The sequence below is a fragment of the Rhineura floridana genome, chromosome 7 (assembly GCF_030035675.1).
Source record: "Rhineura floridana isolate rRhiFlo1 chromosome 7, rRhiFlo1.hap2, whole genome shotgun sequence".
In the NCBI taxonomy this organism is placed as follows: Eukaryota; Metazoa; Chordata; class Lepidosauria; order Squamata; family Rhineuridae; genus Rhineura; species Rhineura floridana.
Genome location: NC_084486.1, coordinates 67,075,143 through 67,147,231, shown reverse-complemented (window position 1 = coordinate 67,147,231; position 72,089 = coordinate 67,075,143). Strand labels below are relative to the sequence as shown.

Below are 72,089 nucleotides of genomic sequence, written 5' to 3'. Positions count from 1 at the left end.
TAAAAATGGATATCTTGGTGAAAATAATATACAAAAGTGCATTATATTAGGAAAAATTGCTTTGTGAAAATATGTATATTAGGCATATATGCATTTTTGGCGTACATTATTGGACACATAATGAGAAGACATGATTCACTAGAAAAGACAATAATGCTGGGGAAAACAGAAGGGAGCAGAAAAAGAGGAAGACCAAACAAGAGATGGATTGATTCCATAAAGGAAGACACATACCTGAACTAAATGTTGTTGTTATGTGCCTTCAAGTCGATCACGACTTGGCGACCCTATGAATCAGCGACCTCCAAGAGCATGTGTCATGTGCCACCTTGTTCAGATCTTGTAAGTTCAGGTCTGTGGGTTCCTTTATGGAATCAATCCATCTCTTGTTTGGCCTTCCTTTTTTTCTACGGTTTTTCTTCTGTTTTTCCCAGCATTTTTGTCTTTTCTAATGAATCATGCATTCTCGTTATGTGTCCAAAGTATGATAACCTCAGTTTCATCATTTTAGCTTCTAGTGATAGTTCTGATTTAATTTGTTCTAACACCCAATTATTTGTCTTTTTTGCAGTCCATGGTATGTGCAAATACTATTGGAGGTCGCTGATTCATAGGGTCGCCATTAGTCGACTTGAAGGCATATACCAACAAAAGGAGAAATTTACACTATAATGTTGATGTATTTTCAAGAGAACTTTTTTAAAAATTGCAAACTGATGCTGAAATGTAGAGAACTAACTTAAGACTAGAAAAATGAGAAACTGAAATTGACAGATTTGCCTATCCCTGGGTGGGAAGTAGGGCCATGCCATCAACTCTGGCTGCCCATTTGCTACCGGGCCAAGTTCAAGGTTCTAGTTTTGGCGTACAAAGCTCTATACAGCTCGGGACCAGGATACCTGAAAGACCGTCTTACCCCTTATATGCCCAGTCGATCACTGCGCTCTGCAGGTGAGGGCTGTGATGTCCTTATATGTTAAAACCTGTAAATATGGTAAGTGCGGGTTTATTAAGAGATACATGGTAAGTGAATTGATTGAGAGGGGGGAGAGCATGGGTTGGAAGGCTAGAGAATGCTGGATGATGATTGGCTGAGTGTTTGAATGGCTGAAGGTATAAATGGGAGGATGACAGTTGAGAAGAGGTCAGTTGGTGAGAGTTGAGAGGAGAGTGATTGGAAAGGAGTTGAAGTGGGAGGCAGTTGGGATTGAGTTGACAGAGTTCTGAGGGAGGTTTGGATTCTATTAGGCTGATATTTGGACAGAATATATATAACTGGAAACATAAGAGTGACACTATATGAAACCATATGCTTGTTAAACATTCCTAAAGTAATCTTGTTATTTCCTAGTGTTATCAAATAAATACTTTTATTGGTTTACCAAAAGCCTGATCCTTGGCTGGGGATATACAGACCAGAAGAGAGGGCAGGGTAATTACCAAGGCTGAAGGGAAACTGTATCTAATGGTGGCAGCGGTGAAGGAAGATATTGTAACATCGTCAAGTATCCAGAGCAACCCAGGATTGTATGCTTTATAGACAAAGATACAGGGGGGTTGTGGACACCAAGGGCACCCAGACACAAAGTAACAAGCCATAGGGAGACTAAGGTGAAGTCTCTAGCAGTATTGTTTACAGGGAGTGTCTGGTGGTGCTGCCTAGCAGTGGGATCTTGAGAGATCTGTGCTAGAGCAGAGTGAGAAAAAATAAAAATGATGATCCTGACAGGTGGTGTCCTGAGGTGGTGCCTAGTGAAAGGCGGTAGCCACAAGCAGGTGGGAACCTGACAGGTGGAGCCAAAGGTGGGATCGTCACAAGGGCCTCCTGCAGATACCATCTTATCAGGAGGTTCATTCAGCACAATATAGGAAACAGACCTTTAGTGTGGCGGTACCTACCCTGTGGAATTCCCTCCCTTTGAATATTAGGCAGGCGCCATCTCTGCTATCTTTTTGGCGCCTTTTGAAGACTTTCCTCTTTCAACAAGCCTTTTAAGTTGAGACCTATCCCAGTCTGCATCTGTGTCAGAATTGTTTAAAATGTTTTTAATAATGTTTTTAACCCTTTTTAAGGTTGTTTTTTAAAAATGTTTTTAATGCTGTTTTGTTTTAATGTATTTTAAGATCTGTTTTTATGATGCTTTAAAGTGTTTTAGTGCTTTGTTTGCCGCCCTGGGCTCTTGCTGGGAGGAAGGGCGGGATACGATAAAACAAACAAACAAACAAATAAATAAACTCTGCTCCTGCCCTAACTCTCTTCATTTGCAACATCCACACATTATGATTTTAAAGGGGTTGGATGGACTTTGGGTACATATTCAACCATTGTAATTCATGTACCTACATCTGTATTGTAGCATGAGTAATGGACTCAAAGCCTGAACTAGTTCATAGAGAATCTCCAACCAAAAGGAACCTGTTTTTTAGGGGTGTTTCCCACACTGCTAATCAGGCCCAGCACCATTGCATGGACAGGTTGGGCCCAACCAAGGCCCCCCTGCAGCCCAGAGGAGCCCCTGAGGGACCCTTCCTTAGGGTGGGAGGGTTGAGCCCACTCCACAATCTGTGGATTGGAGCTCCCAGGCACCCCCCTGATACAGACAACATGGGTTTAAATTGCCTGCCTCGCCTACCTGTCGCATTAGCATGTCAGTGTGCCTGCCCTGTGAGATGAATGTGCGTGACTGCCATCACTCAACTTGGCAATGAGGACATCTATGTAAAGGGTTTACTGGTGCCCAGGAGACCAGTCACGCCTAGCACCAGCCCTGCTTCTAGTTCAATACCATGCTAATGTGACATTTATTACAGCACATTTAATGCACATGGCTTCCCTCAAAGAATCCTGGGAATTGTAGTTTGTTAAGGGTGCTGGGAATTGCAGCTCTGTTAGAGGTAAACTACGGTTCCCAGGATTCTTGGAGGGAAATATGTCAGGGTGATACCTTAAAGTGATAACTCAACAGGGATGGTTATTGGCTAGATAGTCTCCCTGGACCTATTAGGTCATTTACGGTAATTTCTCGCAACAGATTAGCTAGTGGGTTTTAGACTTTTAACTGTAATTTCATTGTAATTGCATTGTTTTATATCTCCACTTTTTAAATGTATTGGTTTTATTGTTCAAATTTTATATGTGATATTTGATATGCGATGGCCTACGGCTAAGCAATAAATCGATGATGATGATGATGCTTAAAGGTATGCTGTGAACATGACCCAATAAGTTTCTTAAAGATGAAAGTGAGTTTCTTAATGAACTTTTTTCACAATTATGAGTCTTTTTGAAGGTGAAATTTCAATCTCACAAAGTAACAATCTTTTAACTTTTAAATTCTTTGACAAACCAGGACTTAATCATTTAAACTGTATTGTACCAGGCAGATTGTGATGTAACAAAATGCTTCCAGATGATATGAAAAATATTTTTCAACTGCTATAGAAAGTTAGATGATTTAATATCCTTCTTAAGGCACAAATGTGATGGTCCAATAAATGTTTTTTAAAAAATCTCTTCAGTGAGTTATTTTTAATTGCTAACATCATAAGCTGCACAGGAGAGGTCTTTTAAATATTTAATCTCAGTATTTTGTGTGCAAAAAGCACCTGGCTCCATGGGGAAAAAATGGGGCTGGGATTGCAGTTCTGTAAAAGGTAATGAAGTATCTGTTCCACTGCAGGTGCCATGCAGCCAGAGAACTTGCACCACTGTCAGCCAGTGGTATTTTTTCCCTGTCTGTCTGTCTTCTGAGAAACAGAATGCAGAAGCTGGACTAATGAAAATCCTTCTGACTATTCAGTTTATGAGTCAGCAGAATGTAAGCCATATGACCATAGAGTTTCTAACTCTTGCATTTGTACAGTACACAACATTCCAGCACCACAAAATCCAGAAGCTTTTATACTCCTCGCCCCTCAGTCTCTCCATCTTCTCTTCAGGCAAGCAAGAGGCATTACCACAGTTCAAGGAGACACGCTAGGCAGGCAGAAGCACTTAAAGATGGCATCAGCGAGGTCTGTGAGGGATGTGGCCTGGGAGAATCCCAAGGGCCCGATAGGGAGGACTGGAAGTCTGCATTTAGCCAGAAGTTGCCCAACCCTACTGTAACATTGTACTTCCCAGTGGCCAAGATAGAAACAGCAGATCATTTGCCCCCCAAGCTAGTTTGTGAAACACACAAGCAGTCAAAAAAGTGTGAATGGTGCAAGAACGGTTGCATTTTCATCATTGTTTTCTAAAGTTAATATGATAGCCTGAACATAATATATTGCATCAAGGTTGTTGTGAAACTGGTGGCTTGAGGGTGATTTGAAGCTGACTTCATAATGTGTGAAAATTCTTCTGAAATTAGAGAAACATGAATGTAAAAGATCTTTTATTCATCTTCATTGAATAAAATGAAGATTTTATTCAAACCCGAATACTGCAGTTCCCATACAAAAAAAAAGCTAAATGTTGTTTTGAAAACATCTGAAACATCACTAAAATGTTTTCTGAAGCCTTAGTGGGACTTCAGAAGGTTCACGTGACATCTGTCCCAATGCAGACACAATTTCTGCAGATGAGTAATGATCAAGCTATGCACTTGTAATTAGGGTTTATCTGGAGAGAATAAGTTATTGATGGGGATAAGGCTTATTTCATTACATTTCCCCATAATCCCTCTGGTATAAATGTAAGGGCTGACTTAAAAAACCAAGGCACAGCAACATAAAATGTTTATTGCTTGGCTAACAATCCTCCCCCCGTCACATAAAAACCATTAATACTTGAGTGGATTTTAAAAGCTTCACATATTTCACCTGATGAAAGAGTGACACTTGATTATACACACATACATGCATACAACAAACGTAATTTTCATGAATGTATGAGCATGCTTTTACAGCCATGGGGGGGGGCTCCTCTTCAACTTGTGTAAATCCATTATCAGGTGTGTTGGGAGCCCTCTAAAATGAACTAGAGAAAGAAAGAAGGGAGGTCACAGGAGAATCTGTGTTGTGCATGGAGGAAAACAAGTGAAGTTCATAATAAAAACAGATTCTTGGATTGAGCCCTCAGAATGTAGCCCTGGGTAACAGCAAAATGGGTTTGGGGCAAGCAGCATGCTATGCATCAAGTGAGCATCTAGTCTGACCCTTAATCCTGACTTAGTTAGATTGGGGACAAAGAGTGAAGGGTACATACAAACACACATACCAGGAAATAATAGACAACTGGTTTGCCTGTTGTGTGTGCAAGAAATGCACATCTCAGCTTTTTACATTTTTGTAGGTTTTGGAAATCTATATATAAAAATACAAGTCAGTACATACACATGAAGAGTCTTAGAAGGAGTCCAGAGCTTGGAAAAGTTACTTTTTTGAACTACAGCTCCCATCAGCCTAATCCAGTGGCCATGTTGCCTAGGGCTGATGGGAGTTGTAGTTCAAAAAAGTAACTTTTCCAAGCTCTGGGGATTATCTGGGGATAATCTTTCTTCTTACTCTCCCATCTTTCAGTGGCTCTGTTCATACCTGGAGTGGCCAATTCCAATTAAAATTGCAGCATTTATATTACAGGTTTCCTCAGGGATCCATTATGACTCTCAGATTGTTCAAAATTTACATGAGCTGCTGAATGAAACTATCAGAGGATTTGGAGTTGGATGACCTCAATAAGCTGATGATACCCAGACCTATCTATCTATCTATCTATCTATCTATCTATCTATCTATCTATCTATCTATCTATCTATCTATCTATCTATCTATCTATCTATCTATCTATCTATCTATCTATCTATCTATCTATCTATCTATCTATCTATCTATCTATCTATCTATCTATCTATCTATCTATCTATCTATCTATCTATCTATCTATCTATCTATCTATCTATCTATCTATCTATCTATCTATCTATCTATCTATCTATCTATCTATCTATCTATCTATCTATCTATCTATCTATCTATCTATCTATCTATCTATCTATCTATCTATCTATCTATCTATCTATCTATCTATCTATCTATCTATCTATCTATCTATCTATCTGAAAGAGTGCTTCCCCTCTGTCTGTCTGTCTGTCTGTCTAAAAGAGTGCCTCCCCACCGTCAACCATCTTGAACCTTACAATTGACAGGTGAGGTTTTGTTGGTGAATGGCTACCTAGCTGGCACTCACCCATGATAGGCCTTTGCAGCGGCTCCCTGTTTGTGGAATGCCCTCCTAAATGAGGTGTGTCTGTCTCCATCACTACTGACTTTCATGAGGAAGTTAAAAATATTCTTGTGGCATTTGATGGCTGAAAGGGACTGTTCCTGGATGGAAGAATGTTTTTAAACTGTAACTGTGTTTAGAATGTTTTTTTAAATGGAACTGTGTTTTAGAATGTTTTTAAACTGGTTTTATAATGTTTTTCTTTTTGTTGCTGTTAAATTGCTTTGTTATGTTTGCCACCCTGGGCTCCTTCAGGGGGAAAGGCAGGATATAAATTTAATAAATGAATAAATCTGTATTTCCCAACCTATTCCAGTAAGATAGAGGAAGTGCTGATCTGGTGCTTGGGAGCAATAATGGGATGGATAAAGGTAAATAAAAAGAAACTCAATCCTTTTTTTTTTTTTTTAATAATTTTTATTCAAATTTTTCCAAAAACAAACAAAACAAAGTCAAAAGGACATAACAATACAACAACAAAAAAATGAAAATAAAATAGTTGACTTCCGATTTGTCGCAGATCAGCTATAAGTATATAATATACATCAAACCTGTCCCTTAATGTATACATACAGAATCCCTTTTCTCCATAAGCTGTCTTAATTAATCGTCAAATCCCAGTATCATCATTTTATTTTGATCTTTCAACAAAAAGTCTAAGAGAGGCTTCCATTCCTTAAGGAATGTATCTGTCGATTTTTCTCTAAGTAAACATGTCAATTTATCCATTTCTACTAAGTCCATTAATTTCAATAGCCATTCTTCCATTGTTGGTGTTGATTCCGTTTTCCACTTTTGTGCATATAATAATCTTGCTGCCGTAATCATATATAATATTATTCTTCCATATTTCTTTTCTATTTGTTTATCCATAAAGAAACTCAATCCTGACAAGATAGAGATGTTCTTGATGGGTCCGTTCCTTAATCAGGGACGTGGTGATCAAACAGTTGTGGAATGAATCACACACTCTTTGTCTATTGTTCATTGTAATTTAATATTTCTGATTGTACGTCGCCCAGAGTGGTTGGATATCCTCCCAGATGGGCGACTAATAAATCCAATAAATAAATAAATAAAGCAGGGATGGGGAAGCTGTAGTCCTCCATACATTGTTGGACTACAACCTGTCTCTTCTATGGCCCATTGGCCATGCTGGCTGGGGCTTATGGGACTTCGAGTCCAACAACATCTGGAGGGCCACAGCCTCCCCACTTCTGCTTTAAAAGATCAGGTGCACAGCCTGGAAGTGCTGTTAGATTAATCTTTATCATATAAAGCTCAAGTAGCTTCAGTACCATGAAAGGCCTTTTATCAGGAGGCAAATACACCAAGTTCTGTAACCCCTCTAGGACAGAGATAGTCTGGCTACAGTTATCCATGCCCTGGTAACTTATAAGTTCAACCTCTGCAATGCATTTTACGTGGGGCTGCCACTGAGAACAGTTCAGAAACTGCAACTACTTCAGAACATACCAGCTAGAATGCTAAGAAGAGGTTTGCTGAAGATATCATCTCTCATCTGTACCAAAATAGCTCCATAGACTCTCAGTATGTTTCCAAGCTCAATTCTGAGAGCTCATCTTAACCTTTGAAGCCTTGCACAGCTCAGGATGCAAAAATCTGTTGAACATATCTCCTACAGCTCTTTGAAATGTGGTGGGTAAAAGGATTGGTCACCCATTCCAGATCTCTCACCTGAATCTTAGCTAAGATTAGGAACTCAGCTGTGCTGTTCTTCTTCTTTGAAATATCTGCAGCCATGATCTTTTTTTCCCAAATCATACACATAAGTCATTATGTTGTACATTTGGCAAGCCTCATAATACCTTATTATGCTAGGTCCCGCCCCGCCCCCCGCCCCGCCCCCATCTCCTTGTTCTGTAGGCTTCTGCATGAACTCCTTACTTAATGGATCTGGCACTGTTGTGCACAAACCTTGTAAACAGTTTTTGCTATAGGGCCAGAATTTTATTAGGTATAACTATATGGCTTAGGTCCAGGCTATCTGTCAGACCGTATCTCCCTATATGAACCTGCCCGGGCCCTGAGATCTTTGGGAGAGACCCTTCTCACAATCCCAACACCTTCACAAGTGCGACTGGTGGGGACACGAGATAGGGCCTTTTCGGTGGCTGCCACTAGGCTCTGGAACTCCCTCCCTAGGGAGGCAAGAATGGCCTCCTCTGTGCAGTCTTTCCGCCGACAGCTAAAGACTTTTTTCTTCCGGCAGGCCTTTGGAACTGAAGGTTTTAAGGGTAGTGACTGAAGAGGATGCTATATGTTATTGTTTTGCCTGTATGCTCCTAAACTGGGTTGCAGTATTTTAAGAGTAATTGATTTTAACATCTTAATCGTTTAATCCTGATTTAATGCTGATTTTATATGTTTATGTGTTTTATATTTTTATAGGTTCTTAATGATGTGTACTTGTTTTTATCTGGAAGCCGCCTTGAGTTCCAGTTTGGAAAAAGGGCGGGGTATAAATAAAGATAATAATAATAATAATAATAACTATGGGCAGGGCTTGAGAGAAGAAAGTTAGTTTAGGTAATAAAACCATCTCTACTACTTTAATATGTACTAATATAGACAAGTGCACTGTTCTCCACCTCCTCATCTTGTCTCTCTCACACACAGTTTTGAATAGCCGGATGCAGGTTCAGTTGTTGTAATTTATTTAAGCTCTTTGAAATCACCACTGCCAAATATTTAAACTGGTTATGAAAAAACATGATCCTTTCACCTGGGCTACATTGCTTGTTTGGAAAAACTGGAAAAATAAATTAATGACGTGTCTTTCTCCATTTCTCTCACTGATTCTACCCCCCTTCTTTTACAGTCATGATAAAATGAATCAGTGCGAGGAGTGGAAAAATCAGGGATTGTATCAGTTGTGGGATTTTTATGAGTATCGTCAACCTTTGTTGGAAGCCTGGATAGAAGATAAGCTCCAGGGTCTGCAGCTTAGTTGGAGAAACATTCATCAGGTACATTACTTTCTTTTAAATGCAACCAATAAAGAGAATGCCATGAGGGAGCTAACATGTTTTGAGAGGATGGCACTAGAATATGAACATACTATGAGGCTTGATTTTTTTAAAAAAATATACTTTATTAATTGAGACAGCAACAATTTCTTGCATTGCTTTGAGGATGGTATGGGAGAGTGAACTTGGTAGGCATATATGTGTGAGTTCCTGGAATGGAATTTGGAATAAACTACCTTTTCATTCTATCTCAGTGTCCATCTGACAAAATTCCTTAAAATAGGTTCATAAATGGTATTTGACACATCTCAGGCTGGCCCATATTACAAGCCCAGGGAATAATAATTGCTGGAGAGGCTAGCAATGTGAGCAGGGATATAAATTCTGGGAGACAATTTTATTTTTAGAAATGAGAAAAATAACAAAACAGGTTATTGCTATGTGTGCAGTGTTGGCATTGTTAATCATTTGGGAGAAAGAAAATGGTGGGGTTTTCAACAGACCTTTTAAAAATAGCACTGGTCTTTGGCTGGGCAGTAGCCTTTAAGACCTGGGTCCACCCTAGCCCCTCTGTTAGCTCTTGTGGGGTTGCCCAAGTTTATGCTCTGTTCTGTGACAGCTTGTATGAGATCAGGAAGTGGAGACCCCCCCGTTGCTGCCTGGGGCTGCATGCCACCCCACAATGGTGTCCATACTTACAAACACAGGGTCAGGATTTGGCTTCACTTTGGCAGCTGCCAGGATGGAGACTGAAGAATTGGAAACATGCCGATCATTTAACAACAGAAAACTGGATCACTCATCTGTGGTGCATTGCAATGGCTAAAAATCTGACGTACAAATTGCGAGTAAGAAGGGGGGGGGAATCTGCATTGGACTTTTCTGTAGATGGGACAAGTTTGTAATTTATTTTAGAGAGCATAGACCCACAACAGGCTCTGGGACAAGGCCTAGAATGGGAGATAGAATTGTAAAAGTGGAAAATCCTCTCACATTTGGTTTGCAGAAATTACTAATGCTGCATATCTTATTTGCACTTGGCTGTATTGATATGTGTAGTGTCATCGTATTGCTTTTTAAAAATATTTTTGAAAAATGCAGGTAAAAAGTGAAAAAAAATGAAATGTGGTAGGAAGCAACTGGAGAGACTTTTCTATAGTGGTTCCTCGCCTTTGCTGGATTAGGTTGAGAGACAGTAACTAGCCAAAGGTCAGCCAGTAAACTCCATGGATGAGTGTAGATTTGAACCCTGGTCTATCAAGTCCAACATAAATTTATATTGAAGGTGCAGGATAGAAATGTTGCAAATAAACCAGTACAGAGGGATGGCAAACATGATTGCTACATAAAGTGCCAATCCTCCCCTTTTAAAAGTTAAAAATTGCATTGCTTACAGGGTGGCTTTCCCTCTGAAGGTCAGCCTAAATTTGCATCTATATATGTAAATTAGTATATTCAAATTGCACACTTGTGTTATGGACTTGTGCCGCAAGTCATTTGACCTAGCAAAGCCCCTGATCTGTGGCTCAACCTTGTGAATTTCTCTGGTGGCTTTCTCAGTCTCTGTTCTTTATTCACACTGAAGCTTCCTTTTTACCACTCCCCTCCAAGGAATGCCTATAGTGTCTAACAGGTTTCTGCAACAGCCACACAGAAAGTAGACTTATAAAGTGATATAACAATGCAAAAAATAATGTTCTCAAAGATCCCAGGAAGAGGAGAAAGCTGAAAGGACAAGGTAGGAAATCCTCAGAGCCCAAGGTTACCTTTTGCATGTTGGTCCTTAACAGCTTTACACACCCAAGCTTTCCTCTGGAACACTCCATGGTAGCCATTCACAATTAAAATCTCCTTCAAAATGTTGTACCCCTTCAAGGTCCCCTATAACCACAATGCCTTACAACCCTGACTGTCCTTCAAGTCCTGGCTCACCACTGGGTTCAAACACCTGGATTCTCCTCATTTCTGCCCTTCCTTATCTTGTGTCCCCTGCTTTATCCTTTCCCTTTATTGAAGAGAGGTACGGTGTTGCTGCTGTTGCTGCTCTCTTTTCACTGGTTGTCCCTCCACTTTAAGCAACTTCTCACCAGTATAGATCTCAAAAGAATGCACTGTGGTCATGTGCTTCCCTAATTAGTCTTTGATAGCGGGTTTTTATCACACTGTTAATAGTTATACTAGAAAATATTTCATCTGAACAGTTCTGATCGTGAAGAAAGTGGCATCAATAAAAATTCTATAAGCACCATGGAAAGGATAAATAGTCACAATTATTCAGTTAAATTGTTTGTGACTTAGCATTAATGAATGATACTTGGCAGGTGTTCAACATCTACATTTGTTATTGATGGCCCCATTTCGTGAACTGCCAGCAACGTTTTTTTCTTGGAATGCTAAAGGACAGACTACGTAGGATCTGCTTAGGAGTTATAAAGCAAATGGCACAGCTCCCCATCAAATTAAAGGAGAGCCCTTCTGTTTATGTCTCCTCAAAATTCACTAGTGATATTTCCATAGGTCAAATGGTATCAGGGATGCAAAACTTGAATTAAGAGCTCTCACGTTAAAGCAGCAATTTAATTTACTAAGCTCAGGACACAGATACTCTTTGATTCCATGGGGTTTGCATGGAAACAGTTGCTGTAAGATTGTACCTTTTTGCTGTACAGTAGTAAATACTACTTGTAATGTGAAAAAAATGCCCAATTACTTGGCTGGATTTACTGTGAACAGATGGTGGCTATCTAAATAGATAGAAATTAATTTTCCAGATCTTTGACCCTCTTGCTACATTCAAAAACATAACGATGGGCAAAACCAATTCTTCATTAATGCTTTTATTGCAACTCAATGTTAGACAGAGGTCATTTTTTAGATCTGTCATTTTGGGTGTTTGCTCTTTCTTCTGAAAACATAAATACATATTACTGCTCATATTTGTATGTTATATCAGCAGTTAGACATGAACAGTATGAGCCCAAGCAAATTAAATAGCGTGGCCACTTACTCACTACCCCAAAAAAGAGGAAGGGCATCAACAAAAAAGAGGGCAAAAAGAGGGTACAGATTAGCCTTAAAATTGCGTATGCTAATTTACATGTTTAGATACAAACTTAGAAATAATTACTGTAACTTAAATAGAAATATAATAATCTCACCATAGTGGCGAAGACTGTGACCAGGTGACCTATGTGCTTGCTCTGTCCGGGTGTTAATGACTGATGCACAACTTTAAGTCTCCTGCTCTCCCTTCTGATGATTCTTTTTCTTTTAACCAAGCTTGGACTGGACAGTTCTTCAAAGAGAGAATACCACCAAATAGAGAGGTATCCTCTGTAAAGTAGGACACGACTGAAATGATGCCTAGGCTAGTCAAAGGATTTGGTTATAAAGCACTGTTTTCCCCTCCCAAGTAACAACGACGAAATGCAATAGCTTTCAAACATAAACTTGTGTTGATTAAAGGGCTTTCCTGCTATGGATGGCACATTATGAAAAGGACTTTATACTGCTGGGTGGTAGGCATCCTAGTAAGAACATGAGGTGCCCTGCCAATGAAACTAAGGTGAAAGGAGAAAAAAAGCAGGAAGTTTAGTTAGACTGTGGTCTGTGAACCACCAGTGGTTTGCGAGCTTCATTCAGGTGGTCTGCAGCATGACTACATTTAAAATATTCATAATGATTTTTTAAACTGTAATATTATTGCTTCTTTCATTTCTTATATCGTATGTTATTGTATTACAATTTGAATTCTACGAGCTAGAGGGAGCCCCAGCTGACGAAGCATCAAGGCCCTAGCTGACAAAGCATCAAGGCGAGTTAAGCAGCAGAAAAGAGGGTAAGTAGCTCCCATTTATTCCATTATTTAATTGAAGTAAAACAGCTCAGAGCAATAAGTAATAAGGGCAGCCCAAGGTCACCCTGAGCTAGGAGCCAAATCCTGAAAGAACCTATATCTTAGGAGACAGATCCTAGGAGAAGGAAGCCTATAGAAAGCTAGTTTTTAACACCACCCTAGCAGGAAAGCTTCAGGGGACACTGTAAACATGGCTAAATTCCAGTCGGAGAGAAGGGGAAAAATGAAACTCCACCGATACATACAGGGAGAGAGTCAGCTCAGTCCTTGCTAAAAAGGGCAGCTTTAGCCTTCCTTAAACACAACCACAAGCTCTGTTTCCCTAGGTTAAAGAAAGGTCAGGCTGTTCTAGGTGGGAAAACAACAAACAAAAAAGACTTGCCTGGAAGTCGCAGCCCCTTGCTTAGATTAAAAGCAGCCAAAAGCTTAAACAGCCCTGCCCCTCGCTCAGGAAGGAAGCCTGCCATCCTGCCTTCAAAGGAAGGAAGCCAGAGATAATCCTAAAGAGTTAAGCCTCAGCTGATAGTTGAGCCATCAGCCTCAAGTAACACATCATTGGCTGGCAGCAGTAGCTGGGAGGAACCAGCCACACATATAAAGTCAGAGCACCCTAGCGAGGGAGCCTGCTCCATGAGGGAGCAAGGCGAAGGCCCCAGCAGACGAAGCGGCAAGGCGAAGGCCCCAGCAGACGAAGCGGCAAGGCGAAGGCCCCAGCAGACGAAGCGGCAAGGCGAAGGCCCCAGCAGACGAAGCGGCAAGGCGAAGGCCCCAGCAGACGAAGCGGCAAGGCGAAGGCCCCAGCAGACGAAGCGGCAAGGCGAGTTAAGCAGCAGACGAAGCGGCAAGGCGAGTTAAGCAGCAGACGAAGCGGCAAGGCGAGTTAAGCAGCAGACGAAGCGGCAAGGCGAGTTAAGCAGCAGACGAAGCGGCAAGGCGAGTTAAGCAGCAGACGAAGCGGCAAGGCGAGTTAAGCAGCAGACGAAGCGGCAAGGCGAGTTAAGCAGCAGACGAAGCGGCAAGGCGAGTTAAGCAGCAGACGAAGCGGCAAGGCGAGTTAAGCAGCAGACGAAGCGGCAAGGCGAGTTAAGCAGCAGACGAAGCGGCAAGGCGAGTTAAGCAGCAGAGCGAGTTCGGCAGCAGAGTGAGGAGGCCAGGGCCCCCCACTCTGCCCGTCTGTTCCCTAACCTCAACTAAACCGCAGTTTCCAACCCTTTGACGTAATAAACCTTAAACAAAACTATGCAGGTAAGAAGCCAGCAGGGGTGTGGGGGCTTTCCAGTGTTTTGCACCGCCTGCAGCATGTACGACTATCTGCCTGTTGGACAGAAGTCGTGGGTGTGCTCTCGGTGCAATGAGCTCCTGGCTCTCCGGGAACGACTTCATTTCCTTGAGGCCAAGGTGGCGGACCTGGAAAAGCTGAGAGAGGCAGAGAGGTGTGTGGAGGAGGCCTTCAGGGACGTTATAGCTGTGTCCCACTCCAACGATGATAGCTCTCCTGCTATCATGGAGAACGATGGTCTCGGGGAAGGAGAGCATCCAGCTGAGGAAGAGGGAAACGATCCCTTAGAAGGGACCCATTCCTTGGGGGATGAGCAGCTATCCTCTAGTGCCGAGGATATATCTCCAGGGGGTGGAGGGATCCTTGTAGTGGGTGATTCGATCATTAGGAACATAGACAGTGGGGTGTGTGATGGGCGTGTAGACCGCAAGGTGTTTTGCCTGCCTGGTGCGAAGGTTGCGGATATCGCCCGTCGTTTAGATAGTTTGGTAGACAGTGCTGGGAAGGAGTCAGTGGTCGTGGTGCACGTTGGCACCAACGACATGGGGAAATGCAGCCGTGAGGTCCTGGAAGCAAAATTTAGGTTGCTAGGTAGGATGCTGAAAGCCAGGACCTCCAAGGTGGCTTTCTCTGAAATGCTACCGGTTCCACGCGCAGGACCAGCCAGACAGGCCCAGCTTCACAGTCTCAATGCGTGGATGAGACGATGGTGTCGGGTGGAAGGGTTCGGATTTGTTAGGCACTGGGGAACATTTTGGGACAAGCCGGAAATTACAGACCAGTTAGCTTAACTTCTGTCCCTGGAAAACTGGTAGAAAGTATTATTAAAGCTAGATTAACTAAGCACATAGAAGAACAAGCCTTGCTGAAGCAGAGCCAGCACGGCTTCTGCAAGGGAAAGTCCTGTCTCAGTAACCTATTAGAATTCTTTGAGAGTGTCAACAAGCATATAGATAGAGGTGATCCAGTGGACATAGTGTACGTAGACTTTCAAAAAGCGTTTGACAAGGTACCTCACCAAAGACTTAGCAGTCATGGAATAAGAGGAGAGGTCCTCTTGTGGATAAGGAATTGGTTAAGAAGCAGAAAGCAGAGAGTAGGAATAAACGGACAGTTCTCCCAATGGAGGGCTGTAGAAAGTGGAGTCCCTCAAGGATCGGTATTGGGACCTGTACTTTTCAACTTGTTCATTAATGACCTAGAATTAGGAGTGAGCAGTGAAGTGGCCAAGTTTGCTGACGACACTAAATTGTTCAGGGTTGTTAAAACAAAAAGGGATTGCGAAGAGCTCCAAAAAGACCTCTCTAAACTGAGTGAATGGGCGGAAAAATGGCAAATGCAATTCAATATAAACAAGTGTAAAATTATGCATATTGAAGCAAAAAATCTTAATTTCACATATACGCTCATGGGGTCTGAACTGGCGGTGACCGACCAGGAGAGAGACCTCGGGGTTGTAGTGGACAGCACGATGAAAATGTCGACCCAGTGTGTGGCAGCTGTGAAAAAGGCAAATGCCATGCTAGGGATAATTAGGAAAGGTATTGAAAATAAAACAGCCGATATCATAATGCCGTTGCATAAATCTATGGTGCGGCCGCATTTGGAATACTGTGTACAGTTCTGGTCACCTCATCTCAAAAAGGATATTATAGAGTTGGAAAAGGTTCAGAAGAGGGCAACCAGAATGATCAAGGGGATGGAGCGACTCCCTTACGAGGAGAGGTTGCAGCATTTGGGGCTTTTTAGTTTAGAGAAAAGGCGGGTCAGAGGAGACATGATAGAAGTGTATAAAATTATGCATGGCATTGAGAAAGTGGATAGAGAAAGGTTTTTCTCCCTCTGTCATAACTAGAACTCATGGACATTCAAAAACACTGAATGTTGGAAGATTCAGGACAGACAAAAGGAAGTACTTCTTTACTCAGCGCATAGTTAAACTATGGAATTTGCTCCCACAAGACACAGTAATGGCCACCAGCTTGGATGGCTTTAAAAGAAGATTAGACAAATTCATGGAGGACAGGGCTATCAATGGCTACTAGCCATGATGGCTGTGCTCTGCCACCCTAGTCAGAGGCAGCATGCTTCTGAAAACCAGTTGCCGGAAGCCTCAGGAGGGGAGAGTGTTCTTGCACTCGGGTCCTGCTTGCGGGCTTCTCCCAGGCACCTGGTTGGCCACTGTGAGAACAGGATGCTGGACTAGATGGGCCACTGGCCTGATCCAGCAGGCTCTTCTTATGTTCTTATGTTCTTATGAAACGCAAATTGTAATACAATAAAACACATTATAAGGAATAAAAGCAATAAAAGTAATAAACTCAGAACAATAATAAGTAAGATTCTGTGGCAAGTGACCCTAATGAGAAAAGGAGTCCAAGATGGGTGGGAATTTAAAAAAAAAAAATTCTAAAAGCACAATGGCAAACAATTCCAACAAGGAAAAAAGATGGAAGCCAGCAGAAGAAGCCAATGTGGCTTCCCAGAAGGCTCAGAGATGACCTGAAAACAAAAAGGACACATACAGGAAGTGGAAATAAGGTCGGGCCACAAAGGAAAAATACAGAGAAATAGCACAGAATTGCAGGGATGGTGTCAGGAAGGCTAAAGCCCTGAGAATGAGCTGAGGTTAGTGTGGGATGCTAAAAGCAACAAAAAAGACTGGTCAACACTCATTTTATTGCCGATGATGTTTGATCGATTTTAAGGTAACTTTGTATCGCTGATTCCGAATATGGCATCAGTTTTGCTAGATTGGCTGTAATTTTTTGAGATAATGGATGCCCCCATTGAAAAACATAAATTCAAAAAATTTAATGGTCAGGCATAGCCTACCCACAAATGACGTAGAAACTGTCTCAAATCATACAAAAGTAAACACATGAAATACCTAATGGCATTGTATTCAGTACAATAACATTAAAACAAAGTAAGCTGATTCAGATAATCACAATAATGCATAGAAAAACGCTGTGTGTACGATTTTCTTTTATGTGGGGCATCAGGACAATCACGTTGGAGGCTCCAGCAGTAGTCTGCCATCATGCGTCTGTCCCATCTGCCTTGATACCTTTCCTCCATCACCTTTATATCCTGATGGAACCTCTCCCCTTGTTCCTCACTAAAATCACCAAGATTATCCGGAAATCTGTCTAAGTGGCTATGGAGATAGTGTACCTTTATGCTCATATTAGTACCCAAATGTTTAAAGTTAGCGATCATGTTTTGCACCAATTCTGCATAATTGTCTGCTTTGTGGTTACCCAAGAAGTTCTTGACAACTGAGACATAACTTCACCAGGCAGAAGCTTCAACATCATTCATAAATTTAGTGAAATTCAAATCATTGATGAGTTTATGAATTTTAGGACCATCAAAGATTCCTGCTTTTAGTTTTTCCATAGTCAGTCCAAGGAACGATCTAGAAATGTATTTGAAGCAATCACCATCTTTGTCCAAGGCCTTAACAAATTGCTTCATCAGTTCAAGCTTGATATGGAGTGGTGGGAGAATGATTTTTTCTCTGTCAACCAATGGCTTGTTAATGATGTTCGCTGCACCTACAGTCACGTGTTCCCTTGAAGGCCATGTCACTTTTTTCCAATGATCTCGCTTTGCCCTACTATCCCACAAGCAGATGAAACAAGGGTACTTCGTGTATCCACTTTGCTGCCCAAGCAAGAAGTTCACCATCTTTAGATCAACACAAATAGACCACTGGTGCTCATGATAGCAGAGCTCCTGCAAGACCATTTTGATATTTTCATATTCGTCTTTAAGTTTTGTTGAGTGAGCAATTGGAAGAGATGGATAGCAGTTACCATTGTGTAATAAAACACATTTCAAGCTTCTGGTGGAGCTGTCTATAAAAAGCTGCCAATCTTCTGGTTGATATTCTGGTAGTCCCATTTGGAGAAGAAGTCCAGGAATGTTATTGCAGTATACAAGTTCTGCATCTTGGCTGAAGTATGGAAGAAGTCCCTCCTCTCTTGTCCGATAAGCTGTTATGTTAGCTTCTGGCTGTAGACAGTTCTTTTCCATTAGCCTGGATGCTAAAAGTTCAGATGCTTGCTTTGACAGACTGAGGTCTCGTATCAGATCATTGAGTTCTTTCTGGGAGAACCGCTCAGGTGTTGAAAAGCTTTCTTCATATCTGCTTCCAGGGCTTCCACCTGTGCTACACTTCACGTCCAGCATTTCTTCAACATCTGACAATGGAAGGTCAGGCAGTGAGGTAAACACTGGTATGGGAACGTCTTCACTGTGTGGCACAGGTTGCCTTGCTGAGTCCAAATCAGGATACTCCCACTTATGTTTCTTGTAGCGATTGAAGCCTTTCACATTCACAACACAAAAATAACAATCAACGTGATGGTTTTGCGGCTCTCTCCACACCATAGGCACACCAAAGTTTAAACATTTCCTTTCTCCATTTTCCCACTGTCGTAGGCACTCTACACAGATTTTGCAGACCTTATGGGGAGCCCAAGACTTATCTTGATCTTCAAGCTTCACTCCAAAATAAGCAAGATATGCTTGTTTTACAAAGTCAGTGATGTTTTTTCTTTGTTTTTGCAGAGTGTATTCGCCACAAATGTAGCAGAATGCATTAGGATTGTTTAAGCAGCCTCTTCGTGACGAACTCATATTCCTCTTCAAAAAAAAAAAAAGTATCAATATGATATTATATGCAATGGATAAACTTGCAAAACAATGTTCAAGAATAAAAAGACAGACCAAACCCTGCTGCATATGTCAGCAGCTACAGGTTATATTGGGGTACAATCGTCATTTGAGGGGTATCCATTATCTCAAAAACTAGAGCCAATTCGGTAAAACTAATGTCATTTTTGGATTTAGCACCCCCAAAATACCCTAAAGTCATTCAAACATCCTTGGCAACTAAAAAAAAATTTTTTTTTGTTGGGCTGTGAATTAAAGACAAAGAAAATAAATGGTGGTACAGCTGCTCAGTGAGGATGGCAAAATGATTACAGATGACAAAGAAAAGGCAGAAGTGCTCAATTCCTACTTTGGCTTAGTCTTCTCCCCAAAGTGGTCTTTGACCCTCCTGGCAAATGTCAAGTTGAAGAGGCAGGACTGCAGCTTGAGACAAATACACAAGGGATACCTAATCACTTTGAACAAGTTCAACTCACCGGGGCCTGATGAACTGCATCCTAGAGTATTGAAGGAACTGGATGAAAAACTTTCGGAACCACTGTCTGTTATCTGTGTGAAACCGTGGAGGATGGTGAAGTGCAAGATGACTGAAGGAGGGCTAATATTGTTCCTATTTTTGAAAACGGCAAAAAGGAGGAATCTGGGAACTACAGACCAGTCGGTCTGATATCAATCCCTGGGAAAGTTCTGGAGCAGATTATAATGCTGTCAATCATTCTGTGCCTTTAAATAATGCAGTTTTACTAGAAGCCTACATGGATTTATCAAGAACAAATCTTCCCAGATTAATCTTATCTCATTTTTTGATCAGGTAACCTCCCTGGTAGACTGTGGGAATGGTGTGGACTTAATATATCTTGACTTCAGCAAAGCTTTTGAGAAAGTGCTTCATGATATTCTGATTAGCAAGCTAGCCAAATGTTGGCTGGATGGAACAACTATAAGGTGGATCCACAGTTGGCTACAATAGTTATTGTGCTTATCAGTAGTTACTTCTCAAACTGGGGGGAGGTAAATGAGCAGGGTACTGTAGGGCTTGGTCCTGGGCCCAGTGTTTTCAACATTTTTATTAATTACTTGGATGAGGAGGCACAGGGAACACTTATCAGATTTTCAAATGATACAAAATTGGAAGGGATAGCTAATATCCTGGAGGACAGAAACAAACTACAAAGTGATCTTGATAGACTGGAGTATTTGGCTGAAAACAACAGAATGAAATTTAACAGGGATAAGTGGAAAATTCTACACCCAGGAAAAAGAAACAAAGTGCACAGTTATAAGATGGGGATACTTGGTTCAGCAACACTACATGCGAGAAGGAGCTTGGAATTGTTGTTGATCACAAACTGAATATGAGCCAACAGTACGATGTGGCTGCAAAAAAAGAAAATGCTATATTAGGCTGCATTAACAGAAGCATAGTTTTCAAATGGTGTGAAGTACTAGTTCCCCTCTATTAAGCACTGGTTAGGCCTCATCTTTACTATGTCCAGTTCTGGACACCACACTATAAGAAAGATGCAGACAAACTGGAATGGGTTCAGAGGACGGCAACAAGAATGATCAGAAGACTGGAAGCAAAGCCCTATGAGGAGAGACTGAAAGAACAGGGCATGTTTAGCCTTGAAAAGAGAACACTGAGGGGAGATACGATAGCACTCTTCAAGTACTTCTAAGGTTGTCATAAAGAGGAGGGCCAGGATCTTTTCTCAATCGTCTCAGAGTGCAGGACATGGAATAATGGGCTGAAGTTACAGGAAGACAGATTTCAACTAAACATCAGGAAAAACTTCCTAACTGGTAGAGAAGCATGACAATAGAACAAATTCCCTAGGGAGGTGGCGGGCTGTGCATTCCTGCATTGAACAGGGAGTTGGACTAGATGGCCTTATAGGCTCCTTTGAACTCTACTATTCTATGGTTCTAATGCATCATCTAGCACAGTAGATTACAATTGCTACAATAGGCAGAAAAAAAAGTATTAAGTGGTCCACCAAAACCTCAACAAATTTCAAGTGGTCTGTGGGCGAAATAGTTTGGGAACCAATGAGTTAGATAATTTTAGAGTCTGGACTTAATGGTCTTACTGCCCCCCCCCATTTAAATGGTAACACATATTACTCATCTTACTTCCAAAGGTGATAGATCAGTCCTGTTGGGTTTGGAGCCCCTAGAAGGCAGCTTGAGAGTGTTGCCCTGACAACATGATAGGAGCATAGAATTTGGTTGTAGGAAATCAAGGTTCAGTTTCCTGCTCGGTAGTGAAACTTATTGGGTAGACCTGGTCAAGCTCTTATCTTTTAGCTTAATGTTTCTCACATTATTGTTGTGAAGGGGAGAGAGAGAGAGAGAGAGAGAGAGTACTACAAGATGGTGGCATATGGCACCTGATTTGTTAAGAGCAACCAAGGTAACGAATGATTGAGAGAGACTTATTACTTTGTAACCACTATCAGATAAAGCTTACACACAAAGTATGTGCATGGACAAAGTTGAGCCCTGCTCAGCCTGAAAACTGGGCTGTCCTTGGAGGAGGAACAGGGGGGTTAGTATACCCCAGCAGACCCCTATACTTGTAGCTTTCAACTTTGGGGAACCTTCAGACTCAGACATTTCAGAGACAGGACCGGAAGTCTCCTCAATCATTGCCTGCATTTTAAAAGAGCATTGATATACTACAGATTTAAAGGGGAAAACTGTGATCTAGCTGCTGATTGTGTGCAACGTCGTGTGATCCAAGCTAATTAAAAGGGGCTGTGAGTAGCACCAGACCCCCACTAAAGCTCTGTGTGAACCAGTCCACTAACTGTCTCCAGCTCCTATACAACCTCTCCACCTAAGCCAAGTCATAGCTGGCAAGAGCTCCACCGAAGCTTCAAGTTCTGGTAGAGAGCTTTCCCTGAACTAGGTAAGAGACAGCTGCATTGTATAGATGAGGCAAGGATAACATTGTGAATAGTTCTACGAGTAGCCAGAAGTTACGTGTTATAAATTATTTAACCAAATTCAGAGGACATTGCTCTGATTGAGCTTGTTTATACTGAAATGAATTGAAAATAGGCTTCAGTTCTTTGCCTCTAGGTGACACACCAGAGGATTTTTTTATATATATTAATGAGAGCTAAATGTTGACTCTGACTGTTATGGTGGCTGACTGTATTTGTGTGTGTGCTTTTACATTAGAACCTACTGTTTACAATTTCTGTGCTCATCTGTAGTGTTGTAAGATTGGGATCTAGACGGGGAAAGTTAATGAGGCCAGAAATATTGTTGGAGATTGCCTTAATGACCCTGACAAAGGTGGAAAAGTACAGGTTAATGGCCCACAATAGCTGGAGACACCTTTAGAAGGTGAGAACTATTTTAGTATAAGGTATGCCCTCCTCTTTCTCCTCCCAGCTAAGGATGATGGGCGAAGTGTTTGCGAAACATACAGGCAGTGTGTGTGTGTGTGTGTGTGTGTGTGTGTGTGTGTGTGTGGAGACTGCAGTTTTCATAGACAGTGTGAGTGAGATGAGTTTGATCTTTGTAAGAATCTTCTTAGGGTGCTGGCTGTCTTCTCTGGGAGATTGCCTATCCGCTGGAGAGTTTAAGCTGTGCCTCCATCTATGCACAACCGATATATTTGTAAGTAGTGGACTCTAGTCCATGAAAGCTTATACTGTAATAACACTGTTCCTTTTTAAGGAGCAACAAACAATTTTGTCATTTTTTCCTTCAAAAAGGTATTGTAAAACGAGTGTATAAGATGGGTCCCAAACAGCATTCTTTGCTGGTGGGAGTTACAGGACAGCATTCTGTGTGGAGAATGCTTAACTCTTTTTTTGTGTCATGCCCACCTGTGATGTACACTGAGTTGAACATCTTGTTGTATAATATCTCTTTTCCATTTTGTGTAATGTCTCTTTTCCATTAACCGTTAGATGTCCCTCCAGTGGGTTCTAGTAGTATCAGTTAGTGAGCAATGCTATGTTGCTGGAGTATATTGTGGTGGACCTTAGAGAAGGTAACATAAGTTCCTAAGGCATTTAAAGTAATGACTCTTTTAAAAGTAATCAACATCCAGATGGAAGGCTAGGGAAATCTGAGAGCAGGAAATTTCCAGCCTACTAACTTTTAGACGGTGCTAATTGTCTGGACATATTGGTGGGCTTGTGACATTGCCAGCTTGGAATGGAATGGCTTGGTGTCTTCTAATTACTTTATGCCAAGATGTTAAAAAAATTATCCCCTCCTGTTCTTGCTGTGCTGCTCATTCAGAAGTCTGCCTTCCCTCATGCTTGGTAAACCCATAAATCAAGGGCAGAACTGATGAAGCAAAGCATTAAACACACACATCCACACCTTGAACCCCCCCCCGCCATTGTGATAGTAATTAAAAGAAAAAAGAGAGTGTTGGAGAAAAATAGTGTTGCAAAATTGGGGGTTGTACAATAGAGGGTTAATGGGCCCCAAAGACTGATGGAAGATAGTTGAATCTTCTGGTCAGGACATCATTTTGTTAGGTAAACTATGATATGTTTCCATGGGAATGAAATGGTTAGACAATTTATATGGGGCCATTTTGGGAATGCATGGACCAGAAAAGATCAATTTGAGAAAGGGGCAAACATTCTCCTACTCCCAGTGATGTAGGTGCTTGTGTATAAGTTGGCAGGTATGAGGCAGAGACTCAAGAGAGGCAGTTCAATTTAGTCTCTGAAAGCTGATAGCATTTGGGGGTGCTGGCTCTCCCTGGAGATTGGATGTGGGAGCAATGGACTTTGACTGCCAGAATGCTTGAGTAGTGCCCCCATCAATACCCAACTTGCATATTTGTAATTAAACACAAATATTACAGAAAACCGGTGACCTCCTTCCAAAGGCAGCCAATCCTGGCTAAGTATTGTGCCCCTAGAGTGCTTGGAGAAGAGGAGCGAGCATAACAACAGCTACACAGAGATAAGAGCTATATATCAGAAATGGCAAGGCCAGAATATTGGTTACCCACCTGTGGTTTCAGGAGCTGCTAAATGCATCGGTTGTCAGGGACATTTTAAAAACTGTATATCTGAAAGAGGCAAGCAGAGTGGAGCTCTAGGGCAGTAAAGCATTTCATACCGTTATCAAATTCCTATCAGAAGTTCTAAGCTTCTTTCTTTGTATTGCTCCCGTAAGAACCAAATACATTAAAAGATCATATCTGGGGTTTTGTTGTTGCTGTTGAAAAACGACAACAGACAAATGACATCTTTTTAATTTTTCCCTTAGAGCCGTAAACAACACGATATTCAACTAGTAAGTTCTAGAATGAGCAGAATTTATCATCAAATATTAATGACTTCATTCAGAATAGGCAGCTAAGAGAGAAAATAATAACTTTCTTCTTTTTTTCTTTAGAACATGCAGGCTCCCCTCTTGGCAGGATGGGCATAAGGTAGATTGGGATCTACTGATAGATCTCTGGGGATTTGCAGTAGATTGGCAAGGGTTTCTGACTTCCAATTGTCTAACAGCAACAACTAAAAATATTTTACCCTTTAAAGTAAGTTGCCGAAAAAGAACTTGTGTTGGGTGGGAGGAGGGAAGAAGATTATTATTTATTATTATTTATATATTAAATTTATGTCCCACCCTGCCTCCCAGTAGGAGCCCAGGACAACAAATAAAAACACTTAAAAACACTCTAAAACATCATAAAAACAGAGTTTAAAAGATATTACAACAAAATCTTTAAAAACATTTTAAAAAAAGCTTTAAAAACATCTTCAAAAGCAATTCCAACACAGACTCAGACTGGGATAAGGTTTCTATTTTTGTGGAATCTTGTGAGCTTGATTCTGATACTTATCACAAATTCTTGGGCTGAGCATGGGATCAGAGGCATGCTGTCCTTAATTTTTGGCATATGCCCATCCTGCTGAGCCACTCTTTGTTGGTGGACCTTGGAGTTCTAGTAAAAAACAAAGTAGATCCCATGAGCCTGAAGTCTGCCCACCTTCACCCTACATAATGGGTTTTTGCACAACCCACCAGTTCCTGTGCTCTAATGTAACTCAGTCTGTTACAAAACCTAAGCATGCACAGCTTAATTAACCACATATTGCTTCCCTGTTGACCCCTGCCCTCACTTCCCTTCTGCTGTTGCACCTATGCCACATTTTAAACTGTAAGCTTCTTGGGGCAGGGACCTGTTTTCTTGTGTTCTGTAAAGTTCCATGCATACTGGTGGCACTATACAAATGAATTACTAAACAAACACCCAAATAAATTATTTTTGTAATTATTATTATATTTATTGCCTGCCCTTCACCAGCAGGTCCCAGAGCAGGTTACAGCAGTCTAAAATTCATTATTAAAAGTAAAACAAATTACATTAACAAGTATAAGATGGGTCCTGAAAACATACATCTCAAGTGACCAGGTCAGGGTAAAAAGGTACATCTTTAGCATTCACTGAAAACTCTACAGCAGTAGCAGTAGATAGCTGATAATTTTAATGGGAGCAGTGTTTTTCTTGACCAAAACAACTGACCATTTTGTGTTTGCAAATGTATAGTCTGTAAAGCGATGTAGGATCTTTAAGTTGTGCATGCATATTTTACAGAGAAGCTCATTGGAAAGAACTGAAAAATATATCCTACTGGGAAATACATACAAAGATACATACAAAAAGCATACAATAATGAATATAATCATGCATATAATTTTAATGCAAACTTTTTATGCGTTCTTTAAAAAAATCCAGACAAATGGGACAAGACGGACTTACAACCAAGTGTCAGTGAAAATGAAATGAGACGCACTTAGGTTGATTCCTACTCATGTAGATGCTACATTTTTTACCAATCCACACAGTGAGTTTGCCACACATACTAGGGGTGTGTATCAGCTCTGGGCATAACAAGGAGAATCGGGGTGATTTGGAGTAGTCTTTTATGTTTCCTAGTTGGATTGCACGATTAACAATGTGTGCCAAGGCAAATCAGGGATTGCTTAAGCTTCCGAGTTGATTTGTGGCTTCAGTTTTTCCATAAACAAACAGTTGTTACCCATCTCTTTCCTTTTCTGAGAAATGAAACCACACTGACTGGGGAAAAGTTTGGAGCTTAAGAGGGGAAGGGAGTGGAGAGGTGGGGGTGATCTTTTGCTTTGACAGATGGGTCTAGATTTTAATCGTAGTGAATTGCTTTCAGAGAGCACTCCAATCACACTGATTTGAAGAAGAAAGAATTGTTCTTCATGTGGGTCACTATTCTCCAAGTTTTAGCTATGAGAGCAGGGTGGAAGTGGCTGAGATAGACTATTGGGGTGGCCTGCCTAATCATTCACCCAAAAAGAAACAATTAAAAAGCATAGCTCTCTTTTTTCTTCATGGAGGGTACTTTCAGGGGTTTGTTGTGTTGAGAAAAAAAGTGACTTTTCTAGATTTTTTTAAAATAATGAAGGCAAAATCAGCTAGCACAATAGCCCCAGGACCTCTCTGTCTGACCTTTGGCAGGTTTCTTACACAGGAACACATCCCTCATGTTCCCAGTTTTCAAAAAGCTACACAGCAGTCTGCCCTTGTGGGACCACCACTGTATCTATCTTTCTGATATGTACCAGCTTCATCCCCTCAGAAGGGTAACCGTGCCTGAAATTTGCTCCAATTCTCTCTCTGTGTTTTTTTTACAAAATTAGAGGTTCCATGTAGAAAAATCCCTGGATGGATCAAATTCATCTCTAGATTTAATATCACTAGCAAAAATAGTGATCCAGGGAGTAAATCCTGGACAGCAGTAATTTTTGACAGCTGGCATGTGGGGATAAAAGCATTACCTCTTCAACAGAGAGGGATTCCTGGGCTGGGCTTAGCATTTCACTCTGTGGAGCATGTACAGATGTGCATTACACACCCCAAAGTAATGCTGCAGTAAACTTGTCTTCATTTCTTGGCTCTTCCCTCACTTATTGTCACCACAGGTATTTTTGCTAGTACAAATAATAACAAATTTCTCTCCTTCCCCAGAAGGTGTACAGCTACATTTGTGACAACCATAAACACCAATTTGGGAAATTCTGTTCTGCCTTAGGTAGCTTGATCCCAGTTTTTCCTGTCTGATGCCTATGAAGGTATTACAATTCAGGCCTGAGTTCTGAAGTTTGTTCTTTATCAATACCATGTTCTAACTGATCTCATTAGTGGACTATGGCAATTCAGCTGCATCTGTGCTTCTTATATTAATGAATCAACCTGTTTGTTTATTGCAGCCTTTCAGGGCTGTTTTCCAGACTAGGCTTGCCATATGATTGCTAGGTTTTCAAATGCATATTTTGTATGCCTACATGCATCAGTGGACCCCCCCCCCCGGAAGTGTTCTCTTTCTCCCATGACAACATATTCAAACACACTAATCTGCATAGTTAGTTATGTAGATCTCTCTCCTATGGTGTGTGCCACATCTTAGCTCACCACAGTCTGGCTCTTTTGACACAAAGACTGGTCACAATGAAATGGGTGGCAATGGAATGTTGCTGTACTAAGCCTGAATGTCAGGAGTGTTGATATGCATAGCCTATCTGAGTGATATTTATTAAAATATGGAGAACCATATATTGAGACAACCCCAAACGTGAATGCTATTTCCCACTGCCAAAAAACCACGTGGAACACTGTGATCTGATCATTCATTCACGGCAGCTACCTAAAGATTACGCAATGTTTTTCTCTGCCGCCAAAAAACTACATGGAATGCTGTCATTTACATAAGTATCTACAAAAACAATTACATAGTTTTTGCAACCCGAAAAAACACACACCTGTGGATCGAATCCTCAAAAAAGTGCACACCAGATTGAATTGGCAAGCGCCAGAGAAAGCAAAAACAAAAAAAGGACGGACCAGTAAAGGAACGACGGACTTTTGAAATGCATGCGGATCACCATCATGCAGTGAACCCCATCCCTAGATTCATCCAAATCTGATGCACATCCCCCCATAATAACAGCTACTATGAAGAGGATATTTGGTGAGAACCATTGAGAGTATACTTAGTTTGGAGTACTTGAGAAGAGAAGATTGAGGGGAGAATGCTAGCACTCTTCAAGTATTTGAAAGGTTGTCACACAGAGGAGGGCCATGATTTCTTGATCATCCCAGAGTGCAGGACACAAAATAATGGGCTCAAGTTACAGGAAGCCAGATTTTGGCTGAACATCAGGAAAAACTTCCTAACTGTTAGAGCTGTATGAAAATGGAACCAATGACCTAGGGAGGTGGTGGGCTCTTCAACACTGGAGGCATTCAAGAGGCAGCTGGACAGCAACCTGTTGGGTATGCTATAACTTGGATCCCTGCATTGAGCATTATAGGCCCATTCCCACTCTACTATTCTATGATTCTACCACAACTTCCTCTGATTCCTTGGAAATGGCATAGTGCTAATTGCTCAGAGCAAAGCCAGAACAAGCACATAAATCCAAGGCACTGCAGAATTGTTTCCAGTTGATTCAAGCTTCTTGTTAACATGCCACCAAGGTTTGAATTGAAGCCCAGGAAGCTGAACTTATATAGGGTTCCCTGTGTACCACGTTCAAATCTTGCACAAAGGGGCAAATGCCTATGGCTTGCTCTTTGTGGGCTAAGGGTCATGGCAGCTGACATGGGCAAGTCTTTTTTTCTAAGGGTCATGCCACACAGCATGTATTAAGCATAGCTGTATAGAGAAATAGTTTAAAGGGAAAGGGATAGGTTTAACTTTTTCAAGTTATCTTCTAAATACATATAATACAGAAGTATTATAAGAAGGTTTAAACAGACATCTTTTTAAGCAATGGAATGTAATTGGAGGTCTCATTTTGAGATTCATTGCTGCTGTGCCTTTGTTTGGAATGTGATTGCACCAGTACAAATCAACCATTTGTACCCAGAATGCTCTCATTTAAAAATCTCCAGGCAGTGTCCTAGAAAAGCAAGTTTATCTGACTATTTTTAAAAGCTATGAACTCCATTTCTAGCAATTACACATAAATTTATTCTGGCTCAGAATCATTGGTGCTCATTGTGAGTTACATTTTCCCTGTCTGCCTCATTATACATTTCTAGACAGCCAAATTTGTTTGTACCTGTTTGTCCTGTCATGGGTGATATTTTCCATTCCCCCAATTCGTATTCCTAGACAGGTGCGCATTCCTAAAACTGGAGTGGTTTTGGAACTAAGAAAATGGGTACACATTTCTTTAGACAGTTCATTAATTTCCATTTCTTCACAGAGAGCTTAAACATCATTAAACACCATGACTGTCAGGAGACTACCCTTTTCTACGTCTATCCATCACTTTACATAACAAACCAAATTAAAATCTTAAACTTGTGGTTCTGCTAGGAAAGGCAAATCCTCTAAGCATAGGGGGAAACTGTGTGCTTCAAAAGGACCACAGTGGCTTAATTGTGTTAGCTTGTGCCAGCTGATGGTTGGGGCTCCTGATGTAATATGCGAATGGCATCAGAAACCAATGTAGGCTGGTCATTGCTGTTTAATCACCCCTGATTAAGAGTGTGGCTTTAAGCCCACCATAATCAAGTAATTAATTAGGGCATCCAAAACCCCACAGAACTCCCCCAAACCCTTGCAGCAGGGACTGGGGTTCTGTTGCTGGAGTACAACTCCCATGATCCCTGATCACTGGCTATGCCGGCTGGGGCTGATCAGAGTTGGAATCCACCTTCTATCTGGAAGACCACAGGTTCCCCATACTTGCCTTATAGTACACAGCAAGATGTGTACAGAACTACAGCAAATCATAATCCTAGGTAGGTGGAGAGATAAAAAAAAATCCTACTTGAGATAGCAGACCTAAAAATCCTAATTGAGATACCAGACCTCTTTTAGTGGAGTTGGCTGTGTGATATATCGTGTATCTTTAAGAGGACACTTTCTTCCTAAATCTCTATAGTCCAATTCAGACATGAAGGTTGAAGCCAGTGGAGCCCAGTGACTCCGATATCAGTGGGGCAGTGAATCCACTCAGGGTTTACTCTGAACTTTCAAGGAGCTGTCCAAGGTGCTGAACATATTTTGGGACTATGTTTCAGCACCTTGGATGGCTCCTTCAAAGTTTGGATTAAAACCTGGAGAGGATTCACTGTCCCACTGATGTTGGAGCCACCAGTCTCCACTGCTTGCAGAGATTCCAATTGTCTGGAAGAGGTGAGCCCGATCTTGCAGGGTTCTAAGGCATGCAGGGAGTCTACATGAGTTCAGCAGGCTCCCAGCTGCAGAGGTTAACTCTTGAATATATGGAAGGCTGCAATGTGGACATGAGGGAGGGGTGGGACCAGTAAGTGCAGTCATGTTTTCCACCCTGACATTTAGAATGATGGGAAACTGAATAAGGTGGATGTCTCTCAGTCATCATGTTCTAGATCAGCAATGGGGAATGTGTGGTCCTCCAGATGTTTTTGGACTAAAACTCCTATCAGCCCCAGCCAGCATGGCCAAATGTTAGGGATGATGGGAGTTGTACTCTAGCAACATCAAAAGGACATAGGTTCTTCATCTCTGGAATAAAAGTTTCTGTTCTATGCCTGATTCCTGACTTTATGGGCTCTGGTCTACATAAATAGATATATGTGTCCCTTGACCCATATATAAATTAGTATACAATATGATATCAGAAGCAATTGAAGGACAGCATTTTTTTTCTCTCACAGGGGAGAGAAGGAAGAGAGTATATGCCTTTCTTTCTAATAATAACCTGCAGGTAGTGAGAATTTGAAATGTAGACTTATGAAGCTTCTTCAGAATATTTGGTTTCATTTCTACAAGCTACAGTAGTTGGATTTTCTTCAGAATGAATACAGTCTACAAGGAATGGATGAAATATTTAAATGCCTAGAGGGCATGGGCTAATGAGCATGGCAGGAAGAAATATCAAAGGCAAATGACTATATGGTACAGACATCAGGAACATTTCTCCTTTCATATTGGACAAAGGAACATATCCGGATAAAAAAGAAGACACCGCCCCCCCACAGTTTTCAAATTAAAGATTGGAATTTTAGCCTGAGAGACAGATGCACTTCCTGAAATATTTAAAGGAAAAGGATTTTAAAATACAATTTTGTCTGAAGGCTGGTGCTTCCAAGATATTTAGGTGCAATGATAGAACATGTATGTTCTAAGGACAAATACAGATGTAGCATTTTAAGAGCAGTCACGGATAAAGGGGGGAAAATCCTTTCCCATTGCCCATGGTGTGAGTCCCCTTTGCAACTTGCACTGCTGATATACAGGTTGTATAATACAGCCCTGCAAATGGAATGCTGGATTAGGCCTGAGTCTTGCCCCTCCCCTTGTGTTTCATGTGGGTGGCCAGCCTTTAATTTTTTAAAAAATGGTTCATCTGTGTTTTCCTTGTATATATGTTCATCCTTTACCAGACTAGTATAAAACAAACAACACAAACATTTAAAGATCAGTTGCAAAATAGTGATGGGTGGAAGAAAGGTATGTTAATGATACCATGGGTACTAGTCAATGGGCTCCCTACATGGCTTGTCTTTCCCCAAGCTCTGTCATTTCAAAAAGCTGCAGAATTACTTGCGGTTTCCCCCAGAAGTGAACGATGTGGCATTCACAGAACAGTAGAGGCAGAGCATGCTTGAGCATCCTTAAAAGCCTTATGATTGGATAGCATGATCTGGTCCTAGAGAAGTATTTAATCATTGACTGCAAATCTACTGCAACAAATGCAGCTGTGGTGGAGACGCAGCTGCCTCCATCTCATCAGTGCTGAGGAAGAGTTCAGGGACTAGACGGTCCGAACATATAAAACCAATTCTGGTCCGCTTGCACTGGCTGCCTTTATGTTTCTGAGCTCGATTCAAGGTGCTGGTTTTGACCTATAGAGCCTTACATGGCTTGGGACCACAATACCTGATGGAACTCCTCTCCCGATACGAACCCACCCATACACTATGTTCAAGATCAAAGTCCCTCCTCCGGGTGCCTACTCCGAGGGAAGCTCGGATAATGGCAACAAGGGAGAGGGCCTTCTCAGTGGTAGCCCCCAAATTATAGAATGATCTGCTGGATGAGGTGCGCCTGGCGCCAACACTGTTATCTTTTCGGCGCCAGGTCAAGACTTTCCTCTTCTCCCAGGCATTTTAGCCTGTGTTTTATATTGTTTTAAATTTTTAAATTGTGTTTTAAATTGTTTTTTAAAAGATGTATCTTAAATTGTATTTGTTTTTAGTTACTGTAAACCGCCCAGAGAGCTTTGGCTATGGGGTGGTATACAAGTATAATAAATAAATAAATAAATAAATAATACTGAAGAGAACCTGTTAAGCTTTGGCTATATGGGGATCCTTGCATGCATAGGAGACTTGCAGAGTGTTTTGATTGTGATCCTACAATTCAAACATTAAGAAATTAAAAGCTCAACAGTAACAAACAGCAGATGTAGGGCTCAAATCCACAATCTTTCGCATGTTTACTCAGAAGTAAATCCTACTTTGTTCAATGGGACTTACTCCCAGGCAAATGTGCATAGGATCACAGTCTTACGATACTGTTTTATACAGTCAGTACAATTAAGATGGCTTCTGTGTAATTGCAGGAACATTAGCTTCCAGATACAACAGGCTGGTGGATATTTATCTTTAAGAGCATCTGGTTCCTTATTGAGACAACTTTTTAATTATTCCATAGCTAGAAGATTTATGTATGTTCACTGCTGCATTGTAAGTGATGAATTCTTAAAGCAGTTTAATTTTAATATTTTAATGAAAAACATTTCATAAATTTCTAAAAAGCCACACACCAGAAGAAGTTGCAACACACAAGATACGTGGATGGCATAGAGCTATCCATATTGTAGAAAATGCCCAAAGGACATTTTTTGAGCTATCCAGTGTTTCTAGATAGCAAAGAATAGCAATGTGGGGAAAAGTGATCTCATTGGAGTATCCTAATGCATTTCAAAATGAACCATTTCTTTCTTAATTATGACAACTAGTTGAATATGTTTATTAGCATAAATACACAATTAAAACACACAGATCTGCAATGATATTTTAAGAGGGGCATTTCATATTCCATGGAAGAGGACGATTGCAGGATGCATAATTAGGATTGATTTGAGTAGTTTTGAGAAATATTGATAATAGATGCCTATATTCAGGCAAGACAAAAAGGCATTTATCTAATTATTCATTATTTGGAACCAGGTGTCACTAGTGCAGGGAACCTGCCAAGGCCAAGAAGGTGACAAAAACTTACAAGAGGAGCATTTATCATATGGAAGGAAAATCAATGCATAAATTAAGGGAACCAAACTGAACTTCCACAGAGTTCTAAAGTATGCTTCAGATTTTTCACTGTTTAGATAAGTTGTGACCTCCCATGTCCAGAATTGGTTCTCCCTTATGAAAAATGACATTGTAGAGGACCAGAAAATGATCAGGTGGCTGGACCACCTTAATGAGAAGAAGCTACAATGTCTTGAGCTTTTTCATTTTAGAAGGCAACTAAGGGGAGACATGATAGGGGTATATAAAATTGTGTATGCAAAACTGGATTTTCTCCCTTTCACATAATAATAGAGCTCAGTCACCCAGAGCGTGTCCAGATGTCGTTTGTATTGCACATTCATGATGCTTTGTGCTCATGATGCTATCAAGATGGTCATATGGAATCCAACTTTCATTTGCATGCTTATTGAGTTCAGTGAGATTTACTCCCGTGCAATCATGCTTAGGATAGATAAAACTGACCATGGGGGAGGAGAAGGGGGAGGGGAGAGTAGATGGAAGGAGGAAGGAAAGGAGGGGATTGGAAGGGGAGGGGGAGGGGGCAAAGGAAGAGGGAGGGAAGGGGCAAAAGAAAGGTGATGGGAGGGAAGAGGAGGGGAGGGCAGATTTGATCATTTGCATGCTTATTGAGTTCAATGGGATTTACTCCCATGCAATCATGCTTAAACATTTTTTAAAAGCTTTAAAAACATCTTTAAAAAGAAAGAAAAGGTTTAAAAACATATTAAAAAGCAATTCCAGCACAGACGCAGACTGGGATAAGGTCTCAACTTAAATGGCTTGTTGAAAAAGGAAGGTCTTCAGTAGGTGCTGAAAAGATAACGGAGATGGCGGCTATCCAATATTTAAGGAGAGGGAATTCCAAAGGGTAGGTGCCACTACATTAAAAGTCCATTTCCTATGTTGTGCTGAATGGACCTCCCGATAAGATGGTATCTGCAGGAGGCCCTCACCTGTGGAGTGCAGTGATTGACTGGGTATATAAGGGATAAAATGGTCTTTCAGATATCCTGGTCTCAAGCTGTATAGGGCTTTGTACACCAAAACTAGAACCTTGAACTTAGTCCGGTAGCTAATAGGTAGCTAGGGCAATTTTTTCAGCAGTGGGGTGACATGTTGGCAATACCCTGCCCCAGTGAGCAATCTCGCAGCCACATTTTTCACCAGCTGCAGCTTCTGGACCAACCTCAAGGGTAGCCCCACATAGAGAGCATTACAGTAATCCAGCCTGGAGGTTACCAGTGCGTGGACAACAGTGGTCAGGCTATCTCAGTCCAGAAACGGCCACAGCTGTCTTACCAGCCGAAGCTGATAAAAGGCACTCCTAGCCATGGAGGTCACTTGGGCTTCTAGCAACAAAGATGAATCAAGGAGCACCCCCAGACTACGGATCTGCTCTTTCAGAAGGAGTACGACCCCATCCAAAGCCGGCAACTGACCAATTATCTGAACTTGGGAACCACCAACCCACAGCGTCTCTGTCTTGCTAGGATTCAGACTCAGTTTATTGGCCCTCATCCAGCCCACCACCGAGTCCAGGCAGCGGTCCAGGGCTTGCACAGTCTCTCCCGATTCAAATGTTACACAGAAATAGAGCTGGGTATTGTCAGCGTACTGCTGACACTTCACCCCAAATCTCCTGATGTCCGCTCGCAAGGGCTACATATAGATGTTAAACAGCATGGGGAACAAGATGGTACCCTGCAGCACCCCACAGCACAACTGCCAATGGGCTGAGAGATAATCACCCAATGCTATTCTCTGAAAACATCCCTGGAGATAGGATTGGAACCACTCTAAAACAGTGCCTCCAATACCCATCTCACCAAGTTGGCCCAGAAGGATACCATGGTCAATGGTATCAAAAGCCGCCGCCAAGAGATCAAGTAAGAATAACAGGGTCACACTCCCCCTGTCCTTCTCCTGATAAAGGTGATCCATCAGGGTGACCAAGGCTGATTCAGTAGCATAACAAGGTCTGAACCCAGTTTTGGAATGGGTCAACATAATCTGTTTCATCCAAGAGTACTCGCAGTTGCTGCAACTCTCTCAATCACCTTCCCTAAAAAGGAAGTAATTGCGACTGGTCAGTAATTGTCACAGACCAATGGGTCCAGGGTGTGCTTTTCAGGAGTGGTCAGATCACCGCCTCTTTCAGGGCAGCTGGAGCCACTCCCTCCAGCAATGATGTGTTGACTACACCCTGGATCCACTTGGTCAACCCCCCTTGGCAAGCTTTAATAAGCCAAGAAAGGCAAGGGTCGAGAGGACACGTTGCTGGCCACATAATCGCAAGCACCTTGTCCATGTCATAAGGCCACATAAACTAAAACCATTCCCAAGATGTTGCAGCAGATGTTGCACTGGATACCTCACTGGGGACTACAGTAGATAAGGATGGCAAGATTGCTATGGAGGCGAGCAACTTTACCCTCAAAGTGCCTTGGAAACAGTTCACAGTGGGCCTCCGAAGGGTCTAAAACTCAATTTCCTCAAGTTGATATCAACAGACCCCCAACAATACAGAAAAGCTCCACTGGACTGCTACTTGAGGATGCGATGGTTGTAGAGAAATGGGCATTTTTCACCGCCCTCACCACCGCGCAGTAGGCATCGTTATAATGTTTTACATGTGCCTGATCAACCTCACAGTACCATGGGGAAGGAGGAGAGGAAGGATGGGATTGGTAGGGAATGGGAAGAGCGAGGGTGGGGCAAAGGAAGGGAGAAGGAAGGTGCAAGAGGGAGGGGTAGGAGGAAGGAGGAGGGAAGGGCAGGTTCAATCATTTGCATGCTTTTTTGAGTATTTACTCCTGTGCTATCATGCTTAGGATAGGTGAAACTGACTTGGGGGAGGGGCAGGAAGGGAAGGAGGGGAGGGAGGGGTGAGGAGATTGGGTGGATGGGCACTGGGCAGAGGGGAAGCCCCTTTCTTTTTCAGAAGGAAAACATTGTGAACAGTATCATTGTTTTTCAGTGTTTCCCCCACCTTTTTATTCTACAGCTGGCACATGTAGCCTCACACCCATATTTAAACCAAAGCTGTCCCTGACCACATCCACACCAGACCTTTATTTTACTTTAGACAGTCATGGCTGCCCCCAAAGAATCCTTGGAAGTGTAGATAGTGAAGGTTGCTGAGAGTTGCTAGGAGGTGCCCTGCTCCCTTCACTGTCTTGCCCAGAGTGTGAGACACGAGACGGAAGCGAGACTGGAATTAATTCCTGTTTTATTAGAGTAACTCTTACATTAAAGGTAGTGCAGTCCATCGACTTAGCTATGCTAACTCACTACAGTCCCTAACTAAGCTACCTAGGCATAGTCTGAAGCATGTGAAGAAAGTTGACTCAGCAACCGAGTCAGGGGGGCGCCGCCTTAAGTAGGGAAGGTCTTCTCCTGTAGAACATAAGAACATAAGAAGAGCCTGCTGGATCAGGCCAGTGGCCCATCTAGTCCAGCATCCTGTTCTCACAGTGGCCAACCAGGTGCCTGGGGGAAGCCCGCAAGCAGGACCCGAGTGCAAGAACACTCTCCCCTCCTGAGGCTTCCGGCAACTGGTTTTCAGAAGCATGCTGCCTCTGACTAGGGTGGCAGAGCACAGCCATCATGGCTAGTAGCCATTGATAGCCCTGTCCTCCATGAATGTGTCTAATCTTCTTTTAAAGCCGTCCAAGCTGGTGGCCATTACTGCATCTTGTGGGAGCAAATTCCATAGTTTGACTATGCGCTGAGTAAAGAAGTACTTCCTTTTGTCTGTCCTGAATCTTCCAACATTCAGCTTCTTTGAATGTCCACGAGTTCTAGTATTATGAGAGAGGGAGAAGAACTTTTCTCTATCCACTTTCTCAATGCCATGCATAATTTTATACACTTCTATCATGTCTCCTCTGACCCGCCTTTTCTCTAAACTAAAAAGCCCCAAATGCTGCAACCTTTCCTCGTAAGGGAGTCGCTCCATCCCCTTGATCATTCTGGTTGCCCTCTTCTGAACCTTTTCCAACTCTATAATATCCTTTTTGAGATGAGGCGACCAGAACTGTACACAGTATTCCAAATGCGGCCGCACCATAGATTTATACAACAGCATTATGATATCGGCTGTTTTATTTTCAATACCTTTCCTAATTATCGCTAGCATGGAATTTGCCTTTTTCACAGCTGCCGCACACTGCGTCGACATTTTCATTGTGCTGTCCACTACAACCCGAGGTCTCTCTCCTGGTTGGTCACCGCCAGTTCAGACCCCATGAGCGTATATGTGAAATTAAGATTTTTTGCTCCAATATGCATAATTTTACACTTGTTTATATTGAATTGCATTTGCCATTTTTCTGCCCATTCACTCAGTATGGAGACGTCTTTTTGGAGCTCTTCGCAATCCCTTTTTGTTTTAACAACCCTGAACAATTTAGTGTCATCAGCAAACTTGGCCACTTCACTGCTCACTCCTAATTCTAGGTCATTAATGAACAAGTTGAAAAGTACAGGTCCCAATACCGATCCTTGAGGGACTCCACTTTCTACAGCCCTCCATTGGGAGAACTGTCCGTTTATTCCTACTCTCTGCTTTCTGCTTCTTAACCAATTTCTTATCCACAAGAGGACCTCTCCTCTTATTCCATGACTGCTAAGCTTCCTCAGAAGCCTTTGGTGAGGTACCTTGTCAAAAGCTTTTTGAAAGTCTACGTACACTATGTCCACTGGATCACCTCTATCTATATGCTTGTTGACACTCTCAAAGAATTCTAATAGGTTACTGAGACAGGACTTTCCCTTGCAGAAGCCGTGCTGGCTCTGCTTCAGCAAGGCTTGTTCTTCTATGTGCTTAGTTAATCTAGCTTTAATAATACTTTCTACCAGTTTTCCAGGGACAGAAGTTAAGCTAACTGGCCTGTAATTTCCGGGATCCCCTCTGGATCCCTTTTTGAAGATTGGCGTTACATTTGCCACTTTCCAGTCCTCAGGCACGGAGGAGGACCCAAGGGACAAGTTACATATTTTAGTTAGCAGATCAGCAATTTCACATGTGAGTTCTTTGAGAACTCTCGGGTGGATGCCATCCAGGCCTGGTGATTTGTCAGTTTTTATAGTGTCTATTAAGCCTAAAACTTCCTCTCTCGTTACCACTATCTCAGTTCCTCAGAATCCCTTCCTGCAAATGTTAGTTCAGGTTCAAGGATCTGCCCTATATCTTCCACTGTGAAGACAGATGCAAAGAATTCATTTAGCTTCTCTGCAATCTCCTTATCGTTCTTTAGTACACCTTTGACTCCCTTATCATCCAAGGGTCCAATTGTCTCCCTAGATGGTCTCCTGCTTTGAATGTATTTATAGAATTTTTTGTTGTTGGTTTTTATGTTCTTAGCAATGTGCTCCTCAAATTCTTTTTTAGCATCCCTTATTGTCTTCTTGCATTTCTTTTGCCAGAGTTTGTGTTCTTTTTTATTTTCTTCATTTGGACAAGACTTCCATTTTTTGAAGGAAGACTTTTTGCCTCTAAGAGCTTCCTTGACTTTGCTCGTTAACCATGCTGGCATCTTCTTGGCCCTGGCGGTACCTTTTCTGATCTGCGGTATGCACTCCAGTTGAGCTTCTAATATAGTGTTTTTAAACAACTTCCAAGCATTTTCGAGTGATGTGACCCTCTGGACTTTGTTTTTCAGCTTTCTTTTTACCAACCCCCTCAGTTTTGTGAAGTTTCCTCCTTTGAAGTCAAATGTGACCGTGTTGGATTTTCTTGGCAATTGGTCATTTACATGTATGTTTAATTTAATAGCACTGTGGTCACTGCTCCCAATTGGTTCAACAACACATCTCGCACCAGGTCCCGGTCCCCACTGAGGATTAAGTCCAGGGTTGCTGTCCCTCTGGTCGGTTCCATGACCAACTGGTCTAGGGAATAGTCATTTAGAATATCTAGAAACTTTGCTTCTTTGTCATGACTGGAACACATATGCAGCCAGTCTATGTCCGGGTAGTTGAAGTCACCCATTACTACCACATTTCCTAGTTTGGATGCTTCCTCAATTTCATATCTCATCTCAAGGTCTCCCTGAGCATTTTGATCAGGGGGACGATAGATCGTTCCCAGTATTAAGTCCCTCCTGGGGCATGGTATCACCACCCACAACGATTCTGTGGAGGAGTCCACCTCTTTTGGGGTTTCGAGCTTGCTGGATTCAATGCCTTCTTTCACGTATAGAGCGACTCCGCCACCAATACATCCTTCCCTGTCCTTCCAATATAGTTTATATCCAGGGATAACCGTATCCCACTGGTTTTCTCCATTCCACCAGGTCTCCGTTATGCTCACTATATCAATGCTCTCCTCTAAGACCAAGCACTCCAGTTCCCCCATCTTGGTTCGGAGGCTCCTAGCATTAGCGTACAGGCACTTGTAAGCAGTGTCTCTCTTCAAGTGTCTTTGGCACTTGTGGTTAGGCCTGTGGTAATTTTGCTCTTCTGAATTGATATCCTGTGCCCCTGCTCTCACAATGCCTACTTCTAGGCCTACCCCTTTTAAAATTTCATCATTTCTTTGGTTTTTATCCCAGGGGGGAGGTTTATTCTGAACCGGACCTTTCTCAGCTCCTGTCGGGTTTCCCCCCTCAGTCAGTTTAAAAGCTGCTCTGCCACCTTTTTAATTTTAAGTGCCAGCAGTCTGGTTCCATTCAGGTTCAAGTGGAGCCCGTCCCTTTTGTACAGGCCCGGCTTGTCCCAAAATGTTCCCCAGTGCCTAACAAATCCAAACCCTTCCACCTGACACCATCGTCTCATCCACGCATTGAGACTGCAAAGCTGGGCCTGTCTGGCTGGTCCTGCGCGTGGAACCGGTAGCATTTCAGAGAAAGCCACCTTGGAGGTCCTGGCTTTCAGCATCCTACCTAGCAACCTAAATTTTGCTTCCAGGACCTCACGGCTGCATTTCCCCATGTCGTTGGTGCCAACGTGCACCACGACCACTGACTCCTTCCCAGCACTGTCTACCAAACTATCTAAACGACGGGCGATATCCGCAACCTTCGCACCAGGCAGGCAAAACACCTTTGCGGTCTACATGCCCATCTCACACCCCACTGTCTATGTTCCTAATGATCGAATCACCCACTGTAATCTCTGATTCCTTTTAAATCCCACCTTCTTGTGGCGTCTCCCGCGGGGCGAAGGGGGGCGAGCCTCCGCCGGCTTATCTGACAGTACAGGCTCAATGGGTGCCAGCTCGGCCACAGGAGGCGGGAAAGTGTTTGAAATGCCAGGAGGGGAATCCTGGGGTGGTGGTGGAGCTGGCACACTCGCCTGGTCATTCCCCATCTCTGTTGGGGCGTCTGTAGGTGGAGTGAGGTCTGCTTCGGCGGGAGAGCTGTCTGTGGGAACTGGCAGACTGTCAACTACTCCCCCTCCCTCATTGTCCTCGAAAGCCTCATCTACCTCTGATTCCTCCCCGTGCTCTATCTGAGGAGGCTGGGGCTCGGCCGACTCCCCTCCCTGATCCTCCTGGGAGAGCTGGGGCTCAACACTCACGGAGCTTTAATCAGAACTGCTGACTATTAAACCACTCTGGCCATTGGAGCTCTGTCAGGGGAATAGGAGTCTCCTCCCAGCATCCTTCACAAACTACACTTCCCAGGATTCTTGGGGGAAGTCCTGATTGTCTAAAGTGAAATTAATGTCTGACATGGGTGTGGCCCCCTGAAATAAATGTCTGGTGTGGGTGTGTCCCCCTGATTAGGCAAGCCCAGCAGGTGTGAGTTTGACTTTTAGAACACTGACAATTGGTTCTTACTGAACATGCCTGGGTTTATCATTGACTCCAATGCTAAATTTCTTAAATTAATTAAAATTCGGCCAGGCATTTTTTACACTGCAGAAGATGAAGGTCAGAGTATGGGGCAAGGTCAGTAATAGGATTAAAGGTACTTTGTGCACATGGCTGATTTTTAATTAATTTCAACAAATTATGAGATCTCTGACAGCAAAAAGTCCAAAAGGAGTCTGGTTTTTTCCTCTGTTTTTACACTTTGAACTCTCAATTCTCTGACTGTTTTGTGTATCACCATGAAAATTTAGAGGGTTGTTAAGCAAGCATTTCTGAGTTCAGGACTATAAGTTTTGTAAGGTTTTGTTTTGAAATGAGCTTATGGGAAGTATCAGAATTGCACGGGGTTATTTTCAATATTGCAAAATGCAAAAAATCCATGTTGGCTATAGTATACATCCACTCTTGTGGCTGTATAATTTGTAGAACATGTTACAGAATATACCCCCAATAAAACATTAGGGTTTTTTTTACAGGGGGGATATGAAACTGCTTGGCAGGCGTGATGTGCGCCAAAGATGACTACTTCCATAACAGCAAAGAGGGCAAAGTACATAGTTCTGATCTTTGGCTAAATACATACAGGTTTGTTTGATAGGAAGGGCAGAAAGAGAGATGCTCTCAGATCTACACCTCCCAAAACATCTTCCTGTGTGATAGGGAAGGTACCTAGTATTGTCAGCCTGCATGCCCATTGGACCTGATGAGCCCCCAAGATCATAGCTGGTTTGACGCTTGGCAATCATCACCCCCCCTGGAACACACCATAAAATGGGCTAGTCCTAACATGGCTTTTGCCTTTGTTTGCCTGGAGTGTTTGTTAGGGGTGTGCATGGCCCCAGGATTCACTTCATATCTGTCGATTTTTCTTCAAAGCCCAATATGTTTCTGAGTTGCTCTCTGCTGTCTTCTTCAATCTGTAATTTGCTTCCTAAGCACTCTAAAAAAAATGAAGCTGTGTTCTGCTGTAATGGCGAATCTAAAAACAGCTATAACTTTTTCCTCCTTTTCACCAAAGTGGATGACATTTACAGGTACAGGAGCTGCTCCAGAATGGATTAAGCCTGCCAAAATCCAGGTAACTAGGTCCAGGGGCTTTTGTGGGGGAAGTAAAAGAAGTCTTTGTCCTCCACAATCTCTTATGAAGGGGATAGATTTTTTTTTTACCTTAAAATAATCAAGAGGTGGCTGAGTGCTGGGTACTGTTGCTTGTACACTTAAAAAAAAAGTTGTAGCTTCACACAGGCCTTGCCTGTGTCCTCTGATAGGCCACAGACCTCTGATATAGACTTTACAATACTGTGATACTGTTTGGAATGCTGTCTGTGAAGTGCTGAAGAGCTCTGAGTTGTGTTTCTGTTAATACAGAGCAATTGGGGGGGTATATCCTTAAATGAAGCTTTTAATTTTTAAAAAATCCTCCTCCCACTGTACTTAACAAAGATCAAGTCAATGCCCCACAAGCAACATTTTGGACAGCCTCACTTCTTGCAAAGCCCAGCCCCAGGACCTAGAAAAAAATGAGATACCCCAAACAAACAGCTATTCTGTACAAAGGACTACAGAGTGACAGAACCCTCTGTGGCTTTTGGGGGCCCTGATCTGACTGAGGGGAGGGATTATTGGCATCATGCTTCAGCTCAGGAGGGGGAATCACATGGATTCATCTCAAATGGGAATAGCAGAATTGGCTGTGGTGAAGAATGGACTTCCTAAGTGTTATTTCCCTACTCTCAGGTTAATTCCTGTTGCTCCTAAATGCCTCTGACATAAGGGAAATAGGAACCTGTGTGTAACAGCAGGAGATTCAGGGCAGACAGTAGAAAACACTTGTTCACACAGTCAATTTAGGGAATCTTCTCCAGGAGATGTGGTCATGACCACTAATGTAACTAGTTTCTAAAGGTGATTAAATAAGTTCGGGGAGGATGCTCTGTCACTAACTATTAGTACATGATGCATTGCAAGGCAGTATTCCTCTGAACACCGGTAGCTGCGGAGTAACAATGGGAAAGAGCTACAATGTCCAAACCCTGCCTGTTTGGTTTAGTTTAGTTTAGTTTAATTTCATTTATAAACCGCCCATAACCAACGGCTCCCTGGGCGGTGTACAACATAAGATAATACAATAAATCAACAAAAATCACAAAATATAAAAATACAGATACATAATAACAATAATGTAATATTAAGAACACTAAACCATTAAAACATTAAAATACTTTAACATGAATTAAAATGCCTGGGAGAATAGAAAGGTTTTAGCCTGGCGCCGAAAGGATAACAACGTAGGCGCCAGGCGTACCTCCTCGGGGAGACTATTCCACAATTCGGGGGCCACCACCGAAAAGGCCCTTGATCTTGTCACTACCCTCCGAGATTCTCGATGAGTCGGTACTCGGAGGAGGGCCTTAGATGTCGAACGAAGTGCATGGGTAGGTTCGTAGCGGGAGAGGCATTCCATCAGGTATTGCGGACCCGCACTGTGTAAGGCTTTATAGGTCAATACCAGCACCTTGAATCTAGCCCGGAAACAAATTGGCAACCAGTGCAAATGGGCCAGAACAGGTGTAATATGTGAGGACCGATTGGTCCTCGTCAACAGTCTGGCTGCTGCGTTTTGCACTAGCTGCAGCTTCCGAACCGTCTTCAAGGGCAGCCCCACGTAGAGTGCATTACAGTAGTCCAATCTAGAGGTCACCAGAGCATAAACAACTGAGGCGAGGTCGTCACTGCCCAGATAGGGGTGTAGTTGGGCTACCAACCGAAGGTGGTAGAACGCATTCCGAGCCACCGAGGCTATCTGAGCCTCCAGTGACAAGGAAGGATCGAAAAGAACCCCCAGACTATGAACCTGTTCCTTCAGGGGGAGTGTAACCCCATCCAGAACGGGATGAACATCCACCATCTGTGCAGAAAAGGCATTCACCAACAGCGTCTCGGTCTTGTCTGGATTGAGTTTCAGTTTATTAGCTCCCATCCAGTCCATTATCACGGCCAGGCAACGGTTCAGCACATCAACAGCCTCACCTGAAGAAGATGAGAAGGAGAAATAGAGCTGTGTGTCATCAGCGTACTGATGGCAACGCACTCCAAAACTCTGGATGACCGCACCCAGAGGCTTCATGTAGATGTTGAAAAGCATGGGGGACAGAACCGATCCCTGAGGGACTCCACAATGGAGAGTCCAGGGTATCGAGCAATGCTCCCCAAGCACTACCTTCTGGAGACAATCCGCCAAGTAAGAGCGGAGCCACTGCCAAGCAGTACCCCCAACTCCCAACTCCACGAGTGTCTCCAGAAGGATACCATGGTCGATGGTATCAAAAGCAGCTGAGAGATCAAGGAGAATCAACAGAGTTACACTCCCCCTGTCCCTCTCCTGACAGAGGTCATCATACAGGGCGACCAAGGCTGTTTCTGTGCCAAAACCAGGCCTAAAACCGGATTGAAACGGATCTAGATAATCGGTTTCATCCAAGAGCGTCTGGAGCTGGGCGGCAACCACCCGTTCCAAGACCTTGCCCAGAAATGGAACATTCGCTACCGGTCGATATTTGTTCAAATTATCTGGGTCCAAGGAGGACCTCTTCAAAAGAGGTCTCACTACAGCCTCCTTGAGACAACGGGGGACAACTCCCTCTCTCAAGGAGGCATTGATCACTTCCTTGGCCCATCCGGCAGTTCCAGCCCGGCTAGCTTTTACTAGCCAAGAGGGGCAAGGGTCCAGTGCCGACGTGGTCGCACGCACCAGTCCAAGCACCTTGTCAACTTCCTCAAGCTGCACCAACTGAAACTCATGCAATAATTGAGGACAAGATCGTGATCTGGGTACCTCAATTGATTCAACTGTTCTAACATTAGAGTCGAGATCCCTACGGATGCATGCGATTTTATTTTGGAAGTGCCCCGCAAACTCGTTGCAGCGGGCTTCAGATGCCTCTGTGATGTCCTGAGGGCCAGAGTGTAAAAGTCCTCGTACTATCTTAAAAAGCTCCGCTGGGCGGCATAAAGATGATCTAATAGTGGCAGCAAAATAACACTTTTTTGCTGCCCTTACTGCTTTTATATACAACTTAGTGGAGGCACTTACCAAGGCATAATTGCATCCGTTTCGAGTTCGCCTCCATCTGCACTCAAGCCTCCTCCTCTCTTGTTTCATCACTCTCAGCTCCGGGGTATACCACGGAGCTGCATGAGCTCTACATCGAAGGGGGCGCACAGGAGCGATCGTGTCAACAGCCCGGGTCATTTCTGTATTCCACAGTTTGACCAGGGCCTCGACAGGAGCACTAGTCTTATCAGCCGGAAAATCTCCCAGAGCCTTCTGAAAACCCAGAGGATCCATTAGTCTCTGGGAGCGCACCAACTTAATAGGTCCCCCACCTTTGCAGAGGGAAAGGGTCGCCGTAAGCCTAAATCTCAGTAGGCGGTGATCTGTCCATGACAATGGGGTAGATGAAAAACACCCCACCTGCAGGTCACCATCTCCATGTCCAGTGGCGAAGATCAAATCAAGAGCGTGTCCCAACACATGCGTTGGGCCAGTAGAAAATTGAGACAGCCCCATTGTTGTCATGGAGGCAATGAAGTCCTGAGCTGCCCCAGATAAGACAGCCTCGGCATGGATGTTGAAATCCCCCAGTACCAAAAGTCTAGGGGATCCCAACAGCACCTCCGAGACTATCTCTGTCAGCTCAGCTAGGGAAGCTGTTGGGCAGCAAGGTGGGCGGTACACCAACAGAATTCCCAATCTGTCTCACTGGCCCAACACAAGGTGGAGACACTCCAGACCAGTCACCGTCTGGACAGGGTGCCTAGTGAGAAAAAAAGAACTCTTATAGACCATGGCGACCCCCCCTCCCCGGCCCTCGGATCTACCACAGTGCTGCACCGTGTACCCGGGTGGGCAAAGCTGGGAAAGAGCAACTCCTCCCTGCTCCCCCACCCAGGTCTCGGTTATACATGCCAGATCGGCGTTCTCCTCCACAATCATATCATGGATAAGGGAGGTTTTATTATATACCGATCTGGCATTTAAAAGCAGCACTTGGAGATCTGAGAGCTGGCTGATAGGACAACCCGAAATCCTGTGGATATGAGGAGAACCGGAACAAGGTACAGACACGACTTGTCTGGAACAAGTTCCCCTTACCTGGCATGTTCTCCTCCTAACACCATACCTCCCATTACCCGTCACTACATTAATCGGGGCCCTCGAAAGTCCCCCAGGTACACATAAAATCCTCTCTCCCAGGCACATATTAAAAACACAAAAAATTCATACACACACACACACTAACATACACACAACACAATCCTCACTTATACAACACAGCAACAATAAATAACAAATAACAAATGATGATGGCAGCGTCCACACTCGGGTCAATGGCAAAGCGATCAAAGGCTGTAGCAGCAACAGCAACAGCAACAGCGCCCACAGCCAAAGCACCGGCGGCAGTTCAGTTCCAGGCAAGCGGCAGATGATGGCAGATGAGGGCCTGGTCCTGCAAGGTGCCATCTGCAGAGCGGGAGCCCAAGAAGGAGAGAGCAGAGATGTTAGCCAAGCAGCAAGCAGCAGCGCAGCAGCAGCACAGGCAAGCAGATGGCTCTCCCTCCCTGGGCGGTGATGGTCCTCTTCCCCTTGCAGGCAGTGGGTCTCCCAAGCCCCCTCAGCCAGCCGGCTTATATATCCCCTCCAAAGAAGGGACAGGTGGAACAGTATCAGGCACAGCTGGCTGAGTGCCTAGGGCCTGTGGGCCTCTCAGAGGCATCTGGTTAGCCACGGTGGGAAACAGCATACTTCCCTTGATGGACTTCTTGTCTGATCCTGCAGAATTCTTATGTTCTTACCTTGACGAAGCTCTAAGTTAAGCTTTTTGCCCCCAAATTAAATTTATTTAGTAACATAATCAGTTTTGTTTAGTGACGGTGGTACTCACCAGTACGGAGTACAGTCACCTCTTTTTGCTGCCCATGGCAGCCATTTTGTGCTGGCACCCACAGCACTTTTATCAGTATATGAGTACTGGCACAGTGACACCTCATTTTTTATCAGTCAACCAACCAACAAAAAACCCCACTGAGCGTAACCATAAATGAATATCATTTGAGGCTTTTCACATTAATGCAGTCCTGCCACTTAAAAAATAAGGACAGCCCTTTACAGCTGCTAGAAAGACTTCTGTTGCTAAACAAACCAAGGGTGAGTAATACTTGTCTTTTGCAATCTGAGCACAAGTCTTTGCTTTCAGAGCTGCAGGCTCCTTTTGTTAAGGCCTTTCTTTTTAATCTCTGGGAGAATTTGGTTCAGGAAGGCTGTGGATCTCTATATTACTTGTCCTAGCCGCACAGATCTATTTTGCCGTAGGGCAGCAATTTCCTATTTTCTGAGAAGTGAGATGATAAATAAATATATGGCTTAGTGGAAGTCAATAGCTCTGATGCTTTCCATTACACAATATATGGCTCCTCATAATTGTAAAAGCTGAAGACTTTTTCTTTTTGCCTCCATGAGGAGAAGAGTGCCTTGGGAAAGACTAGTTCTTAGGTACATAATTTTTTTTTTCAGTTACCAAAACTTACTTTGCACCATGAGCAGTATCTAGGAACTGGTGTTCAAAATTGTTGGGCAGCTGGTGTGGGTGGCGAATAATGAAACTTCCTTATAAAAATGGGTTTTTTGGGGGGCGGACCCTTTTTCTAACAAGACATGTTGGTGGTGGTGAGATGAATTATACATAATGTTTGTAAGCTTATGAATGTATCCCACTATACATCATCATTAGTTTCATATTGTGGATTTGTTTGGCTGGCTTTTCAGAAGCATGGACTCTTAAGCTGTGCACTGTCTTGTTCTCAGAATTATAATTAACATTGGAAGGGTGAATAAAAAAGAAATGTCATAGATTCATGAATTCAGAATAATCTAATAATCGAAAACTCAAAGGCTCAGAGTTCCCTGACCCGGCAAGATGGCGATCTAGGAGGAAGCTAATTTTAATGCTCCCCAGACAAAGAGATCAAAATAACTTACCCAATGCTAAAAAAAACTCCTTAATTATTTCAAGGACTATACAGGAACATCATTTACTTGGAAGGACTGTTTTTATCTGCTGATTACCTCTCATTCTTTGGCTACTCCCTGCTGTCTGGACGTTTTATAATTAAAGCTGAGACACAACAGACTTCGAGCGTGGAGCCTATTTTCCAACTGTAAGTAACTAAAAGCGTAAAGCTTATCTCAAGAGACTAAGAGACTATTTTATTCTATTTCATCCATCTATAGTGACTATGATGAACAAAATAATATATTAACCTAACACTACATCATGATGGTTCTCACTAGAAATGCATGTAAAACGCTGGGTATTTCTCCCACCCTTGAAGCTCTTCCAACTAGCTCTCAAAAATCCTCTCGCAACCATAAACAGATGGAGATTACACAATATTACAAAGCAAATAATAGCAAAATGGGAAGAAAAGAAAGTAATGAAATGTCAACATCAAATTCACACCCTTCTCCTATAATTAGGACAAACAAGGATGTCCTTGATATCTCTTTAAGCAACATAGAAATACTAGCCTCTAAGTGGGAGGATTCATCCTGCCCTAACTTAGCCGAAGAACTAAAATGGGCTGAGCAAAGCGAGTCCTCTACTCCTGCTTCTGATTCTTACTTGAAAGATTTTCCAATTAATTTATCCACACCCAGCTCCATGCCCTCTCTTGAATCATTTTACAATGAAGCAACACCAGAACTGCAGTCTATCAAAAGTATAGAAACCTTAATACCATCTTCGCCATCCTCATTAAAAATAAATTCAATTTCACATATCGAATATGATCTCTATGACTCTATTAATTTAAATGATGTCTTACCTAATGAGCAAAGAGAACATGATATTGCAGAATTGGATAAACCCCATGAAGGATTTAAACTTCATACAACAGAGGATAACAATGAGACGAATATAACAATGATTAAATGGATCTCAGCAACCATACAATATTTCTCCCAAATTGTTACAGATCTCACTCAACTAAGTCCCTTATTAACAACATTAATTGCGCTCACTAGAAAAATAGACTCAAACTAGTTCACCAAATGCCGATACAACAAACAGATCGCAAACTACTCAAACTAGGAGAAAGGACTGGAAACTATCTTCAAAGAATAAGACTAATATGAATTCACAAACAAACCAACAAAAGAAAAAAACTAAGAACATAAAAAACAACAACTTAACAAGAAAGTCTCACATGAACTTTAAGAAACTATACAAACTATTAGATCCGCCATGTCGAGCTCCAAAAAAGAAAGAAAAGGAAAAGAAAAAGGAAAAGGAAAAGGCAAAAGAAAAAGAAACAAGAACTGCCAGAAAGGAGCTCTGTCAGAATCTTTGAGAGCCCGAATTTTCTCGAGGATCAAATACTGTTTCATTAATTCAGAACTCAACTCAAGAGACCATAATACAGAAGACATCACAGATGACTTATAACGAACTTCATAAGGAACTCCACCAGATCCAAACCCAACAAAAAAATAATAAGATAGTGACATCAAACCAAACACAGAACCGATACTGGAAACTAGTTCTAAACCCAAGAAAATTAGTACTTTCGAATTTCCCTAAAGTTAAGAGATGGCTCCCACAGAGGGAACGCAAACAGCATTTATGGGAACTTCTTGAGGAAATAATTCCCAGCACCATTGACATAAACTCAATCTCATCGGTACAATACTTCTTTTACAATTATGTTACAGCCAGAGCAGTTATCTCCTTTTATGATGTGAGAAATGCACATCTCCTCTACACTTTTAAAGAGACACTTGCCTACAGCCATCTATGGGTTGTAAGATACTTTGAAAACTATGCTCCACCGCAAAGCCTTTTTGAAACTCCATTCTGTCACACAAACCTATCTATTCATTCACATCCAAAGACGAATACTCGATGAATAGAGAACGTCCACAGCTCTCCTATAGATCAAGGAACTCAATATCCAATATTGAAGCTTCTGGAAGAACAATTGCTCCTTGACCTCTATCCTGATCTCAATCCCAACGAACAACTTGAGACTATTAATAGACTGAAAGTTCTAATACAATCTTTAGAGAATACAAAGAAACTAACGACATCACCTGAAACCCCAATACAAGACCCGTCTGAGTCGCAATTAATACACAATGAGCCTTCAAGCTTATCTTTGCCAACTAATACTTTAAAATTCACTTCGCGACTGTCAAAGAACACCTTAATTACCCAATCACATCCTTTTACAGCTATTGAAAATGAACAAGGAGAAAAGATACCATATCAACTTTCAACTACCCATCCTTCATCTAACTGACTGAAACCCAAGCCAAGAGCGAAAGAACTTAGTTTACTTTCATGGAACATTGCTGGATGGAACAATAATTCTACCAATCAGGACACGATAGATTATTTATCCTCTTATGACATAATATCCTTACAAGAAGCCTGGTCTCTGAGTGAACTGACCCTTGATGGTTTTACATCTTATTATCTCCAAGCAACTCCTAGCGATAGAGGTGGCAGACCCAAAGGAGGAGTCTGCACTTTTATCTCAACCTCTTTAAAAGTCGAAACCATACTTGCTGGGACTTTCAGAGATCTAGCTATTGCTCTCATTTTAAAATTCACCAAATTCTCATTGATACTTATCAATGTATACTTACCTCCCATTTGTAGTAATAATATAATTAGCAATAGAATCATTTCACTTGAAGCTTTCATTACTAAATTGATGATCGAAAATCCGGACAAAAAATTAATTTTACATGGGGACTTTAATGCTCGAATTGGCAATTCAGATGCAGCATTATTCCAAAAGTATCACCAACTACCTCTACTCTTATTGGAGACTATTAAAATACCCCCTCGTTCTTCCAAGGATAATGCTACAAATTATGCAGGACTCCTGCTAATCAAAATGTGTACAGAAGCAAACCTAATATTGCTAAATGGTCGAACAAAGGGAGACACTCCAGGGGAATTTACTTATTATTCTTCCAATGGCTCATCTCAAATTGATTTTGTGTTTGTTTCAATAGATTTTTACTCTTTGGTAAACAAATTTCGTATTGAAAATCGTCGAGAAAGTGACCATTTACCAACCATTACTGAATTTAACCCCAATGTAACTGACTTCTATTTCTCTAATAGAACATTTGCTAATAATGAAGTAGAAATACGTCCAACTAGGGTTAAATGGTTACCAAAGCTGAGCGACGAGATAACCAAGTTATTAATCTCCCCGACTATTAACAAAATTAAAGATGAATTACTAGAACCCACTTCTATGACTGACACACTCCACATCTTCCAATTACTTATGACAAATTTACAAACGATTATCATAAATACATCACGCCCCCACTCTATTAACCATCGCTCAAAATCTAAGATATGGTTTGACAATGAATGTGCAATAGTCAACCGCCAAATGAGAGATACTTACCGAAAAGCAAGTTTATCAGGGACTCCTGAAGACTTGCTTGCATACTGTGAAATAAAGAAAAAATATAAATCATTAATTAAGAACAAAAAACAACAAGATAAGAAAAGTGCTTGGCAAAAATTACTAGAAGCTGCTAAACAAAATAACACTACTAGTTTTTGGCGTATAGTTACATCTCATTGGCCAAAATCTCAATACCACAACTCCATAAATATACCAGCACCTGTCTGGGAATCATATTTTTATAATTTATACCTGGACCAAATTGACCTAAATCCATCATTTCACCCACCAAATGAGTCTTTGCAGAAGTGGTCCCCAGTCTCTAAACAGGAAATTGTCTATCTGATCTCAAAATTGAGGTGCAATAAAGCTCCTGGACCAGACAATATCCCCTCTGAGGTCTTCAAAACGAATGTAAATTGGTGGGCTCCCATTCTGGCTTCATTGTTCACATTTATCGATTCTACATTAACGATACCAAAAGATTGGGGATTGGCTACAATTGTACCCATTTATAAAAAAGGCTCGGTAAACGACCCGTCCAATTATAGGCCGATTAGTTTACTTAACTTAATTAGTAAACTATACGCAGCCCATCTCCTTATAAAACTGAACGACTGGATTGAGCAGAACGATATTTTACTGGATGAACAAGCTGGCTTTCGATCGAAAAGATCAATTTTTGACCATATACTTGTGCTTCAACACTTAATTGATAAATACGCAGCCAGAAAAGGAGGAACCCTCTATACGGCCTTTATAGATCTGAAGGCCGCATTTGATTCAATTTCTCGTCCCCGTCTTTGGTCAAAATTAAACCATCTAGGCACGGATAATCGCCTCATTACCTTAATACAGGGTCTTTATAGCAACACCTTCATGCAAATAAGATGCAATACTAATGGACATTTAACTAACCCTGTCCCAACATTTAAAGGGGTTAAACAGGGATGTGTCTTAGCCCCAGTATTGTTTAATATATATATTAACGATATTGTACATAATCTTTCAACAACAGCTACACACCCTCCCATATTAGCCAAAAAATCGAGAAACATCCTTCTATACGCGGACGATATTGCTTTAATAGCGAGAACCCCAATCGATCTGAAGAGACTTCTTGCCAAATTAGCAACTTACTGTCACACGGAGTCACTGACGATAAATTAGCAAAAGACTAAAATAATAGCTTTTACTAAGAAAAAAACCAAACATCATTGGCGAATACAAGGAAATGAAATTGAACAAGTTAATTCTTTCAAATATCTGGGTTATGTCATACAAGCGTCAGGTAATTGTCACATGCATAACAAACTTATGATTTCCAATGCTAAGAGAACGATGAAAGCACTGTTTGCTTTCTACTTCTCTACTGGCGGACAATCTTTCTTGCCAGCCATTAAAATCTTTAACGCTAAAATAATAGCACAATTAATTTACGGCTCTCAGGTAAATAAGAATCTCAGCTTTAAAGAGTTTGAAACGATCCAGACCATCTTTCTGAGATCCATAATGGCAATTCCAACATGTATTCCCAATAACATTCTGAGATTGGAAGCCGGAGTACAATCAATTGAAACCAGAATATGGCTTTCAAGAATTAATGTTTGGCTAAAACTTAAGTTTAACCCTATTGGTTTTACTCCAGATATTCTAAATGACAATTTTAAATCTCTATGGGCAGATCTCGTGGTAGATAAACTCACAAAGATAGGTTTTTCACCTCAACTTATCTTTACCATGGGATATCAAGCAGCTATAAATAATATACGCCAACGCCTGAAAGATATTGACCACCAGCAACATTTGGTATTAATCAGAAACCAAAGACATAACCCCACCTTTTTCACCCCAATGCCATATTTACTAAACCTAGAAATCCCAAAATACCGTAAAGCTTTTTCCCAGATCAGATTGGATATCTTACCGTCGGCTGTTATGGAGGGCAGGTTCACTAAAATACCATACAAAAATCGAGTATGTCCTTGTGGGGAAGATGTACCTGAAAATAACACACATGTACTTTTCTATTGCCCCTTTTATAATGCATTAAGACATCAATTGATTATCCCCCTTCTGGCCACTTTACAACATAAATCTGAACACTTTTGGTTGCAACATCTTCTTGATGATACATTGCCCATTATAACAATCCAGGTTGCAAAATATAGCGTTGCTGTTCAAAAACTCAGATCCAATATTTTAAAAAAGCTCTCCTAATTGAATATATTACCCAATAGGATGAATAATATTATGAAATATAATCTATTTTTATATTGTTTTAACTGACTTCTATTTTAAAAAATTTAGTTTATTGATTTTATTAGAATTGTCATCAATGTATAATTGTTGTGTTTAAATTTTTAATGTATTTTACTGACCATGTGGTCGAATAAACTGTCATTCATTCATTCATTCAAAGGCTCAGAATATCCAAAACAAAGTTTTTCCAAGAATCTTAATTGCTTTACAGAAATCACTGCTGCCAACCAAAGCACGGCTTTAGAACTGTGTGTGTTATGTGCCTTCAAGTCGATTACGACTTATGGCGACCCTATGAATCAGTGACCTCCAAGAGCATTTGTTGTAAACCACCCTGTTCAGATCTTGTAAGTTCAGGTCTGTGGCTTCCTTGATGGAATCAATCCATCTCTTGTTTGGCCTTCCTCTTTTTCTACTCCCTTCTGTTTCCCCCAGCATTATGGTCTTTTCTAGTGAATCTTGTCTTTTCATTATGTGTCCAAAGTATGATAACCTTAGTTTCATCATTTTAGCTTCTAGTGATAGTTCTGATTTAGTTTGTTCTAACACCCAATTATTTGTCTTTTTCGCAGTCCATGGTATCTGCAAAGCTCTCCTCCAATACCACATTTCAAATGAGTTGATTTTTCTCTTATCCACTTTTTTCACTATCCAGCTTTCACACTGTTTACTAGAGATCAGGAATACCATGTTGTGAATGATCCTGACTTTAGTGTTCAGTGATACAGCTTTGCATTTGAGGACCTTTTCAAGTTCGATCATAGCTACCCTCCCCAGACCTAACCCCCTGCTTTCTTGACTATTGTCTCCATTTTGGTTAATGCCTGTGCCAAGATATTGATAATCCTTGACAAGTTCAATGTCCTCATTATCAACTTTGAAGTTACATAAATTTTCTGTTGTCATTCCTTTAGTCTTGATGTTCAGCTGTAGTCCCACTTTTGTGCTTTCCCCTTTAACTTTCATCAGTATTCATTTCACATCAGTAATGATCTGCTAGTGGTATGGTATCATCTGCATATCTTAAATTATTGATATTTCTCCCTCCAATTTTCACACCTCCTTCATCTTGATACAATTCTGCTTTTCGTATTATATGTTCTGCATATAGATTAAACAAATGAGGGTGATAAAATACACCCGTCTCATACCTTTCCAATTGGTTTCTCCATATTCTGTCCTTACAGTAGCCCCTTGTCCAAAGTATAGGTTGCGCATCAGAACAATCAGATGCTATGGCACCCCCACTTCTTTTAAAGCATTCCATAGTTGTTCATGATCTACACAATCAAAGGCTTTGTTGTAATCTATAAAGCACAGGGTGATTTTCTTCTGAAATTCCTTGGTCCATTCCATTATCCAACATGTGTTGGCGATATGATCTCTGGTACCTCTTCCCTCTCTAAATCCAGCTTGGACATCTGGCATTTCTTGCTCCATATATGGTAAGAGCCTTTGTTGTAGAATCTTGAGCATTACTTTACTTGCATGGGATATTAAGATGATAGTTCAACAATTACTGCATTCCCTGGGACCCCGTTTCTTTAGAATTGGGATGTATATTGAACACTTCCACTCTGTGGGCCATTGTTTTATTTTCCTATTTGTTGACAACTTTTTGTCAAAATCTGAGCAGATTCCATCTCAATAACTTGTAGCAACTCTGTTGGTTGCCATCTATTCCTGGTGATTTGTCTCTTCACAGTATTTTAAGAGCAGCTTCCACCTCACATTCTAAAATTTCTGGTTCTTCATCATACGGTTCCTCCGTGAATGAATCTGTCATCCTGGCATCTCTTTTATATAATTCTTCAGTGTATTACTTCCATCTTCCTTTTATCTTGGGGAGATTCCACAAATTCATAAAGACCATTAATATCTGTTAGTCATCGCAATCTCTATATTCCGAGACAGTATATACTCAAGTTCCAAGGGCAAGGAAATTTCTCATTCATGCTCAGCTTGTGAGCATTCTGGCATCTTGGCTGTATGTTGAATAAAGAATGCTGAATTAGATGGATTGTTGATCTTATCCAGCAGGCTAATTCTTGAGTGTGTTAGTGCTCTAGCACACCCAACAATTCTTGTGCATATAGAATATTCCATTTATTTTCAATGAATTCTACAAAAGAAGCAAAGGAATGTGTTCTTTCATTGTAATGAAAAAGGCTGACTGTATACACTGAAGAAATCGCTGCTTGTTCTTCCAAGTGTAACTTTACTTCTTCATTCCTTATCATACTCTGGAGACACAGTTGCATCTTTGGCTTGGTCCATGTCTAGAATTCTGAAAGGGAAGAAGCTCTGAGAATTCATTAGCGGTCAGCTTTCGCAATCTAACTGAGTATTACAACAGTCTACAAGAGCCCCATTGGTCATGGGAGGTTGTATACCAAATATATTTTTCCACAGGGAAAGAATACAAAGACTCCAGAGCAGATTTCTGGTTTAGAATATATACCTTCTATTTATTTATTTTATTTATTTAAGATATTTCTATCCCACCCTTCTACCCCACAGTAGGGCACTTGGGGCAGCTCACAATAAAATAATACACAACAAAAACATTAAAATAGATAAAAATACATAAAATACAGTTGAGAAATACAGGGGACTATAGAGATAAAACTAAAAAGGGAGGAAAATATAATCAGTTTCAGGCTTCAGTCCCTCCCAAAGGCTTTCTGGAACAAGATGGTTTTCAGAAATCTCCGGAAGTCTTCTACTTCTTCCCATTTAATACTGCTATGTGCTGTAATAGAATGTAGTAGTACATTGAAACCTTTGTAAAAAGCACATTAACGTTCAGATTTAGCTTCCTAGGAATGTTTAATTTTAGTCCAAGATGTCCAAAAGCAACAGTGGACAGTTGCACATGCCCTTTGTCCTTTGTTACAGTCAGTATTGAACCAAGAATTATAATCACATTGGCACACATCTGCTTTCCTATTCAAGTTATTGATACTCTCTTGAATATCAGATGTTTTCCATTCACATCTTCATGCATGGATTTTGTCTGACATTCAGAGAAGTGTCCTGTTCATAAATGCACATGTATTAAATTATCTGCAGGTGAATTATGTTTGAAGAGATGTGAAGCAATATGAAAGTTTTAGCTATATACTTTGAGCTGACTAGCTCATTCACACATGGACATCACCAGCTGATGCTACAGTGATCAAGGTATAAACATGTATGTAGAAATCAGTCCATAGAGATTATGCATTGTATCTGACTAAGTCATACTCAGAGTAGGCTAACTACAGTGCACTGATTTTAATAAGTCTAATGTGAGTAGGACTTTTGATCCTTCTTGATTTCACCTCCCTCTTTTTTTAATAAGGATCCATTTTTAAATTAGGATCCTCTTTTTTATTTCACCCCTCTCTTTTGGATCCCCCTTTTTGATTCCATCCCATTCTTTTTGATAAAGATCCCTTTTTTGATTGTAGGGTGAAATCAAAATAGGAAGATCCTAATAAAAAAAGGGGTGGACTAAAAAGGGGGATCCAGTAAAGGGCAGGATCCTAGGGGTGCAATAGGGGAGTGATCCAAAGGGGAGGAGCTAAGGTCTTCAGTCTTTCACCCCATTGGAAGATGCATGGCATGTGTCAAGTTTGATGGAAGCTAGGTACGCTATTCTTCTACAGTACTCATAGTTAGGTACAACACCTTTTGCACAGAAGTCGTAGCAACATAGTTGTCATAGTTCTGTGCCATAAGGTTGTTATCAACTGCAAAGTTTCTTACCTTTCACAAATGAAGGCACTGGAGCTCCTTCCACTTGTCTGCTCACCTGCCTAACTCTGGTAATTAGATTTGAGAGGAATATAAGTGGTAAATGTGGGAGAGTTTGGACATTAGTTCTTTCCACAATACAGAAGTAGCCGCTGCTTTTCCTTAGTGTCAGTTCTGGGTGTTACAAGCCAAAAGAGATGCTCAGGGCAATATGCTTTCACCTTTCCTTACCCATAGCAGGGATGTTATGTGTATTGCAAACATAAATCAAGTACTTAGACCTGGCTTGAAGCAAAGTTTATTATAATCATTAGGAATAGGATGGAGTAGATCAAAATCCTTGCAGAAACAAAATGGTCAGAAATGTGTTTTTAAAGTCACTTTTCTTGACAAGTTTTATATTAAGTACATCAAAGTACTGCTTACAAAATGAGAAGGTTCTCCCCATCATTCTGTAGAAAGGTTGTATTTATAGTACTTATATAAAGAATTATATCACCATATCCCTGTAAACCACATTACTACTTCACAGATGAGAACAGTGAGATAGCCAAGGTTACTGATGAGGACTGAAGGATCTCAACCCATCTCATCCAGTACTAGACCCAGAAGACTTGCAGACTATTCCAAACAATCTCATTTGACACGCTGCTGTCATTTGAGACACCAGAGTACATCTTCCTCTAGCATCATCATTAATCAGTCACAGAGAGAAATACAGTTTCTGATAGTATAGTGGTGAATGGTATCTATGTTGGCTTGGTTGCTTTGCTGCTCATATTATATCCCCAACGGCTACATCCATTCCTATTCAGATCAGTACAATTGAAGACCATCTAGTTACATTTTTGAAAAAAAAGTTAAGCTCCAATTAAAGTGAGAGAAGGACCTGGTTCATTGGTGACCTTTAGCATTTGATTGCAGCATCTCTTCACATATGTGAAGTGGTAGAATCATAGAATCGGAGAGTTGGAAGGGGCCTTTAAGGCCATTGAGTCCAACCCCCTGCTCAATGCAGGAATCCAAATTAAAGCATACCTGACTGGTGGCTGTCCAGCTGCCTCTTGAAGGCCTCCAGTGTTGGACAGCCCACCACCTCCCTAGGTCATTGGTTCCATTGTTGCACCGCTCTAACAGTTAGGAAGATTTTCCTGATGTTCAGTTGAAATCTGGCTTCCTGTAACTTGAACACATTATTCTGTGTCCTGCACACTGGGACGATCGAGAAGAGATCCCAGCCCTCCTCTATGTGACAACCTTTCATGTACTTGAAGAGTACTATTATATTTCCCCTCAGTCTTCTCTTCTCCAGGCTAAACATGCCCAGTTCTTTCAGTCTTTCCTCATACGGCTTGGTTTCTAGTCCTCTGATCATCCTCGTTGCCCTCCTCTGAACCCTTTCCAGTTTGTCTTCATACTTCTTAAAGTGTGGAGTCCAGAACTGGATGCAGTACTCAAGATGAGGCCTAACCAATGCTTAATAGAGGGGAACCAATACTTCATGCAATCTGGAAACAATACTTCTGTTAATGCAGCTTAAAATAGCATTTGCCATTTTTTGCAGTCACATCATGCTGTTGGCTCATATTCAACTTGCGATCAACAACAGTTCCAAGATTCTGCTCGCATGTAGTATTGCTGAGCCAAATATCCCCATCTTATAACTGTGCATTTGGTTTCTTTTTTCTAGATGTAGAGCTTTGCACTTATCCCTGTTAAATTTCATTCTGTTGCTTTCAGCCCAAGGCTCCAGCCTTTGAATTTTGTTTCTGTCTTCCAAGGTATGAGCCTCCCTCCCAATTTTGTATCATCTGCAAATTTGATAAGCATTCACTGTACCTCCTCATCCAAGTCATTAATAAAAATGTTGAAGAGCACTGATCCCAGGACCGAGCCCTGCGGTACCCCTCTCATTTACCTCCCCCCAGTTTGAGAAGGAACCATTGATAAGCACTCTGAGTACAATTCTATAGCCAACTGTGGATCCACCTGATAGTTGTTCCATCCAGCCCACATTTAGCTAGCTTGCTAATCAGAATATCATGGGGCACTTTGTCAAAAGTTTTGCTGATGTCGAGATACATTATGTCCACAGCATTCCCACAGTCTACCAGGGAGGTTACCCGATCAAAAAGTGAGATAAGATTAGTTTGGCAGGATATGTTCTTGATAAATCCGTGTTGGCTTCGAGTAATCACTGCATTGTTTTCAAGGTGCTTACAGATTGATGGCTTTATAATCTGCTTCAGAATTATCCCAGGGATCGATGTCAGGCTGACTGGTCTGTAGTTCCCAGGTTCCTCCTTTTTGCCCTTTTTGAAGATAGGGACAACATTAGCCCTCCTCCAGTCATCTGGCACTTCACCCATCCTCCATGAGTTTGCAAAGATAATAGACAGTGGTTCCGAGAGTTCTTCAGCCAGTTCCTTCAATACTCTAGGGCAGCCTTTCCCAACCAGTGTGCCTCCAGATGTTGTTGGACCACAATTCCCATCTTTCCTGACCATTGGCAATGCTGGCTGAGGCTGATGGGAGTTGTGGTCTAACAACATCTGGAGGCACACTGGTTGGGAAAGGCTGCTCTAGGGTGTAGTTCATTGGGCCCTGGAGATTTGTTCAAAGTGATTAGTTATTACTTGACCATTTGTCTATCAATCTCAAGCTGCAATCCGGCCCCTTCATGTTTCTCAGGAGGGTCATAGACCCTCTTTTAGGAGAAGACTGAGCCAAGGTAGGAACTGAGCACTTCTGCCTTTTCTTTATCATCTGTTATTATTTTGCCATCCTCCTTGAGTAGCTGTACCACCATTTCTTTTCTCTGACTTTTACTATTTATGTACCTGAAGAAAGCTTTTTTGTTGCTTTTGGCATCTCTCGCTAACCTTAGCTCATTCTCAGCTTTAGCTTTCCTGATGCCATCCCTTCAATTCTGTGCTGTCTATAGTCTTCCTTTGTGGTCTGGCCTTCCTTCCACTTCCTGTATGCATCATTTTCTGTTTTCAGGTCATCTCTGAGCTTTCTGTGAAGCCACATTGGCTTCTTCTGTTGTCTTCTGCCTTTTTTCCTTGAAGGAATTGTTTGCCATTGTGTCTTTAGAATTTCCTCTTTTAGAAAATCCCAGCCAACTTGGACTCCTTTTCTCATTAGGGTCGCATGCCATGGAATCTTACCTGTCAGGGGAGATACCTTGATCACAAAGGAGGTTTTCCCAGGGTGAGGCTCATCCATTGCACTCCGGGTGTGCTGACCCCTGCGATTTCCCCAAATGCAGGAAACTCAACTACATAATTTGTGGTAGTGCATCAACAAACCATAGTTTGTTGTTATGATGCATAATGAGCCTTAGGCTCATGCACTTCTTTCTCTTTGAACTGTCAGGCATTAGCCTTTTCCAGGATGTCAAGGTCTGATCCTCATATTTAGGTGTGTCACTCAAATTAAGAAATCTTACTCAATTTAAAGCAAGAATTTAAGACAATTAATCTATCCACTTTAAATTTGCATATAGGTAAAAACTCAAGCTCCAAGGCTTATTAATGAACTGTGGATTGAACAAACTACGAGGATGGGAAAATCTGAGATTCCAATCCAAGAAAAAGTCCCTCCCTTTCATATCAGCCATTCTGGGTGACAGTGTTTCTCTCTTGGACCCCTGTCCCATTCACTGTGAGGTTCAGAGCTTAGCTACGCTTACAAAATATGGACTAGCTAATGAATCTGTGGGGTTTTAAAGTGTAGGTGTTGAAGGCCGATGATGGCAGCAACCCTAAACCCAGCTGCTGCCTGGTGGAGCTTAATGGAGTGGCAGAGCCACCGCTGCACCCGAAGCCCTGAAGCTGGTGCAGGGATTGGACCTGATGTGGGCCTGATGCCATCATGTGATGGCAGTGGGGCCAGCTCAGGATCCAGTGGATCCCAGGCTGGCTCAGCTCCTTCCCCTTCCCTGAATGTCATGTTTCAGGGCTTTCTAGTGGCTGCTACTGGTGGGGACCCTGCAGGACTTCTACCCATCCACTCCTTCGGCATCTGAATGTTATTAATACATCTCTTCCTTAGACAAGAACAGAATAAAAAACCAAATCTCCAAAGTGTCGTAGCTTGATTTTATTATATTTAAATGTGCAAACCATACATGTCATGATATGGAAGAAAAGAAGCTCAGAAGTGCCATTTAGGAAAGGGGGCATTAGTCCTGCGCTGTACTTTAGACCACAAAAGATTATTTTGTTCTTATTGTTTTATTGCTTGTTTTTTTGCAGCCCCTGGTGCCTCCCAAAGGACAGGATATAATACTAATAATGAACATATATATGTCTGTTTATTGGGAATTATAAAAAGCAAATATAACACATGCTTTTAAATTTACAGCTGTTTTTAAACTTCACCTTAAATGTATCCAATAGTAGGATTATGAACCTTTATGTTCATCTCCTCCCATCAGGCCCTGAAGCCTGAAATTCTGTTCCTGCATTGGCTTTTACATTTCTGAAGTCAGAGCAAAGCTAGCACAAAACAAATGCAAGCTTATATCACTTTCAAGGAGTCAATAAGGCTAAACAAGTTTAAGAAATCTATATTTCTATTGTGTAGCTACTTCCTTTAGCAAGCTCTGGAAAGCTTGCCAGAAGCAATACCTTAATAAAGCAGAGATCTCAGCAGCATTGGTGGCTTGACCTGAAAAAGAAACAAATCCTTTCCAGCCTACAGCCATGTGAAGATGCTGAGGTTTAAATATGAAAAAGGAAAGGTCTGGGAATTAATGTTTTGTGCAAGACGTCAGATACAACTGGAGATCATAAATGCTGGAAAATAATGCAACATTCTTAACACCATATTAAGTAAAATTTAGTGACTCAATATCTGCTAATCTGCCTGCCATATAATATGTCAGACTATTGGCCCATCTAAACATTGAACGTAAGAAGAGTCTGCTGGATCAGGCCCATGGTCCACCTAGTCCAGCATTCTGTTCTCATAGTGGCCAGCTAGATGCCTGTGGGAAGCCTACAAGGAAGATATGATCACAAGATTAGTCTCTTCTCTTCATTTCCAGAAACTGGTGTCCAGAAACATACTGCCTCCGACTGTGGACCTTCGTCCATCTAACCCTCTGTTGCCTTCACTGAGTGATAGTGGTTCTCCAGTACCTTGAACAGGGGTCTTTCTCCAGCTCTCCCACTTAGGATCTTTTTAAACATGTGATGCCAGGAATGGAACCTTGGCCCTTGAGCAGGGGTCACCAACCTTTTTGGACCAAAGGGCACATTTCAAATTTTGAGAGAGATGGGGCTCCAGTGACAAAATGGCTGTCAAAGGGGCACGGCAGTAACACAAAATTAAAGAGTAGTCATGGTGAAGCTTTTCCCATAATTATATTTTCATACTAGAAAAGAATCAACCTGTTGAATTTCTGCTTGCCATACACCTGTTAATGGCACAGGCACCCTGTTTTTCCCCAGTGCCAAACTTAAAGCAAAGCCCAGACTGCCTTCCTGTACCCACTTACCTGGAAGTAAGCCCCATTTAACACAAAGACAATTACTTCTAAGTAGACATGTATACCATTGTACTGTAAGTTAATTATACATTGAATTCTTAATGAGTCCCTAGTCTTTAGCTTCTGCAAAGCAGGAGACATCCCTACGCTTCTTTGCAAAGTGTTCATATTTGCCTTTTGAGGGGAGGGGAATTCTTTAACTTCACTCACACTCACTGTGTAGTAGGATTTGCAGAAAATAATTTCCAGGCACTATCTGATCTCTGGTGAATCCAGCACAGGTTGCTAGGAAAAATGAAGGGCAAATTATGGAGATTCCAAGTATTAGACAGTGTGTGCTCTATCCCTGAGGTATAGCCTTTTCCTAATGATAATATTGATACAATATTATCTATCTGGAGTTCAGGAAACAACAGTGCAGCAGAGGCAGACAAACTTGGTAATAGTTGCAAGTTATTCTTATGACAGAGTATTACACTAAATGGCAGCATGTAGAATGTGGTTCTAGTCCAGCTAAAACAAGTCTTTACACTAAGTTCCATTGAAATCAAGGTTGAAGAAGGTGGTTTTTCCTCTAGAAAAAACCAGGGCAAATAATGACCAATTTGTTCCCACTTTAGTTTTTGAATTTTACAAAGTACCTCCCCCCCCCGCCCTTTTGTGTATTCCAACAATGAGTACAATGCAGCACAAGCTGAAATCAATTTGACTCAAAGTGTTTGAAATTTGCCCGAATTATGTCCATTAAACATTTTTGTCAGCTATGAAAAGTATTACTCTTATTCAATATATCAAAGAATCTCTAGGAGCAAATTACATGTGTAGAATTAAAACATGACAAGGCAAAGCACGTAATTAATAGGAAAGTAAAGGAATTCAATGTAGGAAATAAATTAATTATGACTGGTAGTTTGCAGTGTTTTAAAATGTTTTGCATTGACAGCTTTTTCTGAAAAGATTTCCAACAAAGTAACTCACAAACTACTGAAGGCTGGAATCCCATGTTGCATTTATTAGCACATTTATTTAACAGCAACACCCACAGAAATCAGTGGGACTTACTTGAGTAGTTATGGGTGGGATCGGGCTGCTCAAATGTTATTTTATATATGAAACACTTAAGTCCTATTGTTATTTGCAAGCTTGTAAATAGTTTCAGGATATCAGCATTAGGTTTCAGTCCACAAAATGACACGCTTGACAAAACCGGCTATATTGACAAAGTTAAACAGAGTTCAAATCAGTGGTACCAAACTCATTCGCAGCCTGATCCTATGAGCTGGCATAAAATCATTGCCCCCAGAATAGGGCCAAGTCAGGGCCAAGATCTAGTTGCAATTTTAAATTAGTTAATCTGCCTAAGTAGTCACTACTGCTTTAAGCACAAATTTAAAAACACTACTCCTATGTAACTGCAGGGCTTTAGCAGTCACATCCACACCATACATTTAAAGTATTCTTATACCACTTTAATAGTCATGGCTCTCCCCAAAGAATTCTGGGAACTGTAGTTTATCCCTCATAGACCAACAATTTCTAGCACCCTAATTGGGAAGAAAATAAAATAAATGCAGAGCAAAACTAGGGCCACATTTGCATCACACATTTAAAGTGCTCTCATTCAGGTTTAAACAGTCATGGCTTCCCCCAAAGTATTCTGGGAAGTGTACTTTCATAAGGCGCTGAGAGTTGTTAGGAGATGCCCTGTTCCCCAGATATCTGCCTTAAAACTTTGGCAAGATCATTTATATTGTCTAAGGAATCTTTTCCTGGTGTTTTAAGTAGCTCTGAAGATGACTTCTCTAGAGATGCCTTTGTTAAATTCACGTCAGTTTAGTCCCAACACCCCAATTTTAAATACACCCATGAATAAATTCAGTGAAAAACAATATGAGTTGCAATTCTTGAATAAGATTGCTTTGGATAACAGTGATTCAACAAGGTATTGTCCACTGCACCAGCCTTCCCCAATCTGGTGTGCTTCAGATGTTGTTAGGACTACAATATCAATCACTACAGCAGCATAGCTAATGGTCAGAGATCATGCTAGTTGTAGACCAAAACATCTAGAGCAGGGGTTCCCAAACTGTGGTCTGTGGAGCCTGATGGTCCATTATCTTCATTCAGATGGTCCATGGCATGTCTGTAAAAATATACTTTGAAATCATACAGCGTCTAGCACAGCAGATTAGAATTCCTAGACAAGTAGAAAAATAATTAAGTGGTCCACCAAGACACTAAGCAATTTTCAAGTGGTCCATGGGAAAAAAAGTTTGGGAACCACTGATCTACAGGGCACCAAGTTGGGGAAGGCTGGTGTAGTTAATGTTACCTGGTATTTGTAAGCTCTCCTGAGTACTCTAGTTGGATGGTAGAAATGGAATAGAAATGATTATATAAATAGTCAAATACAAGTTATTCCTGCTCAGCACTGAGGAATTCTGTTTGACAAGATATACATTTCAGAAATGGATTTATAAAATGTGTTTATCCCCTAATCTCTGTTCATTATGTGCAAAAGTAATCACAAAAGATGCTCTTAAAATACAAATTTTAAATTCAGATATATGACCAAGAGCACCCTTTAAGGTACTGAGCAAAGATGCAGCTGCTGCGTCCCTGCTGTAGTATGAATATTGCCTTCTCCTCCATAATTTAATTTTTGGCCCACTTCACATGTCTGAAATAGTGACCTGGGTTCCACTTAATTAACTCGTGTTTGCCTCCCAAAGTAAGTATAGACTTGTGGTCTTAGTCACCTGACCTCAAAATTCTGAGCTGGATTTTTTATTTTCTTGGTTTGATTGAAAATATGATGGATAAAAGCAAAAGTGAAAGAAAAGGCAGGTACTGAAAGCTGAGCATTTCATATTTTTACTGCATGCCTCATTATTTTAAGTATTATCAATCCTCATCCTGCCACGGTTGCATCAGATCACATGAACTGGAAACTACATATGCCAGAAAAATGAAAGAAGAGATATTATTCTTTTTACCACATTTTAAATCTGCGGCTGCAATCCTGAACATGCTTGCTTACTTACTTAGGAGTAAGCCCCATTGAACACGGTGTGACTTACTTCTGAGTAACAATGCATAGGGTTGTGCTGTGTGTTTATAGATCTGGGGTAATCTGAACTGCAGAAATAATCTGAATCATAAGCAGCTTTGTTTCATCCTTGAAATGTCACTTATTCATGTAGTCTAATTCCATCAGTATATTGAAGGCCATCAAATTTAATAGTGCAGCATAGCTAATAGGATTTTCTTTACAAAACCAACAATAATGAGGTTGAATATAAATGTTAAAATATAGTTACCAGCTCTGGATTTTTGTTTTTTGAATGCAAATGACTTGCAGGAATTGATGAATCATAAACGAAACACAATTTGAGCCTCATATGTAATGAAAACTGTACATATCTGTCACTCCAACCAATCAATGTGTCTGCCATGAGCTAGTTTCCCCTGAGACATTGTCCATACCATATTCCATTGACATGGCTAGAAGAGGGATTTGCTGAGACTCTGCCACAAGTCTGCTCTACATGGGATCTCCTAGGCAGTCACTGTGACTAATTGGTCCATGTGCAAGCCATTTCCATAGATAAAGGTCAATGAAGTGCTTATGGCCAGACTCGGGGCCGATGTCCAGGAACTCACTCAGCAGAATGAGCAGGAGTGCCCCAAACGCAGAAGGGCTAGAAGGAAAATGAGGTGAGTGTGTGGTTGTGTGTGTTTGGCTGAATAGTGTTTGTGAGTGAGAGAAAATAGTGTGTATGCTTTCGCCCCACCTACCACTAGTGGTCAAGGTAACCCTTGTGAGGGTTTGTTGTCTAAGATCTCTTACAATTTACATTGAAAGGCAGCTCTCCTATGGGGAAAGGTTGCAGCACTTGGGGCTTTCTCATTTAGAGAAAAGGCAGGTAAGAGGTGTCATTATAGAAGTGCATAAAATTATGCATAGGATAGAGAAAGTGGATAAAGAAAAGCAGATAAAGAAAAGCTTTTCTCCCTTTCTCACATAACACTAGAACTCATGAACATCCAATGAAGCTGAATGTTATAAAATTCAGGACAGAGACAGACAAAAGAAAGTACACACAGCCCATAGTTAAACTCACAGGAGACAGTGATGACCATCGGATGGCTTTAAAAGAGGATTTCATGGATAAAATTCATGGAAGATAAAGCTGCTAGCCATGATGGCTATGCTCTGCCTCCATGGCCTGATGTAGTTTGCTTCTGAATACCAGTTGCTGGTGACTGCAGGAGGGGAGAGTGTTCTTGCATGTGGGTCCTGCTTGTAGGCTTCCCATAGGCATCTGGTTGGCCACTGTGAGAACAGGATGCTAGACTAGATGGGCCATTGGCCTGATCCAGCAGGCTCTTCTTACTTTCTTAAATTTCTTATTATGGGAGTAACCAAATGGAACAACTTTCATTATCTATTTGATGGTCCATTGAGATAGCATGTGAGGGGAAAAAACCTCATGGACATTTAAAGAACTTCAATAACTGGTCTGTTACTTAAAAGATAGATTTTATACTTTTAAAGATAATGTGGGGAGAGTTGCTGCATTTTTATTTGATACAAATGGACTTTATTAAACACAAGTGGATTTTACTAAACAGAACATAATTGACTCTGGCACAGATGTTTTAGTTTACTTGACTGCATGACTGTAACATTTAATTTTTTGGGCGTGTTTTGTGATGGCTAATGGCTGAAAATGATCAAATGAACTGAGCTGAGCAATAATGTAGCACAATCTGAGTGGTAAGGGGAAATGCAACCAAAATATTGGACAATATTGAGAAAATAATGGTGTGTTGCTGGTTTTCCATCTTGAAAAATGGAATAGTTTCCAAAGGGCACAGTCAATGATTAGAATGGGTGGGGAACATGTGGTGCTCCAGGTGATTTATGACTCCAACTCCCATCAGCCTCAGCCAGTATGGCCAATGGTCAGGGACAATAGGAGTAGTAGTTCAGCAACTTCTGGAGGGCCAAAGGTTCACCACCCCTCGCTTAGGATAATAGTTATCTGGTGTAGACTTAGGATATAATTAGGCACTATCACTTAGGGCTGCATTTCAGAGGAACATAGCAAGATGCTTTATACTGAGTCAGACTATTGGTGCACTTAACTCAGTATTGTCTACACTGACTGGCAGCAGCTCTCCAGTGTTTCAGACAGGGAGTTTCTCCCAGCCAAACCTGGAGATGCTGGGGATTGATCTTGAAATCTTCTGCATGCAAGGCAGATGTTTTACTACTGAGCTACTGCCCTTCCCTAAAGAGTTCTCTTTGCCATTCTGACCCATGGAATGTTGTGGTGATTCATTCTGATTGGTGTGTGAGTCTAGGGTTGCCAGGCTCAGGGCCTGAGAATGATTCTGTATCTTTAAGAGAAGATAATATTTTTATTCTAATAAAGCTACTTCTTACTTACCAGTGTGTGTTCATTTCAGGGAGATTTGACTCTGAGTCCAGCACCGTGGCCGTTTAGCCATAGGCTACCAAGTATTTGGGTATTTTGCCTAAAAGCTCAAAAACAAGGAGTTACCTTTAGAATCCTTGGCAGGTCTTTTTCTGGCACTTTGGGTTTCCCTTTGGCCCAATATGGGTGACCAGGATTAAGAGGTGGTGGCAGTCTACCTACTTTGCAGGGTTGTTGTTGGTTTACTCAACCCTGGTAAGGGAGGCACAGGTTGTGCCTGGCCAGGATTGATTGCCATGTGTTTGGGAATTGAGTCCTGGGACTGAACTGGCAGTAGTGGTTCATGACAGAGGGCTCTTCATTTCATCTCAAAGTACAAGTGATCAGGCAAACAATTTTCCAAGACTATTCTTCTAAGCTCAAGAAACATTCTGTCCTACCAAGATGGGAAAGCAAAAAAGATATTTCACTAAAATAATTAACCCAGTGGTGCAAAAAGTTAGCATTTAAGCTACTCAATAAAACAAAATGCTTCTGCTTTCCCCCCTAGAGGTTAGTATTATTAAATCTTAACATCCAATGCTGGGGGGCTAATAAGAATATGTGATTTAGTTTTGCAGCTATCTCGATGCAGACTGGTTTCAATGAACAATAGGTATCCAGAATTAATCCCCTTTGGTCAGAGTTATTTTGCTTCTCTAAAAGACAAAGAGTCCTTTCTATCATTATCTGGTACTATACCAAAAATGAGGCTTAACATTGATTATGTGGGGAAAGTTGCCTAGTAGTGTGGGATTTGGGGGGGTACTCTTATTGGATTCATCAGGGCTTTTATGGGAATAATAATGCCTTTGTAGTTTATCTTCATGGGGCACATTCAGTAAAAGATCTTGTTTTAAGAGCCATCTTATGGAACCATAGCTTCTCCTTGCTAAATAAGAGTTGCCTAATTATGAAGTGAAATGTTAAGGCTCAGCAGCAGGTATTTCAATAATAAAGAACAAAAGGATATCTCTTGTGTTCAGATGCGGATACAGCATAATGGTATGGCAGGTATTAGGCCAACTGATATATTTTAGCCAAGATGAATTACTTGAATACAAAAGCAAAAATTGGATACTGGTAATTTTGTCAGCTGCTACTCCTTTGCCCATTAGCCTTCTAAAGTCTTTGGTTCTCACTCTGTGTTGCTGTTTGGTCTAAATTTGACTTTAACTTTTGACACTCTGTCTCTTAAAAATGTTTTAAGGACGTTTGGTTTTAATGTATTTTAAAGTCTGCTTTTATGATGTTTTAAAGTGTTTTTAGTGCTTTTGTTTCCCCCTCCTGGGTTCCTGCTGGGAGGAAGGGTGGGATATAAATCAAATAATAAATAAATAAACTGTAGTCTACAATAGCTGGTGAGCACTGTTAGCTACCCCTGTTTTAGCTGTAGTCATTTATGCAATGGGCCACGCATAGGGTTGCCAGGTTTATGGCCTGAGACTGATCCAGTATCTTTAGGAGAAGAGAAAGTCAGCCAAGTGGAGGTGTTCTTGCAACATTGTAATGAGGAAACCACAAGGTGGAATTCTCTTCCCCCTGCCCAACTTTTAAACATACAGAAGACCTCTTGGAGGCTGGGCCTGGCAACCAAGAGTTCTTCTGTATCTTTAAAAGCTGTGCAGAGAGAAGGGAGAATTCCACCTTGTGGTTTTTCTCATTACAGTGTTGCAAGAACACCTGCACTTGGCTGACTTTCTCTTCTCCTAAAGATGCAGTATCAGTCTCAGGCCATGAACCTGGCAACCCTAGCCATATAACATTAATGGAACAGTACAAAATAACCCAACCCACAGGTAGTCACCCACCCTCAGTGCCAGGGCAAAGCTTTGTCTGTAGCTCTGTAATTACGTACAAAGAATCATTCCAATCTTGCCCATTTATTATACTGAAAAGGACTTAAGGAAATGATTGTGGGCAGGCAGCACACATGTATGCAACACTGTTTCTGTTCAACTGCAGTTTGCCTTCTGCCAAAAACCACATTATTTGTTTTGCTTTCTGCTGTGAAGAAATGACTTTGTCTTTATGTTCCAGCCCATTCATTTCAGTGCAAAGGAAATGCAGTGCAAATGGGGGTGGGGGCATAATCAATTACCATTTGCAGACTGAAAGCAACAACTACTGTAGATACCAATCCTATTTGCTGGATTGATTTCCATTGGACATGGGAGAAATAAGCAAACATCAGGAACATCTGCTCCCCTTTCCATTTTTGTTGGAATTCTCTGGCACAAGCAAAGCTTTTGCATGCCTTGCAGACTGCAGTACAGGCTCATATGAAAGATATAATCAAGGCCAGCTATCATGATGGTAGGGTGCAATTATAAGGAAGTTTCCTTATACCAAATTAGATCATTGGTCAATTGACCTCAGTATTAGATCCAGCCCAATCATTAAGCAGAGTGAGGTATCTGCTTCAGGTAGAAGATGTTAGGGGATGGGAAGAGGCAGCAAAAAGTTGGAAGGCAGAGCTGTGTATACCACATAGCTGTCCTTTGTATCCTGTGTGCCCCCCACCCCACAAGCTAGCTTACTGCTCTCCGGTGTGGTGGATGACACTGTCTCATTGCCAGTGTTGAAGTAAGACTGAACTCTCAGTCTGCTTAGGTTTTGTATGTGGAACTGTGTGTGTGTAATGTTATGACCTGCTTCTTTAAGAGCAGGCCTGGCTGGATCAGGAGTTACCTTTCTTCCTTGGGTGGGTATGATTTTCTCCTTAATCCACTTTAAATTGGTAAGGGTATTTGGTTATTTCTGAATAAAGAATTCTTTTTTAAAGGAAAGAAAAAGAAAACAGGGAAAAACTAATGAAATGAAATAAAGATATTAAAGGTTCCAGAAAGAAAGAAAGGAAGAAAGAAAATCTGAATACTAATAATAGACAGCCAGTGTGGTGTAGCGGTTAGAGTGTTGGACTACGACCTGCGAGACCAGGGTTCGAATCCCCACATAGCCATGGAGCTCACTGGGTGACCTTGGGCCAGTCACTGCCTCTTAGCCTCAGAGGAAGGCAATGGTATACCCCCTCTGAATACCGCTTACCATGAAAACCCTATTCATACGGTCGCCATAAGTCGGGATCGACTTGAAGGCCGTCCATTTCCTTTCCACAAATAATAACAATGAACCACCATCAGTTTACATTATGGACACAATAACGATTAGTACATCTTGAGATAAGCTTATACATTAATATAAGCCCTCCAGGTGTCCATATAGGTATCCATTTGAAACTGATATCTATTTGAAATATGTTCAAGTGTAGCCAGGACAGTGAGGTCCTCAATCCATTGCATAGTAGACTGAATAAAGAAGGTTCTTGAAGTTACCCTGACTCCTGCTGCTTCTTGGCCACAGAGCAGGCAGGTTGAAAGATCACCTTACACATACTCTCTTCCCTACTATGTAGACTGAGAAGGAGGCACTACAGGGGACACCAACTTGTTCTTCACCTCAGACAACAAAATGTCTTGAGCAGGTCCTGATTAATATTGTTGACATG

The 72,089-nt window shown here is 41.6% G+C and overlaps 1 non-coding gene across 1 annotated transcript; it reads left to right on the top strand.

Annotated features, from left to right (window-relative positions):
* Nucleotides 1-60,763: 60,763 nt before the first annotated feature.
* On the top strand, nt 60,764-60,926 carry LOC133389861 (U1 spliceosomal RNA). The gene has a single exon (XR_009764178.1). It is a non-coding gene; the product is annotated as a U1 spliceosomal RNA (small nuclear RNA).
* The last annotated feature ends 11,163 nt before the right edge of the window (nt 60,927-72,089 follow it).